Source organism: Notamacropus eugenii, chromosome 2 (assembly GCF_028372415.1).
Source record: "Notamacropus eugenii isolate mMacEug1 chromosome 2, mMacEug1.pri_v2, whole genome shotgun sequence".
Taxonomy (NCBI): Eukaryota; Metazoa; Chordata; class Mammalia; order Diprotodontia; family Macropodidae; genus Notamacropus; species Notamacropus eugenii.
Window position 1 is genome coordinate 158,396,093 of NC_092873.1, and position 72,089 is coordinate 158,468,181.

At 37.5% G+C, this 72,089-nt stretch overlaps 1 protein-coding gene across 2 annotated transcripts; it reads left to right on the top strand.

The window, feature by feature from the left end:
• The first annotated feature begins 3,354 nt into the window (after positions 1–3,354).
• On the top strand, positions 3,355–59,025 carry LOC140526490 (hormonally up-regulated neu tumor-associated kinase homolog). 2 transcript variants are annotated; one of them, XM_072642733.1, is made up of 9 exons: positions 3,355–3,893; positions 5,943–6,235; positions 8,752–8,807; positions 13,288–13,426; positions 29,741–29,868; positions 30,900–31,035; positions 36,991–37,168; positions 43,721–43,946; positions 57,245–59,025. In XM_072642733.1, exons 1-9 carry the CDS (start codon positions 3,618–3,620, stop codon positions 57,247–57,249), a joined length of 1,437 nt encoding a protein of 478 aa, XP_072498834.1. In that variant the 5' UTR covers positions 3,355–3,617; the 3' UTR covers positions 57,250–59,025. The 2 variants fall into 2 exon arrangements, with proteins under 2 accessions (XP_072498834.1, XP_072498833.1); XM_072642732.1 differs by lacking the exon at positions 57,245–59,025 and adding an exon at positions 47,335–51,261.
• Positions 59,026–72,089: the final 13,064 nt, after the last annotated feature.

A 72,089-nucleotide genomic window follows, 5' to 3' on the forward strand; every position in this document is an offset into this window, starting at 1 on the left:
ATTCCCTACGGTACCTAGCATAGGCCGTTCTATAATAGCATGGACTATCAATTAATATTTTTGAATAAATCAGTCTTATGATGAATAATTCTATGGATCCTTCTTTCTTGGACTTCTTTCTGCTTTCTCCATCCCTTGACCCACCCCACCCCATCCTCTACTGCCAATCTTCTATTTCGAATGAAGTCTAGTATTCAGATCATAAGATCAGGGATTTAGGAAGAAACCTAAGATATCACCTAATTTAATCCTTCTCACCTCAGTTTTACAGATGATGAAACTGAAAGTCAGAAAAATTAGACCAAAACCATATAATAAACAGAAAAGCAGAGATTTGAGTCCAGGATTCCAAAGCCAGGATTATTTTCACAAACCCAGATGAAGTCCTTCTGGGTAAGCAGTGGATTGATCTCTTCTAGTATTTATGCTTATAATAAAACAACATCTAAACCTTTGTGTTGTGAATTAATAATTTTTTCTTGCTGTCCCTCATTAGTGTCAAATGACAACTGGTTGTCATTCATTCATTTCCATTACTCTGGTTGAGGGAAAGGGTTATTTTCATCAGAGTTGGATTTTGGTATTTTATTTTGTTTTGTTTTTTCAAGAATAGTAAGCAGAAGAAGTCAGTAGGGAATTTTTACCTGGCTAAAAACAGGGGAAAATAATTTCAGATATCTATTCAACCTAAAATGCCTTTACCTCTCTTAATGGTTTCTTCACCTCAGATTAGTTAACCCATTTCTCCCTTTCCATGGATTTTAGGAGGAGTAATGATTGAAGGCTAAAAATTTTAGAAATCAAGTAATTGACAAAATTATAGAGATTCTCCAGTATTTTCAAGCCGTGAGTTTCTCTATGCTGTTCCTTAGTTGCTGAAGGCAATGATGCTAAGAGCAAAACACAAAAGTGATTATAGCCTCTTTCTTCCTGGTTGCTTTCCTTTTTCTTCTTTATTGGTTTCCTTTTTCTTCTCTGTACTATTATCAAAAAGACATTGAATACTAAGTAAAATTGGTCAGACTTGATTTTTTTGCCCAAGACAAAAAGAGGAAGAAGAGTCAAGGGGTTGAGAGGATCCATAGACAGAAACAGTCAGAATAACTAAGAATTCAAAGGTGAAAATGCCAAAGGAATTTTACAAATTTGTGTGCACTCATTTATCTAGCTTATTCATCATTAGTGTGTTCATAAGTGCATGAGGGCTTTCTTCTCCAACAAGGGTGGGTTTGTAAAGAACTTTAATTCCCTTTGTTTATTCTTTTGTACAAAGCTCTATAAACTCAGTGTTCTGGGTGCCACTCAAGTCAGCCTATAGTTCTGACAAAACTGATCACCCCCTGGGTAGACGTTATGTGTACTGTGGCATGTCCTAGAATCAGGACAAAAGGGACACAAGTGGCTATGTCACAGGTTGGCACATGCCCTCTCTGTATCCTTTGTTTTAACATCAATAAATTATGAGTAGGTAAGTTTTCAGAGCATGAACTATGTCCCTGTTGTATCCTTAAACAGACTAGAACAAAACACTTAGCTGAACCAAATTGAATTGTGCTTGTTGCTGTGTTAGGTAAGTATCTATGCTTAGAGCTTCACATACAGGAACCCTAACCTACTGGAATTTAATTTCCTTGCAAACTATTTTCCTCCTTTCATTTATCTACAAAAATATTTTCTTAACTTCAATTTTTCCCCTAAATTTATACCTTTCTGAGAACCATAGTTCTAAACCTAGAAAGGATATTAGAAGCCAAGTAGTTAAATCCCTCATTTTACAGATGAAGAAACCGAGACAATTAAGTCATTTTTACCAAAACAACACATATGATAAACTCAGAAATGGTATTTGAACTCACATCCTGAGACTCCAGAGCAAATTTTCTCTCCACTGAAAAATCTCACTTGTCTTCAGTGAAGAAGATGCTGATATACTTTGGTTGCTGTACAAAACACAGTTGGAAGGCTGTTTTTATGCTATGTATTATTATAAAGTTATTATGGCATAAACAAAGAGACAGATGTGAAATGTCAGGTAGTTGGATTGAAATGGGACCATATGCTATTAAGGCAATGTAATAAATGAGTGCTCAGTTTCCAGCTTCTTTAGTCTAAGGGCAGCAATGGGGAACGTGCACCCTTGAGGCCACATGTAGCTTTCTAGGTCCTTGGGTTCAGTCTTTGGACTGAGTTCAAGTTTTACAGAACACATCCTTTTATTAAGCGGATTTGTTCTGTAAATTTTAGAATCAGTCAAAGGGCCTCACTTGAGGACCTAGAGGGCCACCTTCTCCACCCTGGAAGGAAGAGAATGAGGTAACTGAGATCCATATGTGTGATGCAAAAGAACCAGAAAGAGAGAATCCATAGGTAGAATTGGAACTAAAAATGTTTGCATCTGGGACAAACTATGTGCAGGGTAAAGGAATATAGAGTAGTGCCTTTAGTTCTGGGTGAAGGGTGAGGAGGGTATGCGAATAGGGTAGAGGGGAGGGAAGAATGGGAGAATGCTTCACCACAACCCACAGTTTGATAGCTTCCTATTTTAACTATTATTCTACCTAATTAAGAGGTGCTTTGTTGTCTAGTTTGCTAAAGGACCACAAGTACTAACAGCACACCCTAAATTTGGCACCCTAGGGCAAAGCCCCAAACACCACACCCTAGCAACATTTCTGTCCATAAGTACAGGCACAGTTCAGAGGCAACACAGCTCTGCATGCTGTCACATGACAAATGCTGCAGTATATGCATTGAAATATCTTATGCAACAGCCAGCTCTAAGCAAAAGTTCAATTTAAACTTTTCCAAGTCAAATGTAATAGTTAAGAATATGGCATGTCTCTATGTGATAGGCACACATCTACTGAAGGCATGACAAGGATTTGCACCATATAACATTTTAAAATGTCATTAAGAGAGTTTCTGGTCTATCCAGGTAGAATATCAAGTTACCATTTAGAATTCAAGTGCAGGGCAGTTTCTTGCTTTAAAAAATAAGGGTTTTAAAAATGCAAATTTGGATCAACTTTTCAGTCTAGCCATAAAATAGGTGTTTCCAGAAACGATTCCAAAAACCCTCTCTCTGGACAATAAAAATCAGTAAGCTAGGCTGTGTTTTGGGGGGTATTAATGTAACCTCAGCATGAGAGCTTGTTTAAACCCTTGCCACAAGTTTCTAGCTAATTGCATTTCATTGCTCTGTTTGCTTCTAAAGTCACAGGATGCCTTTAGGGTACAAACAATTTAGCTCCAGGCTCCATTCAGAAAGGCATATTAAGAGACTCAGTTTCAGTTTAGCTGATTGGCTGAGCCTTGGCAAGCCTTAACACTTGGTCTGTGAAGGGGAATGAATGGTTTATTCCAGGTAAAGGCTGGGATTGGGTGTCAAGGGAGTTGGCAGCGTTAGAGCATTAATTGACATCATGTATCAGGTTTGGTTAATAATCTACACATTGATTCTGCCTGAGCTGATCTGTATACCTGTAGTCAATGGGTCAGGAGCAAAGAAACAAGTGAAGAGGGAGGAAGAGTAAGTCCCTGCATCCTCCCCATAGCCTGAAATGTCTGTACAGGCTTAGAAATTAATATTTGTTATTAACCACAGGCTATCCCAGCCAATGTCAGCGAAGATGCCTGCAGCAATTAAAACAACCCTGGATGGTCTAGTAACAGATACTAACAACCTGGATAAGCCATTACCCGAACCGAAAAGGAAGAAAAAGAAGAAAATAAGAGATTTGCAGATGCCTGCATGTTTCAGGAAGATGTCTCATGAAACAGCTAAAACTTTCCCTCACACCAAACAAGTTGGGACCTATCTGGTGGGGAAAATTATCAACAAAGGTTCCTTTGCCAAAGTGATGGAGGGACTGCATCTCCCCACAGGTGAAAAGGTAAATGCACCTTGACAAAATCAGTCAGGCCATGACACTGACATCCCACTGTGAGTAGGGATAGGTGGGAGGGGAGAGGGTGAAGCAGAAATAGAACAGGATTTCAGTTGTTTCTCCATAAGTCTCAGTGAGGGACCAGTGAATGTATATCATCAAGTTTGAGTCTTTTCCCAGGCAAGGTTATATTGTTTAGGATTTTGAGCATGCTAAAATATATGATGAAGACATTTTTCACAGGAGATGACAGCAAAGTCAGGGAATATAGAATAAGGATCAGTATTTAAGTTGTAACTAGGGGTTTCCAATAAAATAGCTGTCAGCTTGTTTTTGCTCAGCAAAGTGAAAGATGGAATCTTCTTGCTGTCAGGCTATTGGAGCAAGGAGAATTATAGGAGCAAGTTATAGAGGAAATAGATGGTTTTCCTAGGATGTCCCATGGCAAATTTTATTGGCTTCTTTCTAAGCTTGAACTGTGATCAGAGCATGGTACAGTGAAAAGAGCATTGTCCCCAGCCCAAAGATCTGGATTCAAATCCCACCTCTGACATTGCTTTCCTACATGAACTTGAACAAGTTACTTAATTTCCCTCTTTCTGGTTTTTGTTCAGTTGTGTCTAACTCTTTCTGACCTCATTTGGGGCTTTCTTGGCACAGATACTGGAATCTGAGGCTGGATTTGAACTCGGGTCTTTCCAAATGCAGACTCAGCACTTTATCCACTAGGGCACCTAGCTGCAATTTATCACCCTCAGTCTCAGTGTAATCATCTGTGAAAGAAAACTTTTGTACTAGATGGCCTGTGGGGTTCCTTCAAGCTCTAGACAATTGTCTTAAAATTTGATCTCTGAGCTCATTCTTTCAATGAACAAATATGGTCCTCAAATATATGATATTTTGTTGTTGTTGCTTAATAGTTTCAGTTTTGTCCCATTCTTTATTGATACCTTGGGGTTTTCTTAGCAAAGATGCTGGAGTGGTTTGCCATTCCCTTTTCCAGCTCATTTTACAGATAAGGAAACTGAGGTAAACCAGGGTAAGTGACTTGCCTAAGATCACATAGCTAGTAAGTATCTGAGGCAAGATTTAAACTCATGGAAGATAAGTCTTACTAACTCTAACAGTGGCACACTATTCACTGTGCCACCTAGCTGCCCCCATGTAAGATATGATAATAATGGCTCACATTTAGATAATATTTTAATATTAATGTTTTATTAATTGTCCAAAATATTAAATTAAAAATTATTTTATTTAGTAACAATTGCTAAGTATCAATTTAGTGATTTTGGTACAATAGTTTGATTTATAATTACTAAATTTAATTTTAAAATCAAAATGATAATTTTTCATTTATTACAAATTTTAAGTTTGTAAAGTGTTTTACATCTAGAGTGTTGGATCTGAGTTCAAATCCTATTTATGACTGTAGGCAAATCACTTAATCTTTCTCTCAATTTCAGTTTCCTCACCTCTAAAATGGAAAGAATAATAGTACCTACCATGCAGCGTTGTTATCAGAATCAAATAAGACAACCTAAACAAAGCACTTTGAAAACCTTAAATATAAATGCTAGCTGTTGTTGTTATTATTACTGCCACCTCATAACAATCCTGTGTAGTAGAAGCTGTTTTTATCTCCACTCTACACAAAATGAAATTGAAGATCAGAGAGGTTTAGTTATTCTCCGAGGGTCAAACATGACTTGAACTGAAGTGTTCTGATTCCAAGTCTATCCATCTCAATTAAAAAAAAAAAAAAGTCCCCAAAAGCAAAGCTAGTGAATAGCCAAAAACAAACTCTATTTGACTTTACTTGGCTGTTAGGGGTTCCTAACTAAAATTTCACATGTGTAGCTAAGAATATGGAGCTGCAGTCACTTACAAATGATAAAAGTCTCTTACAACCCCTGAACCCTGTGACTACTTATTCAGTCCTCCTCACCTCCTGCTTTTGCCTGCATGTCGTCATTCAGGGGTGTTTTGCTTTTGGGTTGAGCAGAACTAGCTGCTGTATTTCATACAGTTTCCTCTCTGTGTTCACTGATGAAGGTCGCTATTAAAGTCATTGACAAGAAGAAAGCCCAGCAGGACTCCTATATTTTAAAAAACATGAAGCGTGAGCCACGCATTCAGCAGATGGTCAAGCATCCTCACATTGTTCAGCTGTATGAAACCCTGGAGACAGAAAACTCTTATTACATGGTCATGGAGCTGTGTTTGGGTGGGGATCTCCTGGACAAGATCTGTGACCAAAAGAAACTGGATGAAAAGGAAGTAAGGAGGTTCACCAGACAGATCATGTCGGCTGTTGGACACCTACACTGCCATGGCATCGTCCATAGGTAAGGTGCTTTTTGTCCTTTCTCTCCAAGCTCTTGAAATTCTTCATGAAAGACACATCAAAGTACAGCTTCTGAGATGGGAAGAAATTAATCACAATTTTTTTGCTAATAACATGTCCATGAGAATGTATCATGATGTATCTGTTAGGGGATGAGAATTCTAAGGTAGATGGGCAGGTAGGTGTCACAGTGGATAGAGTGTAGGCCTGGAATCAGAAAGAACTAAGGTCAAATCCATCCACAGACACTTACTGAGCAAGTCATTTCACCTCTGTTTGCCTCTGTTATGAGGGTCAAATGAGAATAACGAATTCTAACTACAATATACTTGTCCAGGGGGCATCCAGCCTCTGTTTGAAGACTTTCAGTGAGGAGAATCCCACAGCCTGTTTCACTTATGGTCAGCTCTCATAATTAATAATTTTTGTTCCTGGTTGCACCTTCTGGGGCCAAGAAAAAAAATTCTAATCCATCTTCCACATGACAGTTCTTAAAATATATTTCCCAGTTTCTGGCTACTATACATGTGAATAAAAGTTGGCAACCTATGAGATGTATGCCAAAAGTAGCAAGCTGAATGATTTTCAGAAGTACTAAGGCCATTTGCTGCCCTAGTTTTCTTCTTACTTGCCACCAATGAAAACTGGCATCTACCATTCATTAAAGTAGCTCATAGTGCCCATTATCACTCCCAAAGTATCACAAAGATAAGATTTCTTCTTGGCATCTCATTTTTGAAAGGTTGATAATCTTCAACATTATTACTTATACCAGACAAGAGAGGAAAGCATATTAGTCTAATTATTTTCCTCTCTGTTAGCAGCTATAATAAAATGATTTTTGAGTGGGAAGGAATTAAATGTAATTGAAATGTAGTATTTATAAAAATTATCAGGAGATTTTGATTTCCTGGGTTTTTTTCCTCCTTGCTCTCATTATCTATACCTCCCCTACTGAATGAATGAATGATCTGTCCATCCAATAATTTGAAGCTAAAGGAACCTATGACCTTATGATTTTCAAGGTTAGAAGAATGAGCCACCCAAGGTCTGGCAGTCCAGGAGTTGAGTCCCTTACGTGTCTGTGCTGGGTGTTGCAGCCAGCCCAGCATCAAATGCATAAGAATTGAGAAAGAATCTTTGGGATCCAGCCCAGAAGTAGCTGGTCATTCTGAGAATATGGCAGGTAGAAATGTCTTGGAAAGAGCGCTGAACTGAGTCAAATCTATCAAGGACTTACTATATATGGTTAAATTCTAGCTAGTACTTACTGTATGTAGTAACCTTGGGCCACCAGTCAACTGATTAATGAACATTCAAAATGTGTGTAGTATGTGCCAGGTACAGAAATGAAATAGTCACTCTCTGAAGAACTTCCATTCAATTAGGGGAGACAACTTACACCCATATAAGTATAGACACTGTAATTTGAATGGGAGTAAGCATAGGCAACTAGGGAGTCACTAAAGACCTCATGGAAAATTATGTGACCTCTCTGAGCCTCAATTATCTGCAAAGTGAGGGGGTTCAGATGGCTACTGAACACATTTCCAGTTTAAAATCTTATAATCAGTAAGTTAGCTGACATTTATTAAGCACCTACTGTGTACCAGATATTACTCTTAACATAAGGAACGCAAAGAAAGACAAAAGACAGTCCCTACTTTCCAGGAGTTCACAGCCTAATGTAAATAATTATGTGCAAACAAGATATATCCCGGATAGAGTGGAGATAATCAAGAGAGAAAAGATGCTATCATTAAGGGAATCAGGAATAATTTCTTGTAGAAGATGAGATTTTAGCTAGAATGAAATAAGTATTTCTATAGTACCTACTATGTACAAACATTATCTGATCCCCATTATTTCACCCTCACAACAGCCCTGGGAGGTAGGCACTATTATTATCCTCATTTTACAGTTGAGGAAACTGAGGCAGACAGAGGGTTAAGTGACCTGCCCAGGATCAATATTAAATATCTGAGGTTAGATTTGAATTCAAGTCTTTCTGACTCCAAACCCAGTGCTCTATCCATTGGACCACCAGCTGACTCCCCTAGCTGAGAATTGAAAGAAGCCAGGGAAACCACGAGACAGGGATGAGGAGGGAGAGAGTTTTAGGCATGGGGGACACCCAAATCTGAAAGATGGAGTATCTTATTTGAAGTACAACAAGGAGGCCAGTGTCACTAAAATGCAAAGTGGTAGGGATGTTTGTATCACATGTAAGAAAATTGTAAGAGTAGGATGTATCACAATGATCTCACAAGATGTCAGAATTAAATGAAATTATGGGTGGAAAGTACTTAGTTAACCTCAAAGTGCTATATTAATATCCATTTTAATCATTACTCTGGTTTGGTGTAGAAATTTCCATTAACATTTTAAACATAAAATGTGTTGGGCGAGGAGGACCGTAAGGGGAAGGAAAAGCATTCTGCACACCACTATAATATTCTAAAATCACAAATGTTTCTTCTATACAATAAAGCTTACATTATTTCTCATTCTTCTTAGGGACTTGAAAGTTGAAAATTTTCTTTTAGATGAAAACAACAATATCAAGATTGTAGGTAAGCATAATGATATGTGGGTAAATATAATAATATCACACATGATAACATCTCCAGTCTCTGGGCATTTACACTGACTATTCCCCATGCCTAGAATGGCCCCAGATCTCCTTACCTCTGCCCCACAGAGTCTTCTCTTCTTTTAGGAATAAGCACCATATTCTTTGTGAAGCCTTTCCTGTTTCCCCCAAATTGCTAGGGTCCTCCTTCCCAGAGAAACATGTAAGTGTATGTGTACATGTATATTCATTTAGAAGGCTGTAATGCTCATTGAGTGAATAGACCTCTTTAAAAAGGAGTCAGGAAATGGTCCTTTCAATGAGCAAAAGAAAAAAAAATAACCAAATGAAGCTGGGAGAGAAAAGGAAACTTATTGTTGATAATCATTCTAAGCCAGCTGCCAAGGTCCCCACTGCATCCTGATGAATATCTGGTCACTGGATCCAGATGGCTCAGGAGGAGAAAGTGAGGTTGGTGACCTTACACAGCCCTCCCTCACTCAAACTAAGTCCAATGCAAGTCATGTCATCATTTCTCTAACGTCATGGTCCTTTTCAAAAATGAAGGAAGAATACAATAACATGTATATATACATATTTGTGTAGACATGTGTGTGCATATATACATATTGTGTTATAGACACATTGTATGCATGATTTTCTATTTGGTGTATATTTATGGTTTTATATATGCATCATATGTACATATATAATGACACTTGTTATCTATCTCATGTTCATTTAAGCTCTTCATGAATAGGAATTGTTTCATTCTTTGCATTTGTATTTATCCCCAGTGCCTAGAACAGAACCTAGCACATAGCAGGCACTTAATCAATACTTGCTAATCAAATGACTGACTTTGTTAAGCATTATTATAATTTATGATGCACAGAATCACTGGACTAGAAGGAACCATCAGAAACTCTTCTCTAATCTATACTATTTTTTAAGCCAAACTGTGTTGTTTCATTTAATTAATAGTCTATATTAAAAACCCATAATCATACCAGTTCATTATTTTGAATTAAACAGACATATTTAAACATCAACTGTATACGAGGTGTTATAGATCATAAATTGAAAATAATTCTTTTTAATTCAAACTCCCCACCATGAATCTTGACCAACTATATAAAATAAAACCCCAAATTCTGAAAGTACACTTACAAGCTACATCAATATATGAACTGTTTTCTATAAAATCTATGTAGAAAGAGTCCAAAGAGAACAAGCCCCATAAATAAGGAAACTGAGGCTTAAAAATGCCAAGTGATTTGTCCCTGGGCCACACGTCCCTCTACAATGTATTCTATTCAAAACGTATTTATTAGAATATGTTTGAGAATAGTAGGTTCCCTCTTGGAACTCTCTGATACAATGCAAGTAAGGACAAATAAATTCAAAACATTTTGTCCCAAACAAAAACTGTAATATCTCCTGTGGCATAAAAATCAAGCTACAGACAAGGAAGGATTTTTTTTAATCAATATTATTCTTACTCACCACAAAGCTAATTACTTTCGACTTTATCACTTTATATTAACTTAAATTATAACTTTACTTAATTTATAACTTCAGTTACTTGCAACTTTATAACAATGACTGTAGAGCCTAGATGAGGGGGTGGAGTTTGTTAAACAACAATGGTAATCAATGAAGGTTTTCCAAAGGATGAATTTTAAGATGAGTTTTGAAGAAATTCAACAGGCAGTGAGAAAGGTAAGACATTGCAATAAGAGAGTAAAGTGTGAACAAAAACACAGGGAAAGGATAGCCGCTCCAAAAAAGTGCTTTTAAATCCTTAAAGTGCTATGGGAAAGTGGGCTCCAATACTGGGATACACCAACAATTCTGTGACCCTGTCTGTGGAGATATTCCTTCTGACCATTGGAACTCATTCACGTCTCCCTAAATATCAGTCAATAAACATTTACTAAATATGTGCCAGGCATTGTACTAAGTCCTGGGGATACACGGAGGCAAAAGAGAATTCCTGCTCTCAAGGATGCTACAGCTTAGTGGGGGAGCAGGGTAGTTGTTCAGCCTTGTCTGCCTGGGACCTCATTTGGGGTTTTCTTTTGCAAAGATACTGGAGTGGTTTTCCATTTCCTTCTCCAGATCATTCTACAGATGAGGAAACTGAGACAAATAGAGTTAAGTGACTTGCCCAGGGTCACACAACTAGTAAGTGTCTTAAACTGGATTTGAACTCAGGTCTTTCTAATTCCAGATCCTATGATCTAAACATTATACCATCTAGATGCCCAATGGGGGTAGCAAAATGGGGTGACAACAAGTAAACAATGATGTAAAAACTATACATAGGGTATATAGTAATAATTAAAAGAAGGAAAGCTCTAGACTTCACAGAGGTTGGGAAAGGCTTCCTACAGACATAGGTTTCCAAAAAGGGGTGATGCTTCCCCCTGGGGGTGCTGGAATGATGGAGGGGCGGTAGTAGCCTCTGGTGCATTTGGGGGGCTTGAATAAAAATAAGGGAGCAGTGGAAGATGCATAAGGAAGGAAGAGAAGAGAATTTTGAAAAACCACTTGCATGTTTCATCTTTTGTGTAACATTAAAATTATAGTGATTACATTTTCCAAATAAACACATAAAATGCAAGTTATAACAGATCAGTGGTCAAGCTTTGGCAGGCAAGTGCATGGCGCATTGACATGAAGTCCAGCATGCATTGGCAGGAATATGTATGTGTAATGACTTGTTGACAATGCTATATGGTTACATGATGCAATATTTCATCATCAAAATTTCAATACAGGAAAAAACCCACAAATTTACAATAAATTATTAAATTTAAGATGCATCATTTAAAAATTATATATATATTTTAAATGCTGCAAATTAAAAAAAAAAAAGTTAAAGGGTTAGTGAAAGTAGATTTCCCAGGGCAAGGGGGGGTAGAGGGAGCTCTAGGTAATTTTTTTTAAAGGGGCAGTAAGCCAGATAAATTTAGGAACCTTTATTGTAGGAGACAGAATTTTAGCTGGGACTTAAAGGAACCCTAGAAAGGCAGTAATAGAGGGAGAGCATTCCAGGCATGGTAGATAAGCAAGGAAAATGACCACAACTAAGAAGGTGAACTGTTGTTATTATTACATAGAATGACTAACTGTGCTAAAGTATGAGAGTTGCAGTTATGTGTGTGGTGACCAAAGGGTTCTGTCCTGATTCCTAGGAAAAAAATCCAAACCCCGCATCGCACTCCTGCAAAAAATTAAACAACATAACTTCAAAATCTTCCTTCTGTGAGACAGGCTTCCATACCTTTCCAGCCAGCCATCACAGAGGCACTTTCTGGGAGAGAACAAAGGGGAGAGAAGGGAAGAGAGGGATATTGTTTTTATTTCTTTATCACCTTGACATTGCCTCCTAGGGTCACAGGGTTCCTACTACAAGGGATGAGGTCAGGAGCGAAAGACCCTCCGCAATCTGGGTTTCTGAGTCTGTGTGTCATAGACATAGAAATGACTAAAGCTGGCAGGAGTCTCAGATATTATCTAAACTAACCCCTTCACTTTAGAAATTGGGAAAGTGAGTTACAAGAAGATTAATAACGTAGCAAGCTTAAAAATAGGTGGGGAGTGTGTCCCCCCAAGACTGTATCTCAGTACAGCTGAGATGTACCCCCAAGAAACTCTGACTCTAAATCCTGAAAACTTTCTACTGTACTTTGCTGGCTGTTGCCTGATCCCCACCACCCCAATCTAATACTCCTTCCCAAGTTACCAGCCCGTTTTGTAGGTGAAGAAACAGGATGCAGGAGGGGGAGAGACACATACAAGGACATATAGTTCATCATTAGCAGAACTATCCTTCAACCCAGGTCTTTTAGCATGTTCTACTTTATCCTTAGTCACTAGCTCTGGAGTCAGGTGGACTTGATTTCAAATATGACTTCAGACACTTACTAGCTGTGTGAACCTGGGCAAGTCACTTAACCCCATGCCAAAAAAAAAAAAAAAGAGGCAGGACTGGATTGGGAGGGGTGGACTTTTTCAAACAACCCTTTAAAGCAGGGATGAGTTTCAACACACCCAGCTTCCACTAGGCTAAAAAAGATGAAATGATTTGTCCATGTTCACACAGATAGGAAATGCTCTCGTCCCTAGCCTGATTACAAGTCCAGGGTTTTTTGCTCTCTGTCGTACTGTTGCACAACCTAAGGTCAAGAGGAATGAGCGAGCCAGGGGAAATTCCAGGAGAACTTGCTAAAAGAGAACCAAGTCATCTGAGGAAATAATGGTTTTAAAGACAGTTCCTGTGCCTATGTTGTAGACATATCCATATACCTATAAGAACTGCTGCTATGGTCAAGGAAAGAAAGTATTCCACAAGCCAAGTGCCATAAGGTTTACGGTTACTCCTAGACTTTTTCACCCAGACCACTGGTCAAAAGAATTAAGTGGTCTCTGTCAGAGCTGAACTTTTTAGGTCTGGCCGTTTGTAAATCTTTCAGACTTTGGCTTGAGCAATATTATGAAGCTGGAGGGTCTTTCTCAGGAGCTGTTAAACACTCAGTGTGGAAGCCCAGCCTACGCTGCCCCGGAACTGCTGGCTCATAAGAAATATGGTCCAAAGGTGGATGTCTGGTCCATGTAAGTAAATCACCAAATTACCATGTCAGCTCAGGGACATTGAATCATAATCACAGTGGATTTAAGGATATGGGAAACCCGGTTGGTTAAATTTGCAGACCATTGAGCAAGATATTTTTCTCACCTGGAGTTTAACACACACATGTACACACACACACACACACGTACACACACACACACACACACACACACACACACACACTTCTATGACCAAAAGCAAAATTCCACCAAAGTGATTGAGTTGCAAGTCCATAAAAAGTATTTTATTTTCCATTCTGGGCACCACATTTTAGTGGCCATTGATATGGGAGGGAAGAGCCTCTAGTCTGTGCCAGGTGAAGAACATTTGAAACTGGGCATGCTTATCTTGGAGGAGGGAAAGGTAGGTGGTGCACTAGATAGACTGCTAGGTCTAAAGTCAGGTAGACTCATCTTCATGAATTCAAATACAGCCTCAGATGTTTATTAGCTGTGTGACCCTGGGTAAGTCACTTAACCCTCTTTGCTTCAGTTTCCTCATCTGTAAAATGAGCTAGAGAAGGAAATGGCAAATCATCCTTGTATTTTTGCCAAAAACCCCAATTGGGATCGCAGGAGTTGCGCAAGACTGAAACTACAAATCTTGGAGAAAAGAACATGTATAGGAGACATCACAGTTGCCTTCAGTATTTGAAGGGCTGTCATATGAAAGCCAGGTGACACTTACTCTTTTTGGCATCAGAAGGTAAAATCAGGTGGAAAAGAATGGAATCAATCACCAGGCATCTGTTACCCACATAGGCACTGTGCTGAAGTACTGGGGAATCAGAGATGAAAAATAGTTTTGTTTGATGCTTGGCGTATCCAGAGCTTACAATTTTTTAAAATAAATATATACAGAATGCAATGTTACTAAATTACAAAATAAATAAGAGGTAGTTAATTACAAGGCAATAAGTGGAAGGTATTAGTATTATGGAGCAAAAGATAGAAGCTTCAAAGAGGCAAGTTTGGGCTTGATAGCAGGAAAAATTTTCCAAGAATCAGATTGGTCCCAAAGAGTAATGGTTTGACCGGGGGAGTAGAGAATGATGCTATGGGGAATCCTATTGACATATAGATTGGAGTGGGCTGCCACTGAGGTCCTTTGCAACTTTGAAATTTCAAGATTTAGAGATTTTTATTTAGAAAATTAGCCCCCATGATGAAACAGACTACCCACTTCCTAGACAACGTATCAATAGAAATATATTTTTTTGACAAGGCCATTGCAGGAACTGATTTCGCTTGACTATATGTTTTTAACAGAGGATTTTATGTTTCTTCTTTTTTCAATGAGGGAGAGTGGAAATGAATGGGAGAGAGGGAAGGAAGGAAAGTGAGGAGAGGGGGGAGACAAAGGGACAGGAGAAAAGGTGAGGGGAAGGCAGAGAGAAACAGATAGAAGAGAAAGAAGACAGAGACAGAATGGGGAGACAGAGAGGGAGAAGACAGAGGAGGGAGACAGAGCAAGAAAAGAGAGAGTGACAGAGACAAAGAGAGAGAGAAGAGAAAGAGAGAAAGGGAGGGGAGAAAGAGAGATACATAGAGGGAGAAAAGAGGAAGGGAAAGTGGATTTGCATTTTTTTTTATTTTAATTTTTTAAAAAAAAAGAAAGAAAATGAGTCCTGTGTTACATGGAGAACAGAAAAACCCTCAAGTTTAGCCCTGAGGGTTAAAGGAATCAGTGCAAATTCTTTTCAATGTCATTTTCAAATAAAAATAAAGTCAAGGATGTGAAATAAACCAAAAATGTTAAATTACTCCTATATCTCTCAAATGAAAAATTAAAAAGCTTATCTGTTTTCCTATCAATAGAACACCAGGGAAGAAAGAAGTAAAATTCAAATCTATGGGTTTCTCTAGCTGCATGAGCATAAGTGGTAACATATATGGTAACAAAATAAACTAACATTATTTAAATGATCCATTTGGATTATCTGTGATTTTTAATTAGCCAGTGAAAGTGTAGGATTAATGGAACTGGTCTCAGAGTCAGAAGTCCTGGGTTCAAAATTCATGTTTCAGCCACATAGTGGCTGTGTAACCCTGGGAAAGTCACTGAGACAACTCTCTTATGATTTCAACTTGCAGAGAAGGTATCAAGCTCCACTGGTAGAGAATTTTTTCACCGCAGTGTTCCTTAGATTATTGAAATCACAAGTCCAGTCTCTCTTTCTATCCTCATTCTTCATCACTACATACCAGATGGTTGTAGCTCTACTATTAAGTTTAATAAGGGCACTCTACGCATGGAGCCTGAAGTAATATAAGTAGGACCCGCACCAAAGAATTGTTAACAAAGTTAGCTGGCCAAATAAAAAGTCAGATGCTATATGCAAAGCCTGCCAGAGTGGTTCTAAGTAAAGGTCAGAAAATCTATTTAATCAATAACTAATTTGTCATTAGTAGTATATAATGAGGGCACATATAATTTATGTATCAAAATCCATAAAAACAGTTACAGAAATCAATCAATCAATACACATTTATAAAGCACCAGGTGCTGTGCTAAGCACTAGGGATACAAAGAGACAAAAAACAGCCCCCATCCTCAAAGAACTTAGAATCGAATCTGTCAATTATATTTGAATAAAACGTGTTTGCTTACTAAACCTTTCTTTTAAAGAAATAATAACAGAGGTAAACCTCAGCCCCCTGGGATCTGAATTTATCACAAACTTAAATCAGTGAAGCAAAAAGTTTTAAAGTACCAAGGAAAACAGTGTAGTCTAGAGTGATGTTTTAATACTGTTTTAAAGAAAGTGAGAGGAAGCAAGATAGGCTTGGAACTTGTAAAGTTAAGGTAGAGAAAGAAATGGAGAAATGGAAAGAGAGAAAACCTGGCAATGAAAGAACTATGAAGAGAACTGGAGAGCTGAAAAGAGAAAAAAATGGGGGGAAGAAGGGAGAAAGGAGGGAGAAAAAAAGACATAAAAAGAGAATGACAGAAGAGGGAAAAAGGGAGAAAGAGTCTAACTTTTCCCTTTTCCTCTAAGCCAACATTTTTCCTAAGCCATCTTCCACCTCTCACTTTGATATCCTACCCAGATCTCAAATCTTATTTGATTTCAGAATTAGGGACTTTTTCAAAAGATTCAGTTTGAGCCCCCCCACCCACAATTTTCATCGACTCCATTTTGACTACTTCCCGTCACCTCTCCCCCCTTTAATGTTCTGTTTTAATTCAAATTTTGTCATAAAAATCAAGCCACAAGAAGTGAGCTGATTCCCTCAACTGTCTTGTCTCTGATTAAACTATTGCCCTCAATAAAGATGATCATAATTAAAGCATAGCAATTCTCACTGGAAAAACAAGGAGCCTGTTGTCAGTCTGCCATCCCATTCAACACATTCCAATCAAAATCTGCAGTAACACAATTAGAAATCCATGGAGAAAACACCAGCGCTCACTGTGCCTGTCCGTGATTTTTGTGTATCCAATTTTTAGATCCTTGGAAGGACTGAGGCATGATTAACTTTCATCCACTGGCCAAATTAATAAGCCAGATGCTATATTCAAAGGCTGCCAGAGATTTCAGTGGGATGGAAGAGTTCCATTTTGTTACAGCCAATAAATTTTCAAGCTTAACATATCATCAGGCTCCAGCCACAATTAAATAGTAGACTCACACTTGTTCAACTACATATGTTTTGTGTGTCACCTTTTGAACCATAGCACCATATGAGTTTACTGGGATACCTTTTTGTGGCTCAGTCTTTCATTTCCAGAGAACCCGATGTTCCAGTAAGATTCATGAGAAACAGGAAAGAGATTTCCTATTTTAGCTTTCGTAGATATCTTCCATACTACCTTCTGCAGACAGCAACATGAATGACCATAGCAACAGTCCAGTCACTGAAATGGTTATTTGGCTGTAATATCATATGATCTTTGTGATTCCCAAGAAGGCTCATGCAGCCATTACCCAGTGCTCAGGGATTTCCCTCTCAGCCTACTTGCTTTTCCTCTCTATTCAGCCCACAGCATCACCCTAAAAACATGACCTCGGGTTCAGTCCATCTGAGCTTCCCTAGAATATTAACACCCTCTACTCCCCACCTCTAAGGCAGGATTTTGGCACACCTCACTGGAAAACAGCTGAAAAATATTTGAATCTGGGTGCTTAAGTGGCTTACAGGATTAGTAATGGGATCATGAGTCTTTTGGCTTAGAGGTGCCTGATTCAGAGGCAGCCTTGGTTGATAGTGAATTAAATTCTGGTTGATAGCAAGTGTGAAAGCCATTGACTTCCAGCCTGGGCTTGTCTGACCTGCTGTCACTCTTGGTGGTCTCTTGGCTCTTTCCCCTTATCCTGCCACCAAAAGATGATGAACATGTCTCTGAGGAAAATGTGCATGTTAGTCACAAATTCCAAATGGATTTGGTTCTACTTTCTTGTAAGTCTCCTTGTTTTCATGCATTTCTAAATTTTCTGCTTCCAACCATGGTTGGATGAGTGGAAATTCCAAAATGCATGCTGAAAGTATCATTTCTACAGGGATACAAATATGTTTTCATTTTGGCCTTGACGCTTTAAAGCCTGTAAACAAAGTCATCTTCAGATCATGAGCATCCACCCCTACTTTCGACAGGTGATAATTGGTATATTAAGTATTTTGGAATTCAATTTGTTTTTACAGGAGTGACCTTATATCACTCTCTTTCCTAATAGTTCTTTCTGCTTCTCATGAAATGTCCTTTAGATGTATGATATAATCAATCACCCAATAGCACCAAGCTATAGCGCTAGAACCAGGGGGAGAACTGGAAATGATTTTCAGTCTGAACCCAAGAAAATTTGTAAAGTAGACAAAGTTTGTCTTGGGTACCCTCCCATCTCTCTTTATCATCCCTCTCCCCTGACACACTCTCACAGAATCACGGGAATGGAAAAGGTCTCAAGAGATTACCTAGTTCAGCCTACACCTTAATGGAAATACCCAACAGTCACCTAATGCCAGCTTGAAAGCATTCTAAAAAGAACCCTCCTACCTCCCACAGCAACCTGTTCCACATTTAGACAGCTCTAACTGTTGAGAAATTTTTCTTTACATCAAATCTAAAATCTGCCTCACCGCAATTTGTACTCATTGACTCTAATTATACTCTTTAGGATACGCATAAAAAGTCTAGCCCCCTCTTCTGCATAACAACAATCATCCCTCATTCCTTCCACAAATCCTTGTATAGCATGGTCTCTAGTCTGCCCTCCCTCCACCAATGTCCAGATCACCCTCTTCTGAATTCATTCCAGCCTGTCTACAACCTCCCTAAAATGGGAGGCACAGAACTGAGCACAGTGCTCCATATGGGGTCTAAGCAGAGCCCAGCGTAATGAAACTCTCCCCTCTCTCATTCCAGAGGCCATTGTTTTCAGTGCAACTTAAGATTCTAACAGTATACTGTCCCATTTTGAGCCTTCACTCTGCTAAAATGCCTAGATCTAGTGTCGAACTACATCTCCCCCATTCTGTCACTTACTTGTGCAGTTGATTTTTTAACCCAAATGTAGCATTTTACTTTTGGGGGGGTGGAGGAGCCAGACCTGTAATTTCATCCACATAAAGGTCTCCAGAAAGGAAAGATAGAAACAAGCATTTATTCATCATTCTACTATGTACTAGGCACTGCGCTAAGCACTTTATAAATATTGTTTCATTTCAACTTCACAACAACCCTGGGAGGTAAGCTCTATTATTATCCCAATTTTACAGTTGAGGAAACTGAGGTAAACAGAAGTTAAGTGATTTGCCCAATGTCACAGCTAGTAAGTGTTCGAGGCATGATTCAAAATCAGTTCCTTCTAACTCCAAGTGGAGTACTTTATCCACTATGCCACTTAAGTGTCTCAACTCTTTGCATGAAACTCTTTCCAATGATGCAAATAGACATCTAATCTGTAGAGTCCTAGAGAGTCACCCAGGGGCCTGAGAGGTGGTAATTAGCCTATGATCACACAACTAAGTATATGTCAAAGGCACAGTGGGAATTCATCTTCCTGACTCCAAGATCAGGCTTCTATCAACTACTCCAGAACTTTATCTTTATTAATTTTTAATATATTATGTTCGGCCATCATCCTAACTCATGAATCTTATCTATTACCCAATGTGCTAGCTACAGTTTTCAGTTTCATGTCATCTATAAATTTGGTAAGCATCTTATCTATGTGTTCATATGATCATAAAATCATATATGTACAACTGAAAAGGAACTTAAAGGCTATCTAATGTAAGACCCTCATTTTACAGATTAAGAAACTGAGGCCCAGAGTCATATGCCAGAGAAAAAATTTGAACCTGAGTCTTCTGACTCCAAAACTACTCTACCACACTGCTCTTCACACTGAAGATGATTAAGGTGTTATAAAAATGTTGACCAGAGCAAGGCTAAGTTGCATAGAACAATCCCTGCCCATCCCAAGACACTCAAGTCCTCTATTTCTAAATTATCTTTCCCTTTTCTAATCTCTCTATTCCTCTCTCCCATTCTCTCTCTCTCTCTCTCTCTCTCTCTCTCTCTCTCTCACACACACACACACACACACACACACACACACACACACACACACACACAAAATGTTTTTAATTCTTTATAGAATTGATTGATCTAAGGAAGACAAACTGATTAAAGGCGTTCATACCTTAGTATGAACGTATGAATGATAGGCTTTCACCTTCCTAGTGAGCATTTGCATTGCAAAAGATGACTGTATTAATCCAAATTAATTTCCAATTGGTAAAATGCATATAGATTATTTTTAAGTAGGAGGGCCTTTCCATATGCTCTTCTCCTATAGAGTACAGCTCTCTCTCTTGCTTCTTTGTCATAAGAACAGGACTGAGCAACTTCGTGTCTTGTTTCTGACAGGCTGTCAACTGTTAAATCAATCTGCTACCCCTTCTGATTCTTTCTTCTAACCTTGATCTCAAATGTTAAAAAACTGCTTCTACTTACTCTCATCACATTCGACTAAGGGAAGGAATAAAATGCACACTCGTTTTGGTATGAAAACCTATCTTACAATACTGGAAAGTGGAGGAGAAGGGGATAAGGAGGGTGGGAGGGAGGATGGAAGGGAGGGCAATGGGAGGAGGAAGCAATTAGAAGTCAACACTCTTGGGGAGGGACAGGGTCAAAAGAGAGAGCAGAAGCAATGGGGGGCAGGATAGGATGGAGGGAAATATAGTTAGTCTTACACAACATGACTACTGTGGAAGTCATTTGCAAAACTACACAGATATGGCCTATATTGAATTGCTTGCCCTCCCAAAGGGGATGGGTGTGGAGGGAGGGAGGAAGGAACTCAAAGTTTTAGGAACAACTGTTGAGTATTGTTCTTGCATACAACTAGGAAATTAAAAATACAGGTTATGGGGTATAGAAAGTTATCTTGCCCTACAGGACAAAAGAGAAGATGGGGACAAGGGAAGGGAGGAATGTTAGAAGGGAGGGCAGATTGGTGATAGGGGTAATTAGAATGCTGGGTGTTTTGGAGAGGGGGGAGGGGATAAATGGGGAGAAAATTTGGAACCCAAAATTTTGTGGAAATGAATGTTGAAAACTTAAATAAATAAATTTAAATTTTAAAAAAAACTGCTTCTATCTCTTTATACATGTAACTAGGGAAAGCTATTTCTTTGAAATACAAAAGGAGCTTCAAATCAGCTTACTTGGGCTGGAAAAGTATTTCTTCCTAGCAGTTATGGACCTCTAGGTATAGCTGGGAACAAGGAAATAGAACATAAATTTAACAGAGAACGTCAGCCTGCAAGCCCCATTGAAATCTCCAGAAAGAGCTGTTTTTCTACAGAAGCAAAGAACAACGAGTCCCACCTGGTCAAGGAGACCAAAAGATCCAATCTGGGCAGCACTTGGCGCAATGCCTGGCACATAGATGCTTAAGACATGTTTATTGATTGATTGGGCACACATATATATGTAGCACATAAATCTTACTAGACAATGCTCATTAGAAAGACAGTTCTAAGTTTATGGGGACAAATAAGACAAAGCAAGATGCTGGAATCAAAGCAAATAATTTATAGACAAACTTTGGTCTCAGTGTCAGTTTGTGTTATCAGTATAAGTGTATCAGCAGGAAATCTAAGACTGTAACAGAGATTGATACTGCATTTGAAAATTCTATGTTTAGGTAAGTGGTTAAAAGAACTTAAATTGGTCATTATTAGATAGTAATAATAGCTGTTGGTCCAACTTTCTGTGACCCCATTTTGGGGTGTTCTTGGCAGATATTGGATTGGTTTGCCATTTCCTTCTGCAACTCATTTTACAGATGAGGAAACTGAGGCAAATAGGGTCAAGTGACTTGCCCAGGGTCACACAGCTAGTAAGTATCTGAGGTCATATATGAATGCATGAAGATAAGTCTCCCTAATTCCAAGCCCAGTGCTCTACACACTATGCTACCTAACTGCCCCAATAATGATGATGATAATAATGATATAATGCTTGTTGTTGTTCAGGTGTGTCCAACTCTCTGTGATGCCATTTCGGGCTTTTCTTGGAAAAGATAATGGAGTGCTTTGCCATTTCCTTCTCCGCCTCACTTTATCATGATGATACTGAGGCAAACTGGGTTAAATGACTTGCCCAGGGTCACAAAGGTAGTAAGTGTCTCAAGTCAGATTTGAATTCATGAAGGTGAATCTTTCTTACTCCAGGTCCAGTGTTCTATTCACTACACCACCTAGCTGCGACGATTGGTGATGGTGATGAAGATGATGATGATGATGATGATGATGATACCTGGCCTCTGTATAGCATTTTAAATATATTATTTTATTTAATCCCTATTTAATCTTCAATTTATTATCTCCATTTAACAGATGAGGATACTGAAGTGGAGAAAGGATGAGTAACTTATCCAAAGTCACATAATTTGTAAATATTGAACATGGGATTCAAACCCAGGGCTCCCTGACTCCAAGTCAGCCTTATATCCACTATCCCATACTACTATACTATATATCCTGCTATATCATCCTATGATGATATATTTAATGCACTTTTTGGGGTAGGAGGTTAGCCATAGTGAAAAGGTGGGCTGGGAGCCCAGAAATATGCTAAAATGCCTTTCCAAGTATTCCTAACAACATGCATACCACAATGAAAACATATTTATGGCCTTGGAGAACTCTTCTTTCCATAATTATCTCAGGACTTCAACCTTTCCCACCCTGTTTAGAGCCAATGAGTTTTGAAATGTATGAAGACAACATAAATTTATAAGTAAACAGAACCAAATTCATTTGTAATTTTAAATTATTTTATTTGTTTTCAGTGTTCTACAATCACTTCCATCCATCTTAGATTTTTCCCCTCCCTTCCTTTCCTTCCCCCTTCCCTCCCAACTTCCTCCCCAAGACAGTGTACAATCTTATATAGCTTCTACACATATATTCCCACTAAATACATTTTCACCTTAGTACTGTTGCTTAGAAGAATTAAAATGAATGGGAGAAATCATGAAACAAAGCAAAACATAATACAAAAGAAAATAGTCTGCTTCATTCTATGATCCAATTCCATAGTTCTTTCTCTGGATGTGGAAGTTGTTTTGCCTCAAGAGTCCTTTGGAAATTTTTAAGTCCTTTCATTGCAGTGAAGCACTAACTGGACCAGAAAAATTCCACACACACTGTGGTTGTTGCTTTGTAAAATGTTCTCCTGATTCTGTCCCTTTCATGCAGCATCAGTTCATGTAAGTCTTTCCAGGCCTCTCTCAAGTCTTCCTGTTCATCATTCCTCATAGCACAATAGTATTCCATTATATTCATATACCACAACTTGTTCAGCTATTCCCCAATTGATGGGCATCCCCTTGATTTCCAGTTTCTGGTCACCACAAAGAGAACTACTATAAATATTTTTGTACATGTGGGATCCTTTCCCATTTTTATGATCTCTTGGTGATATGGTCATAGAAGCAATATTGCTGGGTCAAAGGGTATGCACATTTATGTAGCCCTTTGGGCATAGTTCCAAATTGCTCTCCAGAATGGTTGGATCAGCTCACAGCTCCACCAACAATGAATTAGTGTTCCAACTCTTCCACTCCAACATTTATCATCTTCCTGTTTGTCATGTTAGTCAATCTGATAGGTGTGATGTGGTACCTCAGAGTTGTTTTGATTTGCATCTCTCTAATCAATAGTGATTTAGAGCATTTTTTCATATGACTATAGATAGCTTTAATTTCTTCCTCTGAAAACTGCCTGTTCCTATCCTTTGACCATTTATCAATTGGGGAATGAATTATGTTCTTGAACATTTGTCTCAGTTCTCTATATATTTTAGAAATGAGACCTTTATCACAGACACTAGCTGCAAAAATTCTTTCCCAGTTTTCTGCTTCCCTCCTAATCTTGGTTGCATTGAGTTTGTTTGTGCAAAAACTTTTCAATTTAATGTAATCAAAATTATCCATTTTGTACTTCATAATGTTTTCTATCTCTTGTTTGGTCAAAAATTTCTCCATTCCCCATAAATATGACAAATACACTATTCCTTGCTCCACTAATTTGTTTATAGTATCAATCTTTATACCTAGATCATGTATCCATTTGGACTTTATTCTTGTGTACAGTGTCAGGCATTGGTCTATGCCCAGTTTCTGCCACACTGTTATCCAGTTTTCCCAGCAGTTTTTGTCAAACAGTGAGTTCTTATCCCAGAAGCTGGGGTCCTTGGGTTTCTCAAACAGTAGACTACTACATTCATTGACTACTGTGTCTTGAGTACCTAACATATTCCACTAGTCTACCCCTCTGTTTCTTAGCCAGTACCAAGTGGTTTTGATGATTGTTGCTTTATAATACAGTTTGAGATCTGGTAGCACTAGGCCACCTTCCCTAACATTTCTTTTCATTAGTTCCCTTGATATTCCAGACCTTTTGTTCTTCCAGATGAATTCTGATATTATTTTTTCTAGCTCTAGGAAATAATTATATTGATTGGTATGGCACTGTATAAGTAAATTAATTTAAATAGAATTGTCATTTTTATTATATTAGCTCGGCCTACCTACAAGCAACTCATGTTTTTCCACTTACTTAGATCTGACTTTATTTGTGCAAAAAGTGTTTTGTAATTGTGTTCACATAGTCCCTGGGTTTGTTTTGGCAGGTAGGCTCCCAGATATTTTATAGCATCTATCGTAGCTTTAAATGAGATTTCTCTTTCCGTCTCTTACTATTGGGCTTTGTTAGTACTATGTAGAAATGCAGATGATTTATATGGGTTTATTTTGTAACCTGCAACTTTGCCAAAGTTGTTGATTATTTCAAGAAGTTTTTCACTTGATTCTCTGGGATTCTCTAAGTATACCATCATATATCTGCAAAGAGTGATAACTTAGTTTCTTCTTTGCCTGTTCTAATTCCTTCAACTTCTTTTTCTTCTCTTATTGCTACAGCTAGTATTTCTAATATGATATTGAATAACAGTGGTGATAATGGACATCCTTGCTTGACTCCTGATCTTATTGGAAATGCATCTAGCTTATCCCCATTGCATATAATGCTTGCTGATGGTTTTAGGTAGATACAGCTTATTATTTTATGAAAAGTTTCATTTATTCCTATGCTCTCCAGTGTTTTCAACAGGAATGGGTGTTACATTTTGTCTAAAGCTTTTTCTGCATCTATTGAAATAATCATGTGGTTTCTGTTAGTTTTGTTGTTTATATGATCAATAATGCTAATAGTTTTCCTAATATTGAACCAGCCCTGCAGTCCTGGTATAACTCTTACCTGATCATAATGTATTATTCTTATGATAAGTTGCTGTATTCTTTTTGCCAATATCTTATTTAAAATTTTTGCATCTATGTTCATTAGAGAAATTGATCTATAATTTTCTTTCTCTGTTTTGGCTCTTCCTGGTTTAGATATCAGAGCCATACTTGTATCATAAAAAGAATTTAGTAGGACTCCTTCTTCCCCAATTTTCTCAAATAGTCTATACAGTATTGGAAGTAACTATTCTTTAAATGTGTGATAGAATTCACTTGTAAATCCATCTGGCCCCAAAGATTTCTTTCCAAGGGAGTTCATTGCTGGCTTGTCCAATTTCTTTTTCTGAGGTGGGATTATTTAAGTATTCAACTTCCTCTTCTGTTAATCTGGGAAATTTATATTTTTTAAAATAATCATCCATCTCATTTAGATTGTCAAATTTATGGGCATACAGTTGGGCAAAGTAATTTCTAATTATTGTTTTAATTTCCTCCTCATTGGAGGTGAGTTCACCCTTTTCCTTTTTGATATTGGCAATTTGGTTCTCTTCTTTCTTTTTTAAATCAATTTGACTAAAGGTTTATCAATTTTATTGGTTTTTTTTCATAAAAGCAATTCTTAGGTTTATTTATTAGTTCAATAGTTTTCTTAATTTCAATTTTATTAATTTCTCCTTTGGTTTTCAGTATTTCTAATTTGATATTTACTTAGGGATTTTCAATCTGTTCTTTTTCTAGCTTTTTCAGCTGCATGGCCAATTTATTGATCTCCTCTTTCTCTATTTTATTCATGTAGGCATTCAAAGATATAAAACTTCCCCTAAAAAGTACTTTTGCAGTATCCCATAAGATTTGGTAGGTTGTCTCATTATTGTCATTCTCTTAAATGAAGTTGTTGATTGTTTCTATGATTTGCTGTTTAACTCACTCATTCTTTAGGATTAGATTATTTAGTTTCCAATTAATTTTTGGTTTTTCTTTCCATGGCCTTTGATTATGTATAGTTTTTATTGCATTATGATCTGAGAAGGATGCATTGATTATCTCTGCCTTTCTGCACTGGATTGTGAAGTTTTTTTGGCCTAGTACATGATCAGTTTTTGTATATGTGCCATGTACTGCTGAGAAAAAGGTATATTCCTTTCTATCCCCATCCAATTTTCTCCAGAGATCTAGCATATCTACATTTTCCAGAGTTTTATTCTTCTCCTTAACTTTTTTCTTGTTTATTTTGAGGTTAGATTTATCAAGTTCAGAGAGGGGGAGGTTGAGGTCCCACACTAGTATAGTTTTGCTGTCTATTTCTTCCTGGAACTCGTTTAACTTCTCCTCTAAGAATTTGGATGCTATACCACTGGCAGCATATATGTTTAGTAATGAAGTTGCTTCATTATTGATGGTACCTTTTAGCAGGATATAGTTTCCTTCCTTATCTCTTTGGAATAGATCTATTTCTGCTTTTGCTTTGTCTGAGATTAGGATTGCTACCCCTGCATTTTTTACATCAGCTGAAGCACAATATATTCTGCTCCAACCCTTTACCTTTACCCTGTGTGTATGCTTCCATTTCAAATGTGTTTCTTGTAAACAACATATTGTTGGATTATGGTTTTTAATCCATTCTGTTATCCATCTCTGTTTTATGGGAGAGTTCATCCTATTCACATTCACAGTTACGATTACTATCTGTGTCTTTTCCTCCATTCCCTTTCCCCCTGTTTATGCTTGAGCTCTCCCTTCTCCTGTCCCTTCCACAGTAGTTTTAATTTTTGACCACTGCCTCCCTCAGTGTTCCCTCCCTTCTTGCAACCCCCTTCCCTTTTATGCCTCTTTTCCTTACTACTTCTTCCCTCCCTTTTCTTTTCCCCTTCCCCTCCTCCTACCTATAGATCTAGTTATAGTTCTATATTTAACTGAGTTTGTTGTTCCCTCATTGAACCAAATCAGATGAGAGTAACTCTCAAACAATGCTCATCTCCTTCCCCTCTTTCCCCCTACTGTAATATATTTTTGTGCCTTTTCCTATGATGTAATTTACCTTTATCTGCCTCCTCTTTTTCACATCTCCCGTTACAATCCCTTCACACCCTTAAATCACACTTTTATCATGAATCATTTACTTTATACCTGCTCCCTTTATCTATATATATTTATACACCATAATAAATATACAATTCTCAAGATTAACAAGTATCATCTTCCCTTATAGGGATGTAAACAGTTTGTCATATTGAATAACAAGGTTTTTTTTCCATTTACCTTTTTATGCCTCTCTTGAGACCTGTATTTGAAGACTGAATTTTCTGTTGAGCTCTGAACTTTTCATCAGGAAGGTCTAGAAATCCATTATTTCATTGAATGTCCATCTCATTGCCTGAAATATTATGCTCAGCTTTGCTGAGTAGTGGATCCTTGGTTGTAGTCCCAACTTCTTTGCCTTATGGAATATCATATTCCAATCCCTTCAGTCTTTTAAAGTAGAAGTTGCAAGGTCCTGTGTGATCCTGACTGTAGCTCCTTGATATTTGAATTGTTTCTTTCTGGTAGCCTGAAATATTTTCTCCTTCACTTGATAGTTCTGGAATTTGGCAACGATATTCCTTGGTGTTTTTAGTTTGGGATCCCTTTCAGGAGATGAATGATGGATTCTTTTGATGCCTATTTTGGCCTCTGGATCTAGGACTTCTGGGCAGTTTTCCTTGATGATTTCTTGGAAGATATTGTCCAAGCACTTTTTTTCAACATGTCTTTCTGGTAGAATAATAATCCTTAGATTTTCTCTCCTGGATCTATTTTTCAGGTCAGTTGTTTTTCCAACTAGATATTTTACGTTTTCTTCTATCTTTTCATTCTTTAGATTCTGTTTGACTGATTCTTGATGTCTCATGGAGTCATTAGCTTCTACTTGCGCCCATTCTAATTTTTATCAAATTGCTTTTTTCAGTTAACTTTTGAATCTCCTTTTCCATCTGTCCAAGTGTGCCTTTTAAGGAGTTACTTTCTCCAGTTAGGTTTTGTACTTCCTTTTCCATTTGTCCAATTTTCCTTTTAAATCCTTCTGTGACTTCTTTTTTCATATTTTTAAAATCATTGGCCAGTTTTTCTTCTATTTCTCCCATTTGGCTTTTAAAATCCTTCCTGAGCTCTTCCAAGAATGCTCTTTGGGCTTGAGATCAGTTTGTATTCCCTTCTGAAGTTTCAGATGGGAGTACAGTCTCAATGCTGACCTCTTTGGTATTTGTGTTTAGGTCCTTGTCCCTATAGAAAGATTCTATGGTCTTTTCTTCTCTGCTTTGCTTCTTACTCATGATGATCACCCTTTTCTGGCTTTTAAAGTAGATCTCTACTTTGGAGGCACAAGGGGCTCTGTCCCACAGTTCTTGTGCCTAGGACTTGTGACATTGTTGTGGCTTCTGGTTCTTTCAGCTAGAAGCTAAAATACTGCAGTTTACCTGGTGCTGAGCTGGCTGGTGCTAGAAAGCAGAAGTCTTTTTGGGTTTCCCCAGTTACCCTGGAGTTAGCTGTGTTTAGTGTGGGGGAGTGATGGTCTGACCACAGGAGGTGTCCTCTGCTGAACTAGAGCATAGGAAAGCTCAGTGGTTGGTAAACCTTGTCTGTGCTAGTGTCTTTCCAATTCTCCTGGCATGATGAGGCACTCCTGGGGTCTTGGTGTTGGTGGTTGCAGGCTCTACCCCCCTGGGACTCCAGATCTCCTGGTTCGCTGAGGTGGGGCTGTCTGGAACAGCTCCAGTCCTGCATTAGTTCCCTTCAGTCACAGCAAAAGGGACCCTTCTAGCCTCACAGGCTAAGAGACAGCTTTCCCCTTCTGCTTATTCCACTGTTCCAGGATTTTTCTAGGGAAAATATTCTCTGGGCTCTTCAAGGTCAATAAGGGGAGGGAGATAGCAATTATAGATCATTCAGTCATCTTGGCTCCTGGAACTTCAAGTAGATGACTTGCAGACATTTAATCTCCTGGATGATAGTCTCAGGAGTGACTGCTGAAATTACCTGGGGTTCTGCACTTCTCTCTCCCTCAGTTCCATTGGACTCCCATCCTGAGCTAATATGTTTGAGAATCTGCAGTGCATCTATACCTTCAGATAGCCTGGGGCTTCCTGCTTGGCCCTGCCACTGCTGGATCGTGCTGGTACAGTCTGTGCACCATGCACTGTGTGCTCCTCCAGCCTCCATTTGTAATTTATGACCAACATTCAAATTTGCCTCCAGGATATTTTTATCAGCTTTTTTTAAGGTATACACCTTATACCCTCCTATAAAAGGATATAAGGGAAGAGTTAGGAACCACCAACATGTTATAGTCCTGAAGAACCCTTCATAAATTCCATGGGGCTCCTGAAGAAGTTTATCCTTTGTCCCATCCTTCTTTTCATACTGTAATAGGCTGAATGAGCCTTCAAGAAAAGTACTTAATGTGTGACAATTAAAAGCCCATAAATTCTCTCTTATAAAAAGCATATTTTTAACGATTGATTTCTAAACTTTTCAACTTTGATGGTCATTCTCTTGACAGAGGGGTTAGTATGTTTGCTATGCTCACGGGTACGTTGCCATTTACTGTGGAACCATTCAACATCAAGCAGCTTTATCAGAAGATGGTGAATGGGGAAATCAGCTCTGTTCCAGATGACATCTCTTCTGGTAATTAACTAATTGGTATTTACCAGTTTGCAAATTAAGGCTCAATGTATGACAGGCATTTGGGAATATAGCATATTCCCAATATAGATCATTGGCTCTTGTTGCCAGGAGAGAAAGAATAACTATGTATCAGGCCCAAAATTTTGAGGTGCTTTGGGAACTTCTCTGTCTTCAGTTTCCATAAAATTAACTGGAAGGAAAAAATATATAGCTTGTGCTTTCTATGATAGTATTCTCAATTCAAGAAACATTTTTGATGGCCTCGTGTGGGTAAGACATGTGGGAAACACCAACATAAATAACTCCTTTCAACAAAAATTTGCTAAACATTTAATATATGTTAGGTGTTGAGTAAAAAGAGACAAAAACTAAATAGGAGAGCAGCCCCTACCCTCAAAGAACTTACAGTCTGCTGGAGGAAAACAATATGCATGGAGATAAATAGAGAAAAAGTAATTGGGGGTTGGGAGAGGGCTAACAACTGAGAATTTCAGGAAAGGCCCTACTTGTGTAGGAGGTGCTCTGAGCTGAGCCTTGCAGGGAGTTAGGGATCCCAAGAGGTGAGAAGAGATAATTAGATTAGGGAAGAAAGAAATGTTAGCAGTTGAATAAATATTCTTCTACACCTTTTAGGGATTGTTCACACTGCCAGATTTTTATAATAAATCAACTGAACATATTCAATCTCTTATTTATCCACCTCCTCTCACCACATACACACACACACACACACACACACACACACACACACACACACACACATACACATACACACAAACTTAGCCACAAAATATATTTTGTAAAAGACATCTGGACATTTTAAATATCCTAAAGTGTTGCTTGATAGGCTTAGGTTCCCACTGAAGACACTGACTTTGGTAGTCAAACTGAGGAAACTGGCTTATGATCAGATCATTAGTTGTTTCAACAGAAGAAACTTGCCAACAAGAGAGTCAGTGGTTCACTGGGTTAATACCCCTAAACTGTGGGAGTTTTTCATCCCCAAACACTTCATCTGAATTGCATTCCAGGAGCTGTGCATTTTATGCACTCCTTACTGGAGCCTGACCCAGCCAAGAGGCCTGCCATTAAAGAAGCAATGAAAGACAAATGGCTGAATGAAGGATGGAACAGGAAACCACTAAGTTCTATTACATATAAGAACAGGTAATTAATTTCTCACACCTCTCCCATTCCTTATTAACTCTGTTGTATGCCCAGCTTCCTTTTAAGGCCTCCGTGCCCCTGGGATGTGCCTTCATCAATCCTGGTATGTCAACACTTAATAAAATTCCATGACCACCTCTATGAAACCAGGATGCATTCCAGGCTTGATCTGGAAGTTGGGAAAAGATGTTGAAATGGATGGATGAATTTCCTGAATTAGCTTACATCATGTGGCCATCAAGCTCAGGAAGACTTTGCCACTTACTGATTGTATGACCAAAGGAAAAGTCGCCAAGACTCTCTCTGTTTCACATTCCTAACCTCCAAAATGCAAGAGTTGAGCTAGATTACCTGAAAGATTCCTCCCAGTTTTGAATCTATGTTTTAAAGATTGAGGGGGCTCAAAAGCTTTTTTTAATTTATAGAAGAAAAGGAAAAAGTAATAGAGCCTCTTGCAACTAAACCTGTAACTCTGACAGATTGAGAAAATTATAGACCAGCCACCATAATAATAGCTAACACTTCAAGGTTCAGAAAATGCTTTACCAATGTTATTTCATTTGATGTTCAGAATAGCTTTGTGAGGAAGTACATTGGAATTATAATTCCTGATTTATAGATGAAGAAACTGAAGGTCAAAGAGTTTAAATCACTTGTCCATGTTCATACAGCTAGTTAAAGGGAGAGAATACGGACCCAGGTTCTCATTGAAAATTTCAATAATCCAGTCTAGAATGTGATGATATCAATCACCTCACCCCAGAGAGACTTCATCTTCAGCATTTTTTCAATCTATAAAATCCTTGATTTCTCCCGCCCAAAAAAATGCATAAGAATAATTGGACTTCTAATATGGTAAGAGTATGCTGGAGCCAGCTCAAACCAGCTTAAGAGAGCTGATTCTAAATTCACACTACATTTTTAGTGTGAACATTTACATCTTGAAAGTCAGCAAGCACCAACTTGTAAATTATGGTTTGATTTATTGTTTTGTTGATTATCTAGACTTAAGAAAAAAGCTAATAATATGGAGTAAACTCAAAAGCTTCAATTATACTTTTTTCCAGATTGCTGATTGCTAAATTTTTATCAGTATAATGCTGGATATGAAACAAGGAGGAGCAAAATTTTTCAGGTTCTATTTTTTTCATTCTAAAATTCACAAAATTGCCTTCCTGAGCATAATCAACCAGAAAATAGCACCAAGACCCTTTTATTGAGGTTTTAATTTTTAGTTCTCCCTTGGGGGAAAATTAGCATGATTTAAAGGGATGGGGGCCAATCAAGGAGAACATATGAACTTAAAATACCTTTAATTCAAGGTTTTTGTCTCCTCTATCCACTCTGTTGCCTCTGGTGCCAAATTCAGCTACAGTGAGGTTAAATTAACTTTTGTCGAGTGGCTTAGGAATCTAAATTCTATTCGTTATATCATTTCTGTGAGTCTCTGTGTTCCAACTTCCAAACAACTAAGTTACAAATGAACTTTTCCAACAGCTCATTTGTTTTTTAAGTTAGGAGCTTCTCTGGGGCTATGAGTTATGTATGAGGTATGGATAAATGACTACACAGATCTGAAAATGAACTCAGTGTTTTTGGTTTCAGCAGTTTTTCCATATAAAAAGTTATTCATCATTGGAAAGGTTCCTTGTTAAGATGCAGGTGCATGGAGAGAAACAAGTGGCGGTGGAGTGTCCCTAGGAAAGAAGGGACCTTATGAGGTTTGGTGGAAAGCTTTTAGAATTGGAAGAAACTTTAGAGGTTATCTTGTTCAACCCCATTTACCTCATTTTTTAAAGAAAGAAACAGGGGCCCATGGGATCATGTATTAGAGCTAGAAGAGACCTTGTAAGTCATTGAGTTTAACTCCTTCATTTTATAGATGAAGCCCAAGGTAGTTAAGTGCCAAGGATCCCATAATTGCAAGTGTCTAAGTCAGGATCTGAACCCAGATCTTCCTGATTCCAAACTCATCACTCTAACCACTATGCCATCTATATCCATCTAGCTTTAGACAAGCCAAACTAGATGATAATCCTACTGTACTCCATCCTGGTCAGATCACCTCTGTGTTATAGTATTCATTTATGGGTACCATATTTTGCAAGGACATTAGTCCTTTTTAAAAGTCAGTCAACAATTACATTAGATTGTAAGCTTCATCAGGGCAAAGAAAATCCTTTGCCCTTTTTTGTATCCCCAACCCTTAGCACAGTGCCTGGTACATACTAGGTGCTTTAAAATGTTTATAAATTAATAGACTAAATAAGCATTTATTAAATGACTCCAAACCCTTCATCTTACAAATGAGAAAACTGAGGCCCAGTGAAGGGATTTGCTCAAGGTCACACAGGTAAAAAAAACAGCAAAGCCAATATTTAAAAACAGTTCTTTTTACTACAGATTCAATGCTACTTCCACTGCCCCTATGTTATCACTGGACCTACCTCCCAACCCCAGGAAGCTGGGTAGCTAGAAGGAGCTAAGTGGATCAGTGACTAGAGCATCAGACCTAGAGTTAGGAAGACCTGAGATCAACGTCCCTACTAACTGTATGACCTGGAGCAGGTCACTTAACTTCTGTGTCTCAGTCTCCTTGTTTGTATAATAATAGCACTTGCCTCACAAGATTGTTGTGAAGATCAAACGGGAAACTATAGGTAAAGCACTTTGTAAACCTTCAAGTAATATGTAAACGACAGGTGTTATTAGGATGTGTCCCATAGCTATCTGTAGAGTCTCGATTATAAAGTCCCAGTACGGATTCCTAGTTTTTACTAAGAAGGTAACCATTTAAAAATAAATGTACATGCCAAAATAAAAACTTACAGAGCAGAAAAATTGAGAGATGTTTGGAATTTATCCATTTTATAAAAGAATTTTTCATATCCTCAAAATAATTTCCCACAGTTTTCTTTTGTATGGAGCTCCCCTAGTGCATTTAAAATGTATAAAACATTCTGTGTCAAACTATCCAGCTCAACATTTGGTCTCTGAAAGTGGCACCAAGGGACATCTTAAGGAAAGGCATGGTTGTCTTTCTTGACATCAACCTCAAAAGTTAAGGCCATCCACTCAAATACTCTAATTTCCCTTAGTAACCCATTAAGGACCTGTCATCTATAAATGTATCTGAACTATTTTTGAAGGTATTTATATGTTCCATCTGTGCCAGTTTTTGAGGTAATGGATTCCATAAGCGTATTGCCCAAAAGGTGAAGTAATATTTTTTATTTACCCTAAATTTTACTCTTCAAATCTTCAAGTATGCTGATAATTGATGAACAATTGGGGGAGAGGTACAAGCATGAGGTGTAGAAAGTGTTTTCAATAAGTTTAGCAATGAAGTATAGGTCCAATAACTGGATGAACAATAAGGCTTGTGAGATGTATTATTAGGATTGGGGAAAGCTGAGAACATTTGTAGGGAAATGTGAATTTCAGGTTTAGCAGGAAAGATAAAAAGTGTAGTTTTCAACCTACTGAAGTTTTTTGGTGTACTGATGAAGTCAGAAGAAAAAATTAAAGATGTATGAGGAATATAGGGAAAGGATGTCCCAGACTAAGTCTTGGAAGAGACCAGAGAGAATGGGATGAGGAGTGTTGGTAAAGGGATTAATCTTAATAAGATATAAAGATTACTTCTGTGACTAAAAGGAAGAAAAAGAATGTAGGTAACATTAAAAACTTTTTTAAGGAATTGACGTGGAAGATGAAGGGATTTCCTTATATTCTCAGGGAAGTAGAATGTCCTGTCATCTGCTACAATTATTTATCCTTCAGATACTGCCAGAGATATTGATAAAATAACAATTATGTCATCCTCTGTTCAATACACTCAAATTTTATATTGGAATTAATATCTTGCTTCCAATTTACTTTTCCAGGCTTCCTCTGCCCCTCCCCTCATTATTCCTTTTCACATATTCTATGGTATAGCTATCCTGGTCTGCTTGCTGTTTCTCACACACAATATCCTATCTCTCATTTCTACATCTTTGCACACAGGCTGTTCCCCATGCTTGGAATTCACCTGCTATTCATCTCGAGCTCATAGACTCCCTGGTTTCCTTCAAAGTTCAGCCCACATAGGTTTTACCTCCCAAATGAGGCCTTTGCTTTTCCTCCCAGATACCAGGGTCTCATCCCATCAAATTACATTATATTAACTTTGTAAATACTTATATATGTAGGTATCATTTCCTCTGATAGTATGTAAGCTCCTCAACAGCAGAGACTACTTCATTTTTGTCCTTGAATACCCAGCAATTAGCACAGAACCTAGTGGACCCTTCAAAAATGGGTGGATAGATGGATGGATGGATGGATGGTAGATAGGTGATTAGATGAATAGATGAATGGATGGATGGCAAATAGATACATGGATAGAAGAATATATGGATGTATGGATAGATGAATGGACAGGATTGGGGCTCAGGCTTAATTATCAGTATTGAAGACAAGAGAAGAAAGAGTTTGGAACAATGGCTGTAAGGAATGAGATAAGGAGGCTATGAAGAAAGGAGAGTCCAGCAACAATGAGCAACCACATGAGTTTACATATCATAAATCTGCTTAAATATACTCCTGCATTCAATGTGCTGCAATATCTTGTTTTGGATTAAGAATATACAGAAAATCTAACCTCACAAAGGTATGTAGTTGGAAAAGGGAAGACTATTTTAATAAGCAAACAACCTCTTAGGAGTATTATGAAAATTGTCTTCACCTCATAGGCTTTCTGAAAAGGTTTCAGTGGTCCCAAGGGTATATGGACCACACTTGGAGAACCATTGCTCTTTGTAATTTATACTTTTATTATATGGCATCTTCATCATTCTAGGCTAAAGCTTCTTATTTCTTTTTTCCTTTCTCCTCCTATGGCATGATCCCTATTTCCATCATTATTTTAGGTGTTGAACCTTCTTCAATTCCATGTATCATTCTTGAGATACAGCAATCAGAACCGCAATACAGGAATCCAAGCACAGGCAGTTGCATTATTAACTTACAGGGAACTCATATAATGCTTTCTGTTTTATTTCGATGTTTAACCTCCAAACAGTCACCAATTATACTTCCATTTGAAGGCAGTTTCAGTCATAGTGGCATATTGAGCCAGTGACTTTAGGGAGCACTTTATATAATTATTTCTCAGTCCTTTCTCTAATTTCACACTCATCAGCCTAATTAGGATCACTTGAATTCTTTTTCCTAATGTGAATTGTCTTACAGCAGCCTACACTGAAGTATATCAGTCCTTTTTCTGTTATGCTCTTAACTTCCTAAGTTCTTCCTGCAATTTATGACTGTCAGTTTAACATTCCCTTGCCCAAAAGGCAATTTTTCTATGTACTTTGCCTCCAACTCATTTATTAAAAAAAACTCCCCATGATGTCAGTCTTAGCACTTATTCCTAGAAGAAAACACTATTTATACTTTTCCATCCAGTGAAAAGTCCACTTATATGCATTCTTTGTTTCTTTTCAATAGGCAAGGATTTTCTCCTAGAAAAAAAATTGCTTATCACATTTCTCCCTCATCACTAACCCAAACATAAGACTTTCATACCTCTGTTGCAATTACAATTACATAGACCCCAAGATTATCCATCCAGTGTGTTTAGTGATACCTTTGAGTCATGGCAGAATTGATTCACAGGCAGCAGAGATCATTCAAATGGGGATGCTTTTGTTGACCAGATACATTATTTTAATGCCCACCTTCTAACATAAGTTTGATAGGACTATTGGCAGATCATATTGCCCAATATAATTCTGTTATCCCATTTTTGTATAATTTTTATATGTCTAATAAAAGTAATTTTCCCAGATGAGATTTTCCTAACTACATATCAAGTCTGGTATCTTCTCCATTCAAACACATCAACATAGCCTGGACATTCATATAAGTGAGTTCAACACTCTCATGAAACAATTGTCCTGGCATTTTTAGGCTCCATCCTGAGGACCTTAACTCCACAGTTCTGAACTACATGGCAAACACCATGGAACCTGGTCTCTCGGAAATTATCAGTGTGCTGATAAACAACAAGCCATCTTCCATCATGGCATCCTATAACTTGCTACTGAAGAAACTAGTCAAGTCTCAAAAGGAGCATAAAAGCCTAAAGGTATTGTGGTATGAATTTCACTGAGAACAAACCTATCCAATCAGTCTTCTCAAGCTATTTCTTTTCTTAACACTTCCCTGGAATTGAATAGCTATGATGCTCAAAAAATAAATATGGGGACTTGTTAAATGTTTAAATAGATGATGATAATGATGAAGATGAATGATGCAGAAGGGTCAAATTTTAATATTTTGCTTTCTAAGCATAGACTTTGTATCATCTTTCATAGCACAAAAGATTTTTCTAGTATTTCATGTACTTATCAAACATTTACTAGGCATCTACTTTATGTAAAATATTATGCCAATCACTATGGAGGAAGACAATGTTTAATAGGCTTGGAGTGGGAAAGCTTGAGTTTGAGCCCCAACTCTGCCCTAGATCATCTGTGTTGCCTCCAGTAAGCTTCTTCCTCTTGCTTGGCCTTATTTTTAAAAGGAGAAAGTTGGACTATATGTGCTCTCTAAGATCCAGCTCAAAATACTATGAACTTTTCAGGGAAGTACAAAACCTGATCCTTGAACACAATTTAGTTTGGAGAAGAAACTAAAACCCAGAAAAAACTAAATGACAGGAAATGAGTTAAATAACAATTCAAGATACTAGTGTTATATCTGATTCTACTTTCATTCTGGGAGCTATTTCTCAGATGTTGAGATGTTTCTTTTCTGACATCCTGGATGAGATAGCTACCCTTACCAGGGTATGTTGTCAGTGTCAAACATGGGCACACAAGTAACTAAACTGGGAATCAGTTTTCAGCCCCATTTCCCAAAGGGAATTCAGTGAGGAATGCATCTTCCAGTCCTGTCTAGACATTATGGACCATTCTGAAACAGCACATTCACATTCTATGGTCAACACCCCGGTCCTGTCACCAGACCATACTTGTCAAAATTACAATCATATGACTCATACAGGTAATCGTGCTAAAATAACCATCCCATTGGCTCCACTCTGTGTAGTGTCAAAGACCTTCTTACAGATTTTCCAACTTCCCTCTTAGAGTAATCTTAATAAAGGTGTTCCCCACAGCTCAACCATTTAAAAGTTTGCTTCAGAAAGGCAGAAATTTGGAGAGCAAAGGGTTTTCGATCTAACGTGCAAGGCATATGTGCAATAGAGAAGTTCTCATCAACTCAGGGAAAAAAAAGGATAACTATTATTTGATCCAAAGACTGATTTGTGCTCCAGAAAATGCTTATTCTTTTATCCAAAGTTGCCTTAGTTCCAGCAAGAAGGTTCCCTCCTTCAAATTGAGATTTTGCAGGCTTTGTCCCTGTTGGCTTAAGTGGATACTTTAGATTTTTTAAAAATTATATTAAATTCCTAAGTTGAGTTATTCATGTTTGAAATGCAAGAAGGAAAGAATGACCCTCCTTTGTTCCAAATGTCTAGAAAAGAATGTCTATTTTATTTGTTTTACTTACTTTAATCTCTATGGAGGAGGAAGATCTGATTTTTTTTAACTGGGCAGGATGATAAATCTGCTGTAGTTTATAAAGTTCAACCTAAATGTGAATTTGTTCATCCATATTTGGAGGTGTGCACACACACGCATACACCCTTTTGCTTTTTCTAAAGCATATCATACAACACAAAAGAAACAAAATTATCAAAAAATTTTCCTCCACTAAATTGTCACCAAATCTGAAAATCCTAACAAGGTGAGAGCCCTTACCACACTCTCTGGAAAGCAGACAGCACCAGAACCCTTCCAAGGCCATGTTTCTTTCTTCTTCATTTTTACATAAAACAAAAAGTGGGGGAGGGGTGTAGGAGAAGTGTTCCTAGAGTTGACTCTACACATAGCCTGGATTAATACTTAAGTTATAAATTAAAAGGCATTGAAGGTGTGGAGATAGACATGCCAAGGTTTGGAAACAAGAATGATCCCTCCCCCAACACAAAAAAATGTAATCTCTTATGGGTTACCATGGGATAGTTAGGTGGCACAGTGGATAGAGCACTGGGTAAGGAGTCAGAAAGACATCCTCCTTCGTCCAAATCTAGCCTCAGGCATTTACTAGCTGTATGACCCTGGACAAGTCACTTAATCTGTCTGTCCCAGTTTTCACATCTGTAAAATGAGCTGAAGAAGGAAAAGTCAAACCACTCCAGTATCTTTGCCAAGAAAATCCCAAATGTGGTCATGGAGAAACCATATCAACAATAGGAAAGGAAGCTATGCACAGGGAATACAGTTGGCTGGGGAATACACATAGAGAAGCTCATAGGTAGGGAACTGGGGATATTATCAGGCAAGTTGCTTTCTTAGCTGAGCTGGGGTACTCTGAGATGGGGTGCTCTGTTGCTCTGTCCTCTCTGCTGGGCATCTCCACTGAGGTGCTATTGCTTTCTATACATCTTTAGCTACTATATGGTTTCTTTGGGTTCTTTGCCTGCACTGTGCTACCATCTGCTCTTTCAGTGAATTATAGTTATGTACGTATTATTTTCCTTGAAGAGTCACAGAATCATAGATCTAAAGTTAGACTCAAACACCATAGAATCCATTTTACAGATAAGGAAACTCAGGACCAAGGAGGCAAAGTGACTTATCCAAGATCACATACAGTAAGAGTCTGTGGGAAGACTTGAACCTGAGTACTCTGACTCTTACGCAAATTCTCTCAGCTAATAAGCCCAGAACCCATCTTAGCCTTACCCATCCAGACATACAAGAAAAGCCAAAAAACTTTCTGAGGCTTAGATTGTCTATCTTTTGAAGTTATCTTTTTCCCTTGCTATTAATCTGATTCCCCCAAGACAACTCTTAAATAAGTTAGATTTATTCTTTCCTAAGCTTTTCACACCCCTGGGTCCTAAGTCTGAGCTCCTTTCAAATCACCCTGAGAATTAATGATTAGTGGAAGAACTACAAAGAAGCTGTTCATAATCCACCTTACCCTACCCCGTTGTTGCCATGCAAATCACCACAAAAACTAGACTGAAAGGTGTTAGGTAGAACTGGTAGAACTAGTGAACTCTGCCCTGCTTCCCCTCAGCAACCAAAGTGTTTTGCTCCCTATCATTATATAACTTCGCAGATATGTCAGAGGTGTTTTTATTTTTGTTTTTGTTTTTTTACTATCTATATTCTAGCAGGGAGAATTAGCATTGATTGATCAAAATCTCTTAATCCATTTGACCCAGGAAGCCTTGAGGCCATATGTGGTCTTCTAGGTCCTCAAGTGCAGTCTTTTGACTGAATCCAAACTCTACAGAACATTGTTTGGATTCATTCAAAGGGCCACACTTGAGGACTTAGAGGGCCACAGGTTTCCCACCCCTGACCCAGGTTATCTGTCTGCTATTAGGAATCATAGTAGAAGGAGCACTAGACTTGGAGCCAGCGAGAGCTGAGTTTAGATAGTGACTCAGATACTTAGTTAATAATCAATAAATATTTATTAAGTGTCAAGTATGTGTCAGGCACTGTGCCAAGTGCCGGAAGTGCTAATGTGAAAAAAATAAAATCTCTACCCTGAAAGGGCCTGCAGTCTAATAGAGGAAGACAGAACACAAAAGAGAGATGATTGGGTAGTGTGGGGAGGGTAGTGGTACTCAACAAAAGGCCATGGTGGAGAAGTCAGAAGTCCCAAAGGAGTACAGCCAGGTGAGAATTGAGATGTTCTGAGCTGAGCTCCCTCCTTAAATAATGGAGGGCTTAGAGTTCTGGACCCCACATTCCAACCAGGTGGACAAGGGTAGTGCTAGAAGTGAAGTACCGAGGTTGATGGGACCTTGCAGGATGATGAAGTGTAGTGCCAACGTGATATTCACAATGTCTATGGCAGTCATGAATATCCCAGCACAATTCTGAATCACAAAATACAACAGACTCTTCACATGGAAGACAGAACCAAAACATTTATTCAGACACCAGAAAGTCAAATGTAACATAGTACCAAAAATCTATACACAATAGCAATGCAGAGAATGAAACCATCCCTAAACTTTCCTGCTGGAGGCTTCCTACAAACCAGCTCCATAAACAAATCATAAGTAGGACCCCTTAAACAAAATGCCCTTCTCTCATGCATGCTCCTCTGTGGGCTTGCCTGCGTCCTTCAGTTCTGACTGCTCTCTCGATAATTTTCTCCTCAGCTTTGCTTCACCCTTCCTGCTCCACCCCTTCCAGTTCTACCCTTTCAGCAAGCTCTTCCCACAAAAAACTCATTCGACTCAGACTTCCATGTGACCTAGGCAGGTCACATGGGCCTATTAATGAATGGGAAAGATCTTCCCATTTAAATTACCACTACATGAGGTTTTCCCAATAAAGAGCTTCCTGGGGCAAGGCAGAGAATCTTGAAGTAGTACAACTAGGTGAAAATTTACTAGGTTTTTTTTCTTACTCTGGACAAATCAATTAACTTCTTTCAGACTCAATTTTCTCATCTATAAAAGAGAGATAATAATAACACCTACTCATAGAGTAGTTGTTGTTATTGCTGCTATTGTTATGATTACAGTTAATCTGTTCTTTCTTTATCATCTGACAAAATCAGAACCCAAATTACTTTTCTGGCTTCTGTAGATTACAAGAAGTAGCCTGTTTAGAGTCAAAAGGTTCTAAAACAAATAAATGTACTTTCTGTTCTATGGGGTGTGCTCTTTATTTCACCAAGGCCCTTAGGGAAAATGAGCATTTGAATTTACCGATGTAGTTGATCTTGAATTCACTGAAGCCTCAATTCCAAGGAAAGATTTCTAAGAAATACCTCTGTTTCTAAATTTAAAAAATAATAATAAGTAATAGATTTAAATGACCACTTCATAGCTATGGTTCATAGCTAACAAACCAAGTAGTGCACAAGGTGCTTTAGTGTTCTTGCCAATTTCTGAAATGATTGATGGCTTTGGAGCCCTTTCTCTTGTATTAGCTATAACAATAACTAATATTCCTGCTTTCTGCTTAGGATTTGGGAGGACTTTTTTTTTCATCTTTTCTATGGAAGGAAAAAAATGTAATTTAAGGGGATTTGTTCTGTGAAGTTTGGATTTAGTCAAAGGGCTGCACTTGAGGATCTACAGGGTTATATGTGGCCTCGAGGCCACAGGTTCCCCACCCCTGATCTAGTCTTTCTTAACTTCTTACCAGGGAAAATTTTGTAAAGGGAATAATATAGCTTTAGTATATGTGAATAGATAGATAAGATAGATGATAGATAGAGAGAGAGAGAGAGAGAGATAAAGATATAGACATGTCCATTATGCATATATAGAATTGTATACTGTAGAAATAACATATACTGTAGAAGAAAATAAATAGGAATAGCTAAAATCTTTAAAAATTTTAAATATCCTAACACTATATCCTCTGAGAAATTTACCCCTTTTTAAAAGCTGAATTTGTCATGACTAAGATTTCCCTATTCAAAAACGTCATAAAAATAATAACTGACATTCATAGTGTTTTAAGATTTGTAGAACACGTATTATCTCGTTTTATCCAGCTAGGTGGGTAGAGCCCTGGGCCTAGAGTCAGGAAGTTGTTGCTCAGTCCTTTCAGTTGTGCCTGACTCTTCATGACCCCATTTGGGGCTTTCTTCAGAAAGATACTGAAAAGGTTTGCCATTTCCTTCTCCAGTTCATTTTTACAGATGAGGAAACTGAGGCAAACAAGCCCAACTGACTTACCCAGGGTCACATAGCTAATAAGTGTCTGAGGTTGGATTTGAATTCATGAAGATGAGTCTTCCTGATTCCAAGCCCAGTGCTCTATCTGCTGCGCCACCTAGCTGCCTGTTCTATAGTGCAGAATATGAAATTATAATTAGCTGTCAAAAATGTCATGCCTGAATGTTGAAGAAAACACAGTTTCTACTCAAAAATTTTATTGTTAATGTGCTTTACCAATTAGCTCTTAAACAATCTAATGAAACCATTTCATCTTGCTATATATAGTAACAGTTTGCAAAAATATTAGTGAAAATCTTTCTTTTTATAACTAACAGCATATAAAACATTGAAAGATTATTTGACCACTTTGCCTAAATGTTTATGACCTCCAAAATTCCCAAAAGATGTTCAGATTAAAGGAATGAAGTCAACACTTTCTCTGTGTGTATGTGTGTTTGAACCTGAAAGTAATTTCAATTATATGATTATCTATGGGAAGCACACTAAATATGTCTTTTCACACAGGGAATAAGAATGTTAGAAGAGGGTATTTCATATATATTTTATCATTTTATGCTCACTGTCACCCTGAAGAGGACCAATGCTATTAGCCCCATCTTACAGGAGAGGAAATTGACCTGTCTCCAAGGTCACACAACTTAAAAGTGGCAGTCAAATTCAAACTGAAGTCTTCTAATGCTAAATTCCTCTTTTTATAAGTATTTTTTAGTAAGTAATATAAATTTGAAATGAAGTTTCACAAAATTAGACCAAGCTGGTAGTCTTAAAATAATAATAATCATAGCCACTAATTCTTGTAATGATAAGTAAGAGACATAGTCTGGCAACTAACTTTTTGAATTTTTGTTTACTGCTAAACTTTTATCATTTTAACGATACAAAAGATTGTCTTAATATTTTCAGAAAAACCACATGCTCTCAAAACATAATAACAAGCTTCCCAAAACTATAAATCCAGATCTGGAAGGAGAAACTCAGAGTCTGCAAATGACCAAAGCAGCCATGCCCAGAGCCTTGAAGAAAGGTGACGACAAGACTTTTCTCTCTGCGCAACACCCCACAGTGCTAGACATCATTCAGGAAGACGAAATTGCTATAACTTTGGAAAACCAAGAAAATTTTCTGGCAGGTATTGTGGTGAGATATGTATCTGCTGCCCTGTTTTGTATTAATGTGGCCAGAGGGCTTTTGTTGCCTAACCCAGGAACCAGAAAGTCCCTATTCTATTCTAGTTTTTAAGGGGTTTGGTCTTGTTTGTCTACCAAGGCTTGTTTGCTGAATTGTCTACATGGCCTACGGGAGGCCATTCATTCTCTCTTATGCTCTAGGACTTCAGTAGGTCAAAGATCTGTGATTTCATTGGTCTGGGTTCCTTCTTTCACAGACACAGATCACAGACACTCACTCCTTGTGTGCCCTAGTGCTGGGATAGGCAAACTATGGCCTCTAGGCTAAAGCAAGCCTTATAATCACTTTTTGGAAAGTCCTCAAGCTGAGAATGTCTTATACATTTTAAAATAAGGTTTTATTTTATCTAAAAATATAAACTACATTCTTACTTAGGTCACTGGCCATGCAAGATTAGATGGTGAGCAGGATTTGGCCTCTAGTAGTTTGTCAGTCCTTGCCTTAATAATTTTCATGACTTTCTGAGGCCAAATGGAACACAAATCATCCCGCTCACTCTGAGATTCTCTCAAGTGTCTGTGTTCAATATAGGGGCTAATGTTTGTCTTGAGTCCTAATCTAATGCCTCTTCTGTTAACTATAGATATAAGGGAACTATCTATAGATAACTATCTATAACTATCTATAGAACTATAGATATAAGGGAATAGTATTAACTGGATTAAATAGCAAAGTAAACGGCAGAGAAAAGTCAAGAAATAGAATTATTTTTACTCTCCATAAACAAATAAGTAATCTCGTATGTCAACGAGGGAGGGGTTTTCCTGTCTATGTTCTCACAACTCTGTCTCCCAGAAACCTTCACTGCTTCTTGACTCTCGTCTCCAGTAATGCTATGGTATGGTCAAAAAAATATGACCAACCCTCTACTGATAAACGTCGTTAGACTTAGCAAGACTTTTACTCAGAGCACAGACAGTCTTGTCACTGGTCCCGTACTTCATAAATTTCCAACTTGGTGGCCCTGCAAGAGCTTGCAAACCCATCATCATCGTGTTTTGAAAACCTTTCACAGTGTTTGTATCCTACTTAAGCTATTTAAGTACTGCTCTGAGGCTTTATTGCAGCATGAGGGTAACTCTTGGTTCTTAAAGACTAGCTACATCAGCAGAACACAAGCTCTGTCATGTTCTATCATGCTTTGGAGAGGATTTGAGGTTATCAATAAGTGTTATCCGTGGTCTGAAGACCAGCCTACCGACATACAGAGGACTTTCCATCCATAGGACAACCACTTGGTGCAGAATTCTTTGACCATAGGAACCCATGAAATCAATTTTTGAAATTGAAATAAATTTGCTTTTGAGCAGCCCCCTTTGATTGGTGTAGTGATGACAGCAGCACAATCACACAACATTAGCTTAACTGACCATATTCTAAATATGTGTGATTTTTGTCTAGTGACACATGAGTGTACATATTACTGGAGGAATTGAATCATAGCAATGTAGACATTCTTAATAGAAATTAAATCAAATGACAAAAGGAAATAGCTACAAAATAGAAAGCTGGTACACTGGTCCTCCTACATACTAGCAGACAATAGCTTTACAGTCTTTTTCAGTCCTGTCCAACATTTCGTAACCCCATTTGGGATTTTCTTGGCAGAGATATTGGAGTGACTCGCCCTTTCCTTCTCCAGCTTATTTTATAGATGAGGGAACTGAAGCAAACATGTTGAAGTGACTTGCCCAGGATCACACAGCTACTAAGTGTCTGAGACCAGATTTGAATTCAGGAAGATGAGTCTTTCTGACTCCAGGTCTGGTCCTCTATCCATTGTGCCACCTAGTTGCCCCATACAATTGGCTCAAAAGTAGAGTGAATTCAAAATTCCACTATTTATTGTATATTGACAAATAAGACAATAGAAGGTCTTTCAGTATATACCATCTTATATAGACCCTGCAGAGAGTAAACATGGGTAAAAATTTGAATATGAGGAAAAGAATAAGCTGGAATGTATCTAAGAAATGATGGGATGCTTGAAAAGACTCCAAAGTTTCTTCCTGAAATAAAAGCCCATTCTTTTAACATAAGTATTCTTCTGGTGAGACTATGTTATTTTGAATTATAAGATACCACAGACTCTGGAGTTAAAGTTGTGGATAGGGACAGCTAGGTGGCACAGTGGATAGAGCACTGGCTCTGATAGAGTCAGGAAGACCTGAATTCAAATCTAGCCTCAGATACTTACTAGCTATGAGAACCTGGGTAAATCACTTAATCCTGATTGCCTTCAAAAAGTTATAGACAAAATTTAACAAAGGTAAATGTATATTCCTCAGGTAGTGAATAGAAAGCAGACTTTGGAGTCAGGAATATCTGAATTCAAATCCTGGCTCTTCCTCTGACGCATACTAACAGTAAGATTCTAAGCAGTCCTTTAATCTCTCAGTGTCTCATGAAACTCTCTAGGATTATACATTACCTCATAGTTCATAACCTGCAATGGTACAGAAAATTTCCATATTGTGAGTTCCCTATCCAAATAAAGTCACTGTGCTAAATAATTAAGCATACCCAAAGAAAAGATGGAAAGTTCCTGCCTTCAGTGAATCTATATTCCAATAGATTCATTATTGCTGGATCTCCCTATTGATAGTTTCAACAATTCATTTGGGGTGAGAGATGACTAATGATCTATAATCAATAAGCAATAGAAAATGATGCTTATGACCTAGGATACTACATAAATATGAACTATTATTACTAAAGGTTTTCTCAACCCAGCATTTAGTGCAAGAAGAACTGTCTTCTTTGAACTGGTGACATTTTACCTTTTTAAAAATATTTTTTTTCTTTACTACTCCTGTCCTTAATTTTAGAAAAAGAAAATTGAAACAAAATGAAGAAATGAGAAAAAAGTTTGAAAATTAATAGCGCAATTTGCATCCATATCATGGACACTTCAGTACATTTGAACTCATAAGTTCGATTCCATAATTCATCAGATAGATTTTTTTGGTTGGAGGAAGAGGCCACTGTTGAAATCATAAATCCTGGAAGTATTAACATTTTGGGCAACTAAATGCTAAGATATGTCTGCCATTCTTATAAAGTGGAGAACTGAGAAAATGAATGAAATAAGTTGGGCCAAAACCAAGAATAACAATATCTCTTTCATCTGATTATCCTGATATTTGAAGCAGGAATTTTCCTTTTCTCTAATTATCTGGACCGTTAGCTCAACTTTCCATTTTGTGTATTATGGAATTAGGCATATCTAATAATCTCTCTTCTTGGGGCAAGTATCTTTTGTTAAATATCCTTTGCATAACCATGTAACCAATCACCATCTCATTATACTTATCATCTATTCTTTTTAGTTTCTACTTTATCAGAGAGAAACCAGAAAGATCTTGAACCCCCTACATCTACAAATAGAAAAGGTTCAGATAAGCCAAGAAATCAACCATATTTGGATTTCCCCCTGAGTGTTGATGATCCTAGAGGCTCACCTAAAGCTCGGATACCATATTTTTTTGAAATGCCACCTCTTGGGTTGGAGACTCACTCCATTAAACTACCAAACCCGCAGTCTGATTTATCAGCAACATCCTGTATAGACAAGGGTGGGAGGTGGAGCCCCATATTTCTTCAAGACACAAGACTTAAAGACCTCCTGAGACTCAAGGATGAAAACATTCCAAACCCAATATGGCAGCCCCAAGAAAAGGGAAGTGCTAACACATCAATGAATACATCACCACAGCTTTCCCCCTTACCTAGGCTTAAACACATGACCTTGAAAAAGAGTCTTTCAAAGAAAACTTATTGGATGAAAACATCTCAGCAAGTGTCAAGTACATCCCCTCTACTTCTAGTCAACAGTTGCAGACCACCTGTGGTCCCCATGTCTCAGCAGCACATGTTCCTGAAAAGAAGTTTGAGGCAATATAAAGAAAAGCCAAGAATCCTTTTCAACCACAAGAAGAGTATTAGAAACATAGCAGAGCATAATACTGCTCAAAAAGTGACAGATCGGAATCTCCCGGTGTTGTCACCCCCCTGTCAGACTTGGACAGATGAAAGTCTGAAGTCCTAAAATTAGATTTTGCACAAAATGAATGAATTGTACTTGTACAGCTAAAAAGAAAGCAGTATGGGTTTAGCTGCAACTTTTTTACACCTATGCTAAACAAGCAAGGATTCACTATGGGTCAGGAGCCAAAATGACACAAAACAAAAGCTATGGCTTTGACCTGAGAAGATCACAGTTCTGTGCTTGTGACCTAAGGTGCCTTCTACCTTTTTTATATGTAATACAAAAAGTGGTAGTCCAGAGCTGGAAGGAGAAATTTGGAAACAAGCCTAGTTCTAATTTTTTTATTTCTAGAATTAATTGCAGTACATTTAACATAGCTATATATATGCTTTAAAAGTTATTCCTATTTATAAGAAATAAACCATTCCCCAGGGACTCCCAAAAGGCATTTTAATGCATGCTTCATAATTTCATAGGAAAATCTTTCTCCAGCTAAAAAATTCATATTTTTGAATGCCTACTTTGTTCATGGCACTATGCTTGGCATGCTGTCCCAGCACTAGAGATATACATTAAAAGTTCAGATATGGATCTTTTCTCATCATAGTAAAGAGCATAGATTCCCTAAATGTCATCATCACAGTTGCCCTGATCGTTCTTTCTGTCTTTTGTCTAAATAGTTCAATCATTGGTTATCCCAGCACATTTTGGGCCTTATGATTGTGATCTGATCTGCTATATGAACCACACATTTATTGACTGCCATCCTGGCTGCACCCTAGAGTCTTTATATAAGACTTTCTGACTTTCTATGGCATTCGTTGTCCTATAGAGAGGTTTTGCTTGTTTTTTATAGATAGCTTTGATGTGTAGATTGGTGCAGGCATTAATATAGGATTAAACTTTTCTGCCATAATTTTAACAGGCATTTCCTTATTAATCCTCATTGATCCTTATTTCTATACTGATGAAGCTAAAATTAATTCAGTCTAATTTGGTACAATGTCCTTGCTGTAATATCGATCAGGTCAGTGACCAAAGTATATGTATTACACTTCCCACACTTTGGAATTATTAAGAGAGTCCCTAACCTAATATAGGAAAGAACTAATATAACCATATGGTAGAGATTTTCCAACTTTATAAACCTATGACCCCATTTTTTCAAAACTGTCACACCTCTCACACTTTTCACACACACACACACACACACGCACAAGCCCCATGCAAATAACTTGCCTAGCTTAAATTTTATTCCAATAAGGTTTAAAATTTATTACGGTTTTTAACAACACAAACTTTAAGTGTGCTATAAAAATAACACTCAGATTTATATTAATTGATCAAATATTTTATAATTCATCTTTAGAACCTATTAAAATAAGCATAACAATAGTATGAACAGGATGGATGATCTTTTTTGATACAAAGTGCCTTAAAACGTGGTGTTACTGAGGATATTAACAATCATAACTTTGACAAACTAAGCAAAATCAATATTTTGTCTTTATAATAATTATAGCTGAAAAATCTATTTCACACAAGTAGTGTTATGAGTTATAAATTTATATTCACTTTGAAAAAAATTATTCCTTTATTCACCTGTGATCAAATATAATAAAAAGTTCAGCTTTCAATGGTTATGTCATCATACATTTACATGACAAATCTGTTAACTATTCTTCTTTGGATGAAGTAATGTTTAGCATGTGAATTTGTCATCTAATCATATTTGGACATTTCTAGGTCTTTAACATTTTTTTAGCATGGCAGGCTTTTTATTACTGGGAAACATCAAGTATATTATTTCATAAATTTGTTAGCAGTAGCTCTTAACTTTTAAAAAATGCACTCACTTCATCCTTTTAAATCAGCATGAGTTTGAATGCCTCGTGTTGGCCCACTTAGAGTGCTCAATTTTTCCAAAAATTTTGAAAAATATTCAAAAACAAAAGTTTCCCAAGAATCTCAACTGAAGTTTTAAGAGGAAATTTTTATGAAATGAATTTATTTCACCTTTATTTTTAACACAAAGAAAAATTGCAATTTATGCTTTTAGTTCAAATATCCTTCAGAATACTTGGACATAAGAAATATATAAGGATAACATAAAGAATTTAATATATTAATAAGAATATGAGGCATTTTTAATAAAGTGAAACAAAATTTTTTTCAAATAAAAAAGTAAAAAACAATTCTCTGTGCTCTTCCCCCACATCATCACACAATTTTGCAAAGAGCCTTCCTTTTAATTGACTTTTACAAAGTTAATTGCTTTTATAACCAAATTGTAACTGAAAAAATTACCTATAACTACTGTCATATTTTTCAATACAAGTAATTTTAAAACATGGAATATGTTCAAATTATATGACCAAATTCTGAACTACTACTTGTAGACCTGCTTTTCATCCTGATGTTGACTGAACTCTGTCAGTTTAATCTCACATTATAGCATTTTTATTTTCAAAATCCATGAGTTATCTAGAATTTTTCTTGACATGACATTATTTCAATAGTCTTCCAATATAACAAATCTTATCCAATATCATTTTCAACAACATATCAGATAAGCATCTTTAACTATATCTGTTGTTTCATCCACTTTCAACGCAAACTAGGAAAGTTTGGGTTTCTCAGTTCCTTGATGGCAAAGGTCTTCAAACATTTGGGTAATTCTGTTTTCCTGACTATTATCTGAAAGTAGAACATTTCAAAACTACTTTACATATGATTCACCAGTCATCATTCCTATATCAATAGCTGACTACTATTTTTTCCTACCGAGCAAGGCTTATTACAGTTAGAAATTCTTTATGCAGTCTTATAAAATGTCAGCAGTCCTTTTTTTAAAGACTTTTTTAAAGTTTGGTTTTGCTTCCTAAAAGCATCTGATTTTCTTAGGAAAGGTTATCTTGTTGTATGTGTATTCTGCAAATGCAGTTTCAAGATACCATTTCAATTCCTTTATTCTGATGCTATTTGTGGCTAATGTAAAGTAATGTAAAGTAATGTAAATACAAAGTAAATAGCAGTTTTTCTGCTCCATCAATAATAGTATTTGTGAGTCTCGATAATAGTAGATCATATTGTCTGGATTTGGCCTTTCTAGCTTGTGTTTCTGTGTTTCCACCACTATAATTGTTCCCATTGTCTTTACTTAGAGTTATTTCAGAAATGTCACTGGATTTTATCTTCAAAGAATTTTGTATTTACCTATCACAAAGGGATATTATTTTGTTTTTTTAAAACTTGTCAATAAAAAATGTAAGAAAAATAAACTTAAATTAGATGATTGAAAACTTTAAATGGTTATTTAAAATAACTTCTCAAGATTTTTAATTTTCCAGTTTCTTTGGAAACAAGCTTATTAAATTGAACTTGCTGAAATGAATAATGTGAAGAAAATAACACAGACAATGGCATTTTAACTGCCACACAAAAATGTTTAATTTTGAATTTAGACTCTTTTTATTCAAATTCAGCAAGTCAAATGATTACATAATTCTTTAGTGTCATAAGCCTATGATGATGATAGCAGCAGATCATGTCCAGAATTTGTCAGAGTTTATGTTTTATTGGTATGGCTACCAGTTCCTCTCCAGGGCACAACAAGGCAAGGTAAGGTAACTTTTACATAAATAATAATAATAATATTATATACTGTATATGCATAAGTGTACATGAGAGATCAGAGATTTTGTTGGCATTGGGAACTTCTGGGTTGGAATAACCAATGCCAACTATAATCATTTACGAATTAGCAAATAACTAGGGAATTCTGAGGCACATAGAGGTTAAGAGACTTGGAACCCACAGCTAATAAGTGCTAGAGATAGGTTTTGAACCTATGTCCACATGACTCCAGACTCAGCAATTCATTCATTTTACCAAACACATATATACAAACAAATAGGTGCATTTGAGGCAGCTGGATGGCACCATGAATATAGTGCTGAGCCTGGAGTAGGGAAGACTCATCTCCCTGAGTTCAAATCTGCCCCCACTTACTAGCTGAGCGAGTCACTTAACCCTATTTGCCTTAATTTACCTATCTGTAAAACAAGCTGGATAAAGAAACGGCAAACCACTCCAGTATCTTTGCCAAGAAAACCCCAAAATGGGGTCACAGAGAGTTGGACACAACTGAAACAACTGAATAACAAATGTGCCAGGCACTAGATAAGCTATGGGAATAAAACATACAAAAGGTAAACAATTCCTGCTCTCAAGGAGTTAATATTCTAAAGGGAGAGGGGACCACATATATGTGTATATATGTATATATGTAAGTATATAGCGAGACATACATTACATACAGAATACCTATACCCAAATATATGTGTGCATATATGTATTTACATAATACTAGGTAGTTTTGAGAAGGAAGGCTGGGAGAATTAGAAAAGTTTCATGTAGCATTTTAGTTGAGTTTTGAAGGAAATCAAAGATTCCAGCAAAGCAGCAGGGAGGAAACAGAGCGTTCTGAGCACAGGAAGCCACCAGTACAAGTCGTAAAGATGGGAGGTATAGCATCATTAAGAGGAATAGTAGTCCAGTCAAAATGGCTATATGACAGTATGTGAGGAAACATAAAAGAAACCAGTAAGTTCAGTATCAAGTGCAGAAAACAGGTCAAAAACAAGTTTGGTATATAAACAAAACCTTGAGTAACTAACACACAATAGCTTCATGACAGCAGCAACAATGAGAATCACATTTAAGTAATACGTTAGCTTTACAAAGTGATTTATAAGGAACTGGCATGGTTTACCATTTCTTTCTCCAGTATCTTTGCCAACCAAACCTCATATGGGGTCACAAAGAGTCAGACGCAACTGAATGGCAACAACTACTACTACTACTGCTCTTAAGAAAGTGATGGATAAAATGTTAATAATGCAGATTATTTGAAGTATGGCAAGTGTACTTTTTCTTCCAGAGGGCCATTTGTTAAACACTTATCATCCTACCCCTGGATAAAAATTCTTTTGGTACACTATATAATTTCACAGTTCCCCAATTAAAATTTGCCTAATTCCAGAGCAGATGGCTAAAAATTGATCAGTAGAAAAGAAGTAAAAAAAAAAAAGCAGCAATTATAAATCACGTCTTTCTCTGCCTTGTGACAGGTATATCTCTTTGCTGTATCTCATAAACAAATAAGCATGCTCTGATCAATAATTGAGTACTAGAGGATTTGAGGTTAGCCTCGATTCATCTTTTTAATAATTCAGAGGAAACTGACATTAGATAGCCTTAGCTCAGTGGAGCATACTCCTTCAGTGTCAAAGAGCGAAGAGATTGAAATGGGTTTGCCACAATGGTGGAACCTCTCACATTACCACCACTAGGTAGAAAGTGGTATGAACAGAAAGGTTCCTCATATTTATCCAGGAAGAAAGGAGTGTACACAGCTAGGTATTTAACCAAAACAAAGTCAGGTATTAAAAAAAAAAGTTCCCATAGTCACCAAAATGTAACAGCCCTTTTTATGGTAGCCAAAAACTAGAAACAAAATAGATGTCCATCAATTGGGGAATATCTAAGCACATTGTGGTATATCAATGGAATGAAACAATGGCTCCGAATATAAGGGATCATGGGAACACTTCTGTAAACTGATACAAAGTGAAATAAGCATAATTAGGGAAACAATAAGCGCAAAGTAAATGAAAACACACAAAAATCTAAGTGCTGTGAAATTAGTGATCACACTTGACCCCAAAGAAGAGATGTAAGGATCCTCCTCCCTTCCTTCTTCAGAGGCTGGGAATCACCCTTTGTAGATTTGGTGATTGGTTTTGCTAGGCCATATTTTCCCCTTCTTTTTTATTCTTTATCTAAGGGAAGAGTGAAAATGAGGGAAGGATATAATGGAAAATGAAGGTGACATGGAGACAAAAAATATCAATAATTTTTTTGAGGGATAAAAGGGAGAAATGGAAAAATCCCATTATGTGACAAAGAATCAACGGGCTATGTTAGCCACGTTCCAGTAATAGAATTTCAATCTATCTAGTCCTTGATCCACCAAATTCACATAGGATTGAAAGGGAAGGAGAAAAAACACAGGGGGAAAGATGTATCATAATCTTGTGGAATTAGATAACATAAAAAGTACAAAGACAAATAAATTGCCACCTCTGACTTATTCAATGGAGACTGGAATGTTTACAGACACGGTCACAGAATTTGAATTGTCCAAACCCAGCCCCTACTCTGCACTTGAATACACACTCCCACACAACGAAAAGGAATCTACAAGTCAGAACATGACAAGAATGAAATGTGACATTAACTATTAGTGAAACGGCTGACCTACAGCCATGGCATTCTTCTGGAGACTTCTTTAATGAGTTCCCCACCCATCAGAGATTAGGATACATTCAGTTGCAAGTGTCTTTCACTCATAAATCTCTCCATCACCCCTCAGATCAAAAGCTGCCTACTAATCTGATGATCATGATAACTTTTTAGAATCCAGAGGTGGTGAAGTGAGTAGAGTGCTGGTCCTGGAGTCAGGAAGACTAATCTTCCTGAGTTCAAATCTGACCTCAGATTATTACCAGTTGTGTGAACCTGCACGAGTCACTTAACCCTGTTTGCCTCAGTTTCCTCATCTGTATGATGAGCTGGAGAAGGAAATGGCAAACTACTCTACTATCTTTGCCAAGAAAACCCCAAACAGGGTCACAAAGTCTGACTCAACTGAAACAATTGAACATTAACATCGTTAGAGAAGGCTTAACTCTCTTACCTACTCACCTCTAGAATCTCTAATTTCCTTCAAAGTCCAGTTCAAATTAGTTGCTACTACCTGCCTTTCCACAGCAATTACATTGAATTTATTTTGCATGTATGCATATGTTGGCATGCACATACACATGTCCTTATATAGAAAGTAAACTCCATGAGGGAAGGAACTATTTCCTTTTTTTGTTTTTGAATCTCCAGTAGCAGTACAGGACCTGGCATATAGTAGGAGCATACTGATTGCTTGCTCGATGCTGTCATCAACTCCCAGAGAAGAGCCAATGGTGCTTTAAACGTTTTCTGAGTCTCTCTGAAATTCATTCATAACTTCACCTTCTGAGGCTCTAGAACTACCCAGTGTCTGGCTCCTAGTAAGCATTTAATAAACACTTGTTGATTAACTGATTGATAACCTGTTTGACACTAGCAGCCTCTCTAAGTGCCCTTTCTAATGTTTAGAACCATAGAATTTTTGACGAGAGATGTAAGAGATCATCCCTTGCAGCTCTGTTCTTTGCTGTTTCTGTGATGTTGAACAAATCTCCGTTTCTCTCTGAGATTTGGTTTCCTTATCTGTAAAATGAGAGCATTGGATGATATCCTTTGAGCTCTAAAGCTCTGTGCCCCCATGGTTTATTTGATTTAAACACCTCTAGTCTAAATTCCCCATTATGCAGATGAGGAAACTGAAGTAAAATTATGGACCAGGTCCCACACAGGGCAGTTCTAGTTATATTACCCCACACTTCCAGAGTATACAAACTAGAACCACATAACCACGATAAATGTTATCATAAGAAAGCACCTAGCAGGGATCAGTGAGTTCAGGTCTCTAGACACAGAGAGGCATTGTACTATATCCCAGAGTACTCAAATAACTGGTAGATATGACGGATTGTTTGCGAATTTTGAAAGCATTGTGAATGTTGAAAAATCTTGGAGATAGGGAGAAATAGGGATGCCAGTCTAGATATAAAAAGAGGATATCCTGATTTTTTAAATTTTTAAAAAATTTTAAAATAATTTTAAAAGGAGGAAAAATAATAATACCTAGATTTTATATATCACACTTAAAGTTTGTAAAATGATTTACAATTATCTCATTTTATCCTGAAAACAGCCCTGAGAAGGAGGTGCTAGAATGTAGGAAAGGGGAGGAAGGGGGAGGGAAGGAGAGGAGAACAGAGAAGAAGAGAGGGAAGAAGGGTGAAGAGAGAAGTGAACAACAGGGGAGAGAAGGGGAAAAGAAAAAAGGAGGGGAGGGGAGGAGAGGAGAAGGGAGGGGTGAAAAAGGAACGAGAACAGAGAGGAAAGGTCTATTGGGAAATGAAGGTGACAGAAAAAAAGGTGAACTATCTTTTAATTAAAATATTAAAATTATTAAAATATCTCTGAGCCTTAGAGATTTCCTTATTTGTAAAATGGGATTAATAATTTCTATAATACCCCATTCTCAGGGTAAGGATCAAATGAGAGGATATACGTACAGCCCTATACAAATGTGAGATACTTGATCACACTGGTTTGGAATATTCAACCACTGGTTTCATTACAGTGACTAAGGAAAAACAAACAGAACAAGAGAATCTCTCTGGGGTCAGGCAAGCTTATGGTAGCATTGTGCTGAGAAATTCATAGGAAAACTAGAACACTGATCTAAGTAAGACCCCTAGCTTGAAGGCACCAGTTAGTTGTGCCACTAGATATTCCACCCTTAACATCTGGTTACATCAGCTGAGCTAAACACTTTCTTACCTCAAGTTCCCTCCAGGATATCAACACATGGAATCCATTTACTGGGCCACACATACTCTTGCACTTCATATTGTAGAACAATAGAGCCTATAGACTGTAACTTTCAGGGTGAATTTGAGCCTCATTATAACCAGTTAGTCATTAAATAAGCTGTTAACTAGGGACAGGAAATAAAAAACAAAAACAAAACACAATTTTCTTTTAAAGAGTAATGATCATAAGAGCATAGAATAAGAGTTGAAAGGAACTTAAAGATCATCAAGTTCAACCTCCTGGTTGTATAGATGGGGAAACTGAGGCACAGAGAAGTTAACCAATAGGATAATTTGACCCAGGTTTTACTAATTCCAGTGTTCTATGCACAACTTCACACTATCACTGTGTACATATGAGCACAGTAGATATAAATGTGTGTATGTATTTATGAACAAAGGAACTGGGTTCAGCTTCAGTCTTTGGCACTTACTATCATATGAACATGAACCAGTTACTTAAGCAACCTGACCTCAGTTTCCTCAATCTATATAATTAATGCATTAGATTGCTAGGTCTTTCAGATCCCTTCTAACCGTAGATCTCAGTCTGCTTTAGTTTCTCCATCTGTAAAATGGGAGTAATAACACCTATCTCCCAAGGTTGTTGTAAAGACAAAACAGGATATTTACAAAATGCTTTGTAAACCTTAAACCTCTATATAAAAGTTAGTTATTATCATAATCCTCAAATGTTCTGTTCTCCAGGTTAAACATCCTTAGGTCTTTCAAATGCTCTTCATTTGATCTGGTTCCCAGCCCACCTATCATCTTTGATTGCCTCACTGGGATGCGTACTCTAGCCCTTCCTAAAACGTGGAATCCTGAATGAAACACAAGATTCTTCATGTGACCTGACCAGGACAAAGTCTAACAGGATTATCATCTCCCTCATTCTAGCCACCATACATCCTGTAAACAACTCAATTTGCTGCTATAGCACATTGTTTACTTATATTGAACATACAGTGAACTAAGACTTCCAGATCTCTGTCACACAAATCATTATCTAATCATGCCTTCCTAGTACCATTTTTGTGAAATTGGGGGTTTTTTTTAACCCATATAAAATCCCTATAAAATTTCATCTCAATCGATAATGGTCCTTCGTTCTGGCCTGCAAAGATTTTTTTTTTTTAATCCTAACTCTGGTACACAATATGTTTACTATTGATCCCTGGTTTGTGACATTTACAAATTTATTTAAAATTTTTGCATCAATATTCATTAGAAAAATTGGCCTATAGTTTTCTTTCTCTGTTTTGGTTCTTCCTAGTTTAGTTATCAGTATCATATTTGTATCATAAAAGAAATTTGGTAGAACTCCTTCTTTGTCTAGTTCCCCAAATAGTTTATAAAGTGTTGGAATAATTGTTTTTTAAATGTTTGGTAGAATTCACTTGTAAATCCACCTGGCCCTGGGGATTTTTTCATTGATGGCTTGTTCAATTTCTTTTAATGACATGGAGTTAAGTATTTTATTTCTTCTTCTGTTAATCTGGGCAATTTATATTTTTGTAAATATTCATCCATTTTACTTAGATTGTCAGATTTATTGGTGTACAATTGGACAAAATATCTCCTAACTATTGCTTTAATTTCTTCTTTATTGGTGGTGAATTTACCCTTTTCATTTTTGATACTGGTAATTTGGTTTTCTTTTTTTTTCCTTTAATAAAATTAATCAAAAGTTTATCTATTTTGATATTTGCAAATTTAAAACTGAGAGAAGGGTACCTGGTCCGATGGTGCCCACAGTAGTAGGAGCCTTCCAGCATATGATGTGTTTAAGACTGAATAGTTTTCAAGTTCATGACTTTAGGTTACATAAAACTAACTAGAACCCTACTATATCAGCTATCAGTCCAGAATTTGGGATATTAAAGTGAGGGACACCAGAAGTAATAGACTGAAAATCAGTAATCATCCCACTGTAACCATCTCACTTCCGTGACTTGTCTCAGTGTTTGCCAAGGAAAGTTAAGAAGGAAAGCAGCAAACTCTGCTCCATCCAAGAATGATATAGCAGGCCAAAAGAAAGATATCTTTTTGAGAATTTTCCAAATCAATCAGCATCACTGATGATCTTAGCACTGGTGCTCAGTGGTCTATTCTCAGAGAGGAGAAATCTTTTCTCTTGATAAATAGACTTAAATCAAGACCCAGAAAGATATGAGAGAGGAGAAGAGTGAGTTGCCCAACTTTATACCTTGCAGAGATGGGTTTAAATGCTGTCGTAAACATCAAGTTCAGCTAACCTACTCTTCATCTAAGCACATAGAAACACACATTTTCCATTAACTGAAGAGGTCACAAGTGGTGTGTGCAGGCAAAGCTGTATGGGGAAGTTTGTACAGCACCTGCCTACATGTGTTTGGTTCATTGCTGTTCTCTTAGGTTATTGGAAGCACATTTATCCACAACATTAAATATATGTGATATATATTATATATGTATGTGGGTGTAATATATATGTGTGTATGTGTGTGTATACCACAATAGACCCAACCCTAAGGAATATCTCTGGATTATCTTGATTTAAGAAAAAAATCCTTACCATATACAGTGTTTTAAATGAATTTCTCCAAGAAAACTACTTGTGCAGTGTTTCTTTTTTTCCCAGCAAGAAAGCAAAAGGGAAGCATCCTGTGTTTTAACTAGGTAAACCAAAGGTGAGCCTTTTATGATTACTCCCCTTTCATAACAGATCTTAAATTATTGTGTAACCCCATTCTCTTGCTCTTTGACCCCTTTCTGTCAGCAAGAAATGGCCAAACTTGGTAATCAATTGAAAGTGACTGAAGCAACCAAGTTCTTGGCCAACATGGAACCTGATCACCAAAAGAGTCAGAAGAACATCACGTGACCCCTAATCTGGTGGAGAAAAGAGAGGGAAGAGGAGGGAAACAAACTCAACTGAACTGTGCATTGTTCTCTCCCAGAAAGGGTAACCACTTGCAGAGAGGTTTTAGGTTAACTCTAAAACTTTTGTATTTGGATAATGGCTGTAACGTGGTTAAACCCTGCCTAAGACTAGAAGATGTGCCATCACACATAATGTTCTAACGTTCATAAAACTTTTTACATACACTTTCTCATTTGGTCCTCACAACATTCAGGGGAGTATCACTATAGGTATTAGCATTCTTCCCATTTTATAGATGAAAAACTGAGGCTCAGAATGTATCTTTGCCCATGTACCAGGGTCACACAACTACTAAGTAAGAAAGGGAAGATTGGAACCTTAATGTCTCCTGACTCCAAGAGCCCCATTCTTTCCACTACATGCTACCCTTATATTAAGTGTAATTCAATAGATACAGCCTAATGTTGCATGAAAGTCCCACTTTGATGCTTCATCATGGCATGGAAGATGCTATAATACATCAAATTGTATTTGGAGGAATGGGTGTGCCTACCAAAATTTACTGAACTAAAAGTACATAGAAGTTAAATAATTACTTTTGCATACACCTCCTTCCTGTCTTTTTATAAAATTAGCTGTTACCAGGAGTGAGAATATATCAATTAAAGTGATATAGGGTGCATAATGTATGTTCATGTTGTCTTAGTTTGACTTAGTAGGGTATAAGGACTTAAATGAAATCAACTTGGGCCAAAGACACCAATGCCACATAGTCCAATGGTGTATGCTTATTCACTACTATGAGAAGTAGCTCAGTATGGTGAATAGAGAGCCAGCTCTGGAGTCAAGAAGACATGGGTTCAAGTCATGCCTTTGACATATACCAGTGGTGTAAACTATAGGAAAGTCATTCACCCTCTCAATGCCCCCAGGCAATTATCTAAGATTTTTCAGTTGAGTTACCCATCTGCATTGGTGGAGGGAATTATTGTACTCGGAGCTCCCTACAGCAATGAAATCATATCTTTTGACTTCTTATGAAAAAAATTATCATGTAATGCTATTTAACATATGCCATAACTGTAATATCACTGCCAACATACACTGACTTCTGCTAAGAGTTTGTAAAACTTTCAAAATTCAAGCCACTTAAACCTTTTTTTAAGAGGAATACAAGGCAAAGGGAAAAGCAGAAAACATCTTGGAACCTGTTGGGTGCAGATACAAAATTATACAATTGATCCCTAGATGATTTGGGGAATAGGGAAGGCACTCCTCCATCCCTTTAAGACACTGGTTTCTAGTGAACAATAAAAGTCTCCAAGCTTTTTCATTCATCCTTTGGCCTTACTGAACAACTTAGGACTAATATCAGTATTCCCTCTAGTATATTACCACAACCAGGGAGTAAGAAGTTTAACTGACTAGGTAAGAAAGCAGTAGCCCATAACCTTAAGGTCACCAACCTCTCTCATACTCAGAATGAGCCTACAAGTAGAATCAGAAGTTCTGGGACAGTTCCTAGGCTGGTGTTTCTATGGTTGCATAGCTGATGTACTGCTCTTGAACTGTGAGGGAGTAAGAGAGATGAGAGGGAAGCTGCAGAGACAGGTAAAGAAGCTCAGCTCTGGAGTTCTTTTTCCTGTGTAATTTTCCTTGTATCTCTGTAAATTTTTCTATGGTAAATCTCATGTGTTTAAATATACTGTAAGCACTGGGCACAGGGAACACTGAAAGATTTGGATGATAGTGACTGCTATTAATCTTACTTTTTTAAATTTTTTTCTCAGCATTCACTTTTATAAGATTTTGAGTTCCAAACTTTTTTTCCCTCCTCACCCCACTCCTCAAGGTGACATGCAATCTGCTGTAGGCTATACGTGTACAACCATATTAAACATATTTCCACATTAGCCATGTTGTAAAAGAAGAATCAGAGCAAAAGGAAAAATCCATGAGAAAGGAAGAAAGAGAGAAAAAAAGAATATACTTTGATCTGCATTCAGACTCCATGGCTCTTTCTCTGGATATGGACAGCATTTTCTATCATGAGTCTTTTGGAATTGTCTGAGATCCTTGAACTGCTGAGAAGAGCTAAGTCTGTCAGACTTAGTCATCACACACTGTGGCTCTTACTGTGCACAATGTTCTCCTGATTCTGTTCACATAATTCAGCATAAGTTCATATAAGTCTTTCCGGATTTTTCTGAAATCTACTCATCATTTTTTATGGAACAATAGTATTCCATTACATTCACATACCACAACTTGTTCAACCATTCCCCAATTAATGAGCCTTCCCTCAGTTTCCAAATCTTGACCACAACAAAAAAAAAGCTGCTATAAATATTTTTGTACATGTGGATCTTTTTCCCTTTTTTGTGATCTCTTTGGCATACAGATCTAGCAGCGGTATTGGTGGATCAAAAGGTATGCACAGTTGTATAGCCCTTTGGGCATAGATCCAAATTGCTCTCCAGAATGATTGGATCAGTTTACAACTGCACCAACAATGTATTAGTGTCCCAATTTTCCCACCTTCTCTAACATTTGTCATTTTATTTTTTTTGTCCTATTAGTCAATCTGATAAATATTAGGTGATACCTCAGGGTTGTTTTAATTTGCATTTCTCTAATACATAGTGATTTAAAGCATGTTTTCATATGTCATTAATTTCTTCCCACTCCTTTCTTCTCCTCTCCTCTCCTCCCCTACCTTGCACTCTCCTCTCCTGGATTGGACAACAATAGGTCCCTGCCCAAGCATCACTTAATGGTTATTTTTTTGTGGCCCTTCTGGCTCAGAGCAAATGTAAATAGTAAATGTCTCTCATTTGACCAACAACCCTGAGGGTCTTCCTCTCCCAGTTCAATTTTTTTTATTATTATTAAAGGGGCCATCCCTTGACTCACTCCTTAAAAGAGGGCTATTCACTGCCTCACACAAAGTGACAACCTGAAAAGACCTTCATTTAAAAGGGTCAAGTTTTCCCACTGCATCCTGGGTCATCTCCAGTCATCCTGATGAATATCTGGCCACTGGACCCAGATGGTTCTTGAGGAGAAAGTGAGGCTGGTGACCTTGCACAGCCCTCCCTCACTCAAATCAAAGTCACCTGTAAGCCTTGTCATCGTCTCCCTGATGTCATGGTCCTCTTCAAGAACAGGATAAACCACAGCCACATCCAGATAATACAACAGACTCACCACGTGGAAGACAGAATCAAAACATTTATTCAGACACCAGAAAGCCAAATCCATCATAGTAACAAAGAAATCCATACACAATAACAGTGCAGGGGGCAACATTATCCCTAAGCCTTCCTTCTCTTAGGCTTCCCACAAACCAGTCCCTTAAACAAAATCACAAACAAGCTCTCTCTCTCTCACTCACACTAGTCCGCTGCCTGCTTTCTCTCTCTTCCTCAGTTCTGACTGCTCTGACCAATTTCTTCTCAGTGGGCTCTTCCTGCTCCACCCATTCAACAAACTCCCCCAACCACAGGCTCCATGTGACTCAGACTTTGATGTGACCCAGGAAGGTCACATGGGCCCATTTAAATTACCATTATATATGGACAACTCTTGTTTATCTCTAATTGGATTATCAGCATTGGGGGTTATCTACACCTTTCTAGCAAGTTTCTCCCCCCTCCCCCCATATCCATACAGTCAGGTTGATAAGACTGCCACAGAGAGACTGTGTATGTCAGTGTGAGCATTTACATTTGTCCAGGTATGTCTCTGACTATATTCCAAAGTCAAATAATGATGATTTGTTTCCACAGTTCTGTATTATCCCCATGACTGTTCATATTCATTAGTGTGGATCATTCAGTTTGAGAGGTTTTGCCTTCTTCTACATATATGTTCTTATATAAAGGATGATGAAATGACATAGGATCATAAATTTAGAATAAGAAAAGCTCTTATTGTTGTTCAGTCATTTTTCCATCATATTCAACTCTGTGTGGTCCCGTTTGGGGTTTTCTTGGCAAAGATACAGGAGTGGTTTGACATTTCCTTTTCTAGCTCATTTTACAGATGAGGAAACTGAGGCAAACAGGGTGACTTGTCCAGGGTCACACAGATTCTAAGTGTCTGAGGCCAGACTCACCTTCCTGACTCCAGGCCCACCATTCTATCCTCTGTGACACCTAGCTATACTAGGTCATTAGAAGTCATTAAGCCCAATTCCTCTCAATTTACAGATGAGGAAATGGAGGCATGGGGTGTGGTGGGGCAAATGACTTCACCAGAGTGATACAGCAAGCAAGCTTATGAAGTTGGATTTTAGTTCAGGTCTGCCTAACTCTAAGCCCAGTGCCCTATCACAAAATAGTACCTCTCACATGTCAGGTGGCACACCAAACATCCCAGTCAAGCTATCATCCCCAAAGAAAAGTGTTTTGCCAGCATCATAGCCTGCTACAGTCCCAACTGAAAAGGCAAACTCCAGATCCAGAGACTATACTGGAAAAACACTCCACAGATCCTACAAACTGTTGCCAAGTAAAATCCTTGATTACAGCTGTGAGGTCTGGTGAATACAGAGGAAGCAGGGGAAAGGGAACATGTGCAGCTGTACTGCCAACTCCAGAAGCAAAAGGTGCCAAGAACACATTGAAATTACCAATAACTTCCACTCTGCCAAGGACTGCTGGATACACAACCTCCATTCTTTTCCAGCTCTGTGAAGAGCAGTGCCCACACTCAGCTCACCCTTTCCCAACCACTTAATGTACATTCAAACACAATTACCCTCTAGCCTTGTATGATCCCCTAACGATAATGGCATCTGACATTTACATAATGGTTTTAAAATTTACAAAGTGCTTCCCATATGTGATCTCAGTTGATCTGCATAACACCTGGACTAACCAATGTTACCTGGACTACAGGTAATATTGTTTAATGTATGACCAGATGGCCAACTCCTAGAGTTATAGCATAGTGTAATCAATCATTCAACAAGCCTTTATTAAGTGCCTACTATTTGCCAGGCAATGGGCCTTTAAAAAAAGGAATAATAAATGAGCAAGTGCTTGACAAGTTGCTTTTCAAAAATCAGCTTATGGTTGATTTTAGGGCTGATGCCCACAAAGATAGGACATGGGCTAAACTGAGGAGAATTGACTAAAAATGATGCTCAGGGACAGGAATCAGAGCAATAGGGAGCCATGCCAAAGAATTTAGATGCCAAAGGTATTTCTATATTTATTGTTGTTGTGTTTGTCCTTCATTTTGGAAGAAGAACTTGACATCAGAGAACTGATGACATGACTTGCACTTGACTTTGTCTTAAGTGAGGGATTTCTACACTTGAATAAGAAGGAAGAACAACCAAAATGTGGCATTAATAGATGCCTGATTGAGTCCATCTATCATTTTATAAATACACAGACAGAAACAGAAATCTTCCTGATGAAGGCCATCCACAGACTCAGAGAGGTTTTGCATTATCATTTCACTCAGGTAGTTGGGACCATTGATGTCCTTGGAAATAAAGGTATATCCTGATTTAAGCAAAACCAATAGGAAGGTAGTCAGAGACTCAAGACCCAATTGTGTAAGACTCTCCTCATTAATGGAGACTGATTACTCGGTGCTCCTTGCTTACATGAGGGACAACTTGGAGTGAGTTTGGGAAGAGAGATACTCTTTTGGCTTCCATCTTTGAGAGAAGACTCAGGGTTCCACAAGGTTAGGAATATGTCCTCTCCCAAACTCTCTTCCATTCTGTCCCCCAGGATCATTCAGTATTCAATATCCAGCAATAAGGAGAATTTTATGCAATTGTGCCTAGGATTTCTGGCTTTGTATAGAGAAGTATAAAAACAAGGGCTGGAGAAGTAAGGAAGGCCAATTTAATCTATCTCGCGATATCTCCAAGGGCCAGGCCTGACTCTCGTATTCACAAATGTACTCAGTGGAATTGAGGCCTCACAAATATCAGTATATCTTATAGGATACTATTAAATAGTTAGTGATTTATTTAAATCATTAAAATGGGCTAACAAAATGTAAACCATAGTTTTAAGGGAGATTTCTATTTTAACTTAATCAAGCCTAGGAAAGTTTTGAGTTTCATTACAATTATTAACAAAATTCAAAAATAATCCAGAGAATACTGAAAAGAGGCAGGGGGTATAAAATCTCCAGTATTTACTAAGTTGTGAAAAGAGAATGAATAATGTTTCCTGAGGGAATGGAAATGATTAAAACAAAGATGGGAAAGGGATCCATTAGAAGGAGAAGGGCAGCTGGAGGGGACATAGTTCTGAGAGCATCGGGGGATCAATTCTCAAGTACCTAAACCTAAGAAGAGGAAGACAAGTTTTGGAGGGAAATAAAAGCCTCAGACATTCTTGTTACTCCAAAAAAAAAATTAAGGTAGCCTAAAGAAGACCAGTAACTACTGACCCATTTGTGAACTTTCCCATCTCCATAATTTTTTTAAATAGTGTACATTTGCAAAAGGCACATCCTTTATAAGGTTTTAGAAGGGAACAGAAAGGCTTTGCGTAAGTTATATCCCATAGTAGACTACATCTTTATCACCTGATCTACTGAAAAGAGTAGAAAATATAAAATTTCTCTGTGCTTATTGCTTGTTAATGGCAAATAAGCATTTGGTTCAGCAGAGCAAGACATTGCCTTAAATACTCTCCAATAAGGTATCTCCTGTGCATATATTAAAATTAGATAAATCTATAAAATTATAGCTGATTTTGTATCTGGCAGTTTTTCTGTGGAAAGTGAAGAGCAATCTTTTATTCCTAGGAATTTAATAAGAAATAATTAATGTTAAAATCCAAGGACATCATTCTCAAAGTATTATTACTGTTCATGAGCATTACAAACTTAGGGCATAGATGAAGATATCTCACAATTTGAAAAAGAAAAGCAGACATTTTCTCCTCTGTATTCTTTCAGCTCCTAACTATAGTCCTTCCTTCTCTGTGAAACACGTCCTGACCAGTCTTAGTGACCTTTCCTAAACTCCTGTGGAAATGATTTTCAGTTCCACTGACAATAGCACTTATCACAGTAATATATTTTGTTAATTATCTTGGTGCAGGTGTGGATGTCCTTAAATGGTCTATATACTCATTAAGGACAGTGACCAGACATTAGTGTTCCTCATGAGTATCCTACAGTATCTGGAACAGCAATAATCACGCTATGCTTTAGTGGCTCTGGGATCTTATCATCATGGATGACTCTGTAGACCAGAGGTCTCCAAAGTGAAGGGAGGGGAAAGGCAAAATTCAAGGAGGAGCATGGTATGACTTGAAGAGGATCATGGTATGCTTTGAAGGGGACCATGGAATAATCCCAAAGGGTGTGTGATTAAACAATCAATGAGTGGGTAGATGGATTGCATCCCATTTTCCCAGTTATAACCAATAATGGGACTGGTCTCCATCCCAATCATAATTCCTTTTTCTTCCAACCCTCCTCCACTCTACTCACTCCCTGTACTGTGCAAGTTCCCAACTCTCCCAGAGAAGGCTCTGGTCCCTCCAATACACACCCCATTTCTCCCAAGTTACTTCATGGCTCCAAAAAGCATCCTTTGGAAAATGGGTTCTGGCTATGAAGACAGAGTGAGTAACAATCTTGATTTCCTACCTTTTCATTTGGGGTGGGAGAGAAATTGCTGCACAGAATGAGTAGGAAGTTGTCTGTGCATCTCAAATATTATTGCATTATCTTTCTCCCCTAGATGTACCCATCTTCCAAACTTTCCTATTTCAGACAAGGGCATTGCCATTCTTCTACATCACATGTATTTTCATCTTTAGTGCAAAATCAGTACCATCTTTGACTCTTCTCTCTCCTTCACTCCACATATACCCACAAATTGTCAAATCTTACCTTTTCTAATTCCACAATACCTCTTGTATTCATTCTCTTCTCTCCACTTACATACCCACCATATGTATATGTACATGATCTGAATCCTGGTTCTCTGACTCTAAGCTCAATGTTCTTTCTACTGCTCCACACCATTTCTCAAAATTTTAACTGCCTATATGACAGATGCTCAACAACTACTAGTTGATTGATTGGTTCCTCCATAAGTGAATTATGTGAGCCAAATAATATATTTGACTATTTCCACACTTTAAAATATACATGGTTAAGTCATGTTAGGTACTTCCCCCACTGATGCAGATTATAACCTCTCCATACCTTAGGAGGAAGCCTCCATGAGTTGCTATGCTCCCCCCCAAAATAATTATCCAGCAGCCAATCATCTGGTAATGAACCCTCACATATACTCAAAGGCTTTTCATCTTGGTAAAGTCTCCCAGAGCTTGTGTTTCACTCGTACATTCTTAGAGAAGTCAAGGCAACCTCCATTCTATAATGAGACATCATTGTGAAAGCTTAGTGGAAAATATTATATAGAGGAGGAAAAAATGCTATTGTTATATCCAATTTTTCTGACTAATTTCTTTCCAAGTGTTCTATTTGCCCTTTATTTTTGTACATTTTATTTCCTTATAGGAAAATCCTAGAATCCAAAGGACTCCAGGGCTCATCACACCTGCCTCCCACTAGATGTATTTCACATGACTCAGTGTTACCAGACCTTTGCTCTCACTGGTGAAGTTGGACTGACTAGGAAAGGTTTCCAGAGGTGTTGGATTGTCAGCACATGGCCTTTCACTACATTCTCATGTTTGGATTGTCTTTAATCCCAAAGGGCCAATGTCTCACCTTGTACCTCCATGGATTGAAACCTAAACTTTAAAAAAGAAAATCCTACCATCTTCAAAGAGAACCTGTACACTTAGTTCAGCTCTAGACAGTCATGTTATAAAAAAATGAGAAATATGGCCTAAGTTGAGACCTCCTTAAATTTGGCTTTTGCAAAGTCCAGGGAAGGGCCAACGAGAGATTAGGAAAAAACAGAAGTTACTCCATTTGTACTGAATTCTCTGCCTTGACATCATCCCAAAATTGAGGCCTCCACAGGTTTGACATATTGGCTCTTAGACATCAGGTAAATTTTACTTTTAGATTTCACCTTAAGAAAACATTTTTATTGCTTTCCCTTTCAAAGGTCTGGATGAAGCTTCAAAGTCCAAGTTAAGACCTAAGATTCATCAACTTTTTCCTTAAAAAACATACCCACAGTTTTGCAGATAAAATATAAACAGAGACAGGGAATGTGAGGGTGGGGTAGTGTTAAGGAGGATGGGGAAAAGTTTTTCAATAAAACTTTCCCCATTCCTTCCTCAACACATTTTCCCATGCTGCCTCATCCCTGAAATTCACTCCCACTTCTAACAACACATCCCCTTGACTACTTCTAATCCTTTTCCTTCTAACCTTGCCTTACTCCTTCTACAAAGTCTGTCAGGATCAGACCTATCTTAAAATCAATTAAACCCACCACACCAGTAGGCAAAATGAGAAAAATTGTTTTTCTTTTAGATTTCTGAGTTCTGTTAGTCTAATCTTTTTAGTACATTAATAAAATAAACATTAGTAAAAATGCTCCTTAAAAGACAAAAAACACCTTTTTAATTTTCTAAATTCCCTAAATATTGTGAGCCAGAGCAATAACTAGGGTGAGGCATATGGAACATTGTTCCAGGGCAGGAAATTTAGAGTGTGCTGACAGCCCTTACATTCTCTGAGCAGCACAGGTACAACTTAAGCTTAGCATCCACTTGTAGCAATAATTGTTAACTACCAGATAACACACAGGCGAGAGCGTCTCTGACTGATGACTTCTTCTGTGTTCCCCTTCATGGTCATTGAGTGAAGGCAGTGTCCCAAGGTCTTTCCTAAGATGAGACTGTATCCCAATATATCCCTCTCACTGAATGAATTTGTCTTAAAATGTTTATTTAATAGTATGAATCATTGCAAAACTCAAGTGATAAAGGTATCACAGTTTTGTGACTAAAGGTCTATTAATAGTCATAATAATTGCGACAAGACATTCCTTTGAAGGAGACATAGCTGTAAAAAAATGGCATTTAAAAAGAGGATGTCACAACTTGAGATCAAGTTCAATCCTTTCTTTTTCAAAGGAAGCAAGTAAAATCCCCAGAAGCTAAACACCCTGTGGAAGGTCACAAGTTTTGACTCAACAATGAGATCTGTAAAAAAATGGGATGGGTTATTCCACAGGGTAATAAAGTCCATATCAATGGACAGGTTTAAACAAAGGCTAGATTGACCTCTATTGGGCATGTGGTGAATGGTATTCATGTTCTTCAGTTTCCTCACTTGTAAAATGAGATTAATAAAAGGAAATAACTTTGGAGACTCTAAGGTAACATGTAAAATGGGAGCTGCTACATTATTGTTGGATGCCTTCTTCTAACTCTGAAAATCTGATTCTTGTTTGTGGTTAAGCCAGAGGTAGAACTAAGATCTCCTGACTATGCCCTGCATTATAGTGCCTCTAGGTATAACCTCATAATCAGAGATTGCTGTAATGTTGGAAGCAAAATTAGTAAGGAAAGATATTTAGGATGCTACTTAATTTTTTTTAATGATCACCTAACATGGAAAGGATTTCTGGGTTTAGTTTCACAGCCAGGGCATCCACATGTCTGATGACCAACCTTTAACAATGATGGCCAATGTTTCTAAAGTGGTTTAAACTTTACAAGGAATGTTTTGGGCATTTGTATCAGCTATAATTTCAGACATGCGTATGTAGATGTCAAGTATGTGCACTACTTTAGTCAACAACCTTACCTTCATCCTTTCCTCAGTGTGCTACTTAACTCATTAACTTACTTTTTCTTATCCTAAATTCTAAGGCAATCAAGGAATATGTTCTGATATTTACTTTTGTAAATTAATAGAAATACACAATCTCTCTCAATTGCTTGATTCACTCTGAAACCTAAATCTAGTTTGTAAAATAAGTTTCCCATAAGTTCTCTCTTATCACTTATTTCTTGGATCTTCAACAATCATCATTGTTATTGGCTTTACAATTTTTACAATTTAATAAATAATATGAAGACACTTAAATATTTCAACAATGTATCACAAAATCACAGCCATAATCACCCCTAATCATCAACTGAAACTATTGATTTGTCCTTAACTCTGGAAACAGAGTCCCACCAATCAGCTCTCTCGGGATTGTAATCAAAGTTTTTCAAGAATACTTCTTAAGATATCTTCTCCACAAACATTATCTCCTCCATATCATAAGAATTCAACTGAGTTCTCCCAGGAAATATCACTTTAGACTCTGGGGATCAAAGTACAAATGTTTGTATCGCTGTCTTATACCTATGCCTTTAAGATAAAAGCTTGGAGGCACTGGACAAAGTGAGCACAAAGTAATAGCACAAGAATAAAATGAACATTTTAATAGAAAACTACCACTTCCTGATGGGAAACATCTCTAAATCAGCTGCTTATGTATAATCAGACCATCAATTCATTGAAGTAAAAATAAAAATCAGTATATCAAAACAGGGGAAAGAAAAATGAGAAGATGCAATGTTCAACTGAGGTAACTCCAACCCAATCCATTTAAACTAGTTATTGACCTCATAAAATGTGAAATGATTAAAAGAACAGATATTAACAAAGGCTATTAGCTATATAATTGCAAAAAATCATCTTAAAATTATAAAACGCTTTACTTCCTGTAGTGTCTTTGGGAATACAGGTTTCTTTCAGGTATTAATCACTGAATTTCACTAAATTTGGAGCTTTTAGAAATGGTAGTAGTTTTTTCCCCTAGATTACTTATAACTATTTCATAGATAGGACTAAAAACCCCAAACCTAGCTTATTGCCCCTTTTTACCATTAAATTCATGAAGCAGAGACAAAAATACATTGTTTAAATTTATAATATTTTCAGCCTCTAGATATGCTGAAGATCTGCTAACCTCCAACAGATGTTTCTACCTAGTTTGGACACAGCTATAGCTGCTTAACCCCTTTGCCTGTGTCTATTTGTCTTCAGCCCAAAGTATAGTTAATGTAGTGCCTGTTCCACTGTGACTAATTACAGAATACCTGAAGTACCTTAGTATGTTTTACCCTGTACCTCAAATGTAGTTAAGTTTTCTCCATCCTTCATTCCTGCCATTATTGTTGTGCATTTAAGATGACAGTATTTGAGAAACCATGGTAAGAGGGATCTGAGTGGTAGTTGCAGATATGCAATAGTAAATTCTAAATCCATTCTCCTGTTTCAGTAAACTTAGACTTAATCTCAGATTTCCTTTCATTCATTCTCAAAAGAAACAGCTATCAGCTCAACTGTTCTTGAATGGTGTCTTTCCAGCTTTGATTCCTCCTGTATTTTAAGACCCAGACACCACAAGGACTCAGGTGGGTAAAACTAAACTAATTTTGAATTGGGTCTGAAGCCCCTACACAAATCTTTTTCCACTAAATGATGTCACACCAGTGTTTGACAAAGGTTTGGGACAGAATAACAGCAGGTCCAACCTAATGAAAATCAGATCTCATTCTAGGAGGTCAAGTAATATTTACTTTCCTAAAGGAAATTGAATTGTTCCCACAAGATCTATGTGTAACCCGAAGAAACATGGGTTATGTCTACACAGCATGAAAGTATATATCTGGCCATTATCCAGCTATTATGATCAATGTAGACAGTCAATCAAGACAATTCAAATGCACAGAACAATCTACTTTGAACTTAAATTCTCTATAG

What these genes read in the sequence shown, in the direction of transcription:
- LOC140526490 (XM_072642732.1), top strand. Translation starts at nt 3,618, where the DNA reads ATGTCAGCGAAGATGCCTGCAGCAATTAAAACAACCCTGGATGGTCTA. An exon ending in AAGGTGGATGTCTGGTCCAT is followed by an intron (nt 13,427 to 29,740) that starts GTAAGTAAATCA and finishes TTCTCTTGACAG; the next exon opens with AGGGGTTAGTATGTTTGCTA. An exon ending in CCAAGAAAATTTTCTGGCAG is followed by an intron (nt 43,947 to 47,334) that starts GTATTGTGGTGA and finishes TATTCTTTTTAG; the next exon opens with TTTCTACTTTATCAGAGAGA.